This window comes from Capsicum annuum, chromosome 11 (assembly GCF_002878395.1).
Source record: "Capsicum annuum cultivar UCD-10X-F1 chromosome 11, UCD10Xv1.1, whole genome shotgun sequence".
Lineage (NCBI taxonomy): Eukaryota > Viridiplantae > Streptophyta > Magnoliopsida > Solanales > Solanaceae > Capsicum > Capsicum annuum.
The window spans coordinates 100,845,405-100,917,493 of record NC_061121.1 but is presented as its reverse complement, the minus strand read 5'-3'; positions in this window follow the sequence as shown (position 1 = coordinate 100,917,493).

Sequence of the window (72,089 nt, the reverse complement as noted above, 5' to 3'; positions counted from 1 at the left end):
CGATATGAAGTCTTTGGTTCCTCAATATCGTGAAAAGCATCTTCACTATGGCTCATTGTGTCTGTTAATGAGTTGTTACCAGAGTCGTTGTCTCTGGTAGTTTGAAAGTTTCTCAGTCAAATTTTCCAGAACTTTTTACTACGATTTTGGATTTAGGAAAGACTTATATCGTTGGAAAGATAACTCAATTATCTATCTTTTGGTGGGTCTAGATCTTAAAAACTTGGGGTATTATATTCATGGGAAACCACAACAATATATCAGTGTCACATAATAATTCTACTATTTCTTCCTTTTTTATTCAAAGGTTTTTCTTTTATTACTCATATTTTCACCTTAATTAATATCTGAGTAATGTGCTACCATATTTGCCATGTCAGATTTCTTCAAATTTTTATATTGCTATTTCCATCCTTTTTATTCAAAGGCATTTCTCTAACTATCCATCTTTTCACATTACACAATCCCTAATTAATTATTAAAATCTGTTATATAATATCTTTTCTACCATTAAAACCCACTCACTGCTGCCCCCAAAATCTATAAAACATACAATCCCTGTGCATACTAAAAACTTCAAACCTCTTTTAAATTAAACAAACTCAATCATACCTTCTAAACAACAGTTCTACGTACCACATCACATTCCCACAAAATCAATAACTTTTTTTAAAAGAGATTTTTAGTTTTTTCATTGAGTATTTATGTCTTACCTAATAAGTTTGAGCTGAAAATTCATAGTATTTTCTTCCAACGATATATTTTTAGTGAAAGTCTTCATTCTCTCCAATGTACCTTAAATTTAATGTTCTATATTTTCTTGTTTCTAAAAAGGAATTTTTGAAAATGTCGGTGACAAGCTTAATGTGAAGTGTTACAACCTAAAATTCTAAATCGTGATGAAATCAATCTGAATCTTGTAGGCGGACCATTTCATCACACTAAGTTCATTTGTATTAATATGTAAGTGGAGTAAAAGTAAATAATTAGTTATTGGTCATTAACAAAATTACAACATAAAAGAGTAAGAAAGGTGGATTAAAAAGTAAATAATTAGATATTGATCATTGACAAAGTTACAGTATAAAGGAGAGAAAAATATGAGCGATAACCCTCAAAATATGATGACACAAGTACAAAGATTTTAAAATATCTACACAATTTTAGAAATGATACCTGACTATCTAAAATATAAAATTATATATAAAATAAAGGTGGAGAAGTTTGGATGTTGTATAACAACCAAACAACTACCTCCAAAGTCTCACAATAAGTTTGAAGTTGAAGAAAAAATAGCCTGCCACTCGTACTAGGGACAAACACAACAACTCAAGGGTGTAGAAAACCAAGGTAGGTATGAGAAATATGTGTACTCATCAGTGTCAATGACTGATCTTATATAAAGTAATGACAAGAGTTGGTAATACCATGCCATCTCTCACACTCACCAAACACTAAACTATAATCTAGTGTAATAATCATGAATCAATAGAGTATAGGATAAAGGAAATAATCATCTTGACCTCATAGTCTACCACAATCTACTATAACAAGTAGGATTAATCAACAGATAAGAAGTCATATAAAGTAGACTAACTGATACTATGCACCATAATACATATGATATGAACCGTAATAAATATGATATGAAAATGATATATTGGTCAATGCACCAATATACATGTGTACACCATCTTCTTTTGGATGATTGCAATTCATAGACAACTTGTGAGGTTCATGTATTGCCTCTTCATATTGCCTATAACCGAGTAGACAAATATCAAATAAAAGGCAATTGTATCTCAATATATTTAGATCTTGCATGTATGCCATCGTAGAAGACCCATATGGTCCAGCAATGTACTATACATGTGAAATAATATTAAAATATGAATGAGTACCTTAGATATAAGATAATATATTTCATGAATAGAAATAAAATGCTTTATCATCAAATCAATACTTCAATTAAATTGATAACACAGGTCACAAAAGTCAAGCCAATCGAGTGGTGAATTAATATCCAAAGTCTATATATCATGCTCCCAACATCTATTGATAATTAGTCAAACAATAAATATTTGAATTTAGAACATATAATAGTATCGATACTCACATAGGTTCTCGTTGCCGCACTTATATGAGACTCGATACCCTTAAACCATCATATAAGTATTTATAAACAAAAGCACTTTATCAGAGTCTAGCAAGTTTCAAATTGTCTTATGCTCGAACAAAAAAATAACAAAATATGAATATTTCCTTACACAATTCTTTAGAACAATCCCAACCTCGTCAATTATGCAATGTGCAGACGTATGTAATTTGGTAGACACATATATTGCTGCACTTTTAATTTAGATGCAAAAGTCCACTTTAAAGTAAACCCTAAGCATTATAGGTTAAAATAGTATTTTTTCAAATTTTATTATCCCTAATTTAAGGATCACAAATATGAATCTTCATAAAATGAATTAAAATGTAAATCATCAAAGTGTTATTTCTCATTTTTTGGCATAAAATCTCCAATTTATGACATCCAAATATGGAGTAACTCAGGAATTAAATGATGAAATTATGCAAAAAATTTAAATATATGATTAAAGTCTTAACCCAAGTTGAAATCAAGCAAACTCCTCTTTACGTTCTAAAAAATCAAACTCTTAATCTCTAAAAATAATTTATAAATTATGAAATCAGGATTAGAAATCAAATTATGCCCAAGTAGCATTTATTAATCCTGAAAATGATAGCACATTTTCAGTGCAAGTAGCTAATCTAGACTTGACCTATCTAGAACATGGCACCCCTCCCGCAAACTCAATGCATATCAGCCTGCCCCCGAAGTCTTTTTTCTATATATACATGATGCTAAACACGTGAATGCTGTGACCAAAAGCCGTCATACCTCATGAACACAATCCTTCCATCATGAAGATAAAGAGGGATTCATTGATACAAGAACAATGTAAACCAACAACTCAAAGTACAATAGGAAGTCTAATCCATCCCTCACATTATTCATTCAGATATCTTAGAAACAAATATGTAGATTTCACAAAAACATATCCTGAATTAATTGAAAATATCAAATTATAGATCTAAAAACGTCCTGATCAAATATATATTATACTAAAATTTTTGGAAATATTGGGATTCATCAAATCACCCAAATCACTCACAAGTGTCTCAAGCCATGTAAAATATTCAACCTAGTCATAAATCATTCTCCAAATGTAATAGAGATATCAAAGCTCAAAACAAACCTCATTAACTTAAAAATATTATCTTTGGTCAAACTTTCCAAATCCTTAAATTTTATAATTAAAAATCTTATCTGAAACTTATTCGATCACCTCAAAAATTATGTCAGCATCTCAAATCTTAAAAAACATACTCAAGCTATGGGAAGGGTTAAAACAAGAAAAATAAGGTAGAAATCTAAAATAACCATGAGGGTTGGTATATCATCCACCATAAAAATGAACATTAATACTTTATTATAAAAATCAAATAAGTACTTGAAAGTAATGCCCCATTTTATTATTACTTAAATCACTCCCTTCATAGGAGCCTAGGGTAGGGAAACTTTATTAATACCTTTGAAATAGATGCATAAAAGACTTAGTTAAATAATTTTAAAATAGGAAATTATGGTTAGGATGACGTTATCATTCTATAGTAGGAATCATTTTCAATTGCAACATCGTAGTAGCGGTATGACTACCTCTATAGGGGGACACTAAGAAATTGAAGCAATCCCCTATTTTTTTTTATTTCCTTTGTTACTTCAATTTCAAAAAATGGAAGAGGCTTCACTCCCCTAGAGTTTCCACAGAGCTCTAGAGCAGTGAAAAAAAGTTTTATGCTAGGGCCAGGTAAAACTGTAACACCCCAAATGTTTCAAAGACTTAATATAAGACTTAGCATAAAAAATAAGTCAGTTTTCAAAAAAATATTTATAAAAAAACTCAGGAAATAATATATCATCAAAGCCAACAACTCTTGGGTAAGCAATCGTATATGTTGGCTAAAAAGTCCTGAAGATTTAAATTTCTCTATGTGGAAATAAATGGAGGCCACGAGTAATGACATCCACCTATGAGTCTTTATGTGATTGGTAAGGTGCCTATTCAATCCAACAGTCATATAAAAGTATCTTTAGTCCCAATTCCATGGCATGTCAAGTACAAAGAACCATTAAATAAGAATTGCATGAGCAATAGATGTGATTTAAGGTAATGCTGAGTCCCTAACCCAAAGTTGAGTTGAAAACTCTTTTTTTGGCCAAGTCTTAGTGTAATATTGTTATTAGTTCAACTTCAAATGGCCATTACTCCAAGTATATGAAGATTTATATGTCTTTATACCCATCATATTAAAGGTATTTGGATTATATTCCAACTCCAACAACCATTCATAAATTTGACATCAGAGTTAAAGTAATTCCCATTTTAGTAAAGCATTATCAAAGTTTTCATTATCTATGATTGGCACTAAGGATCGTCGGGTGACACCACAGGCCATACCCTAACTTATAAGAATAATAAAGAGAAGTGAAAAATAGGTCCTAGTAATGACTCAGGCTATGAATCGTCCTAAGACCCTCTGGGTCATCACATGAGTCATCGACACTAGCACCAATAATTTTTTAGAATATTTTAAAGGTGTTATTTTATATTTTCCCATTATTTTAACACATAAAATATGTTGTTTTAGTGGTGTTTTTAGAGGGTTTAAAGGGGCTTAAACATTTTTTTCACCGTATTCTCACCCAAACACTTAGAATAAAGAAAAAAAAACAAAGTGACTCCTTTGTCTCAAGCCACAAGAGTTAGGGTTCTTCCCAAAAATGTCTAAGTCCTAATATGTTTTCAAGTTCCATTTTTGTGAAACCCATGAATTAGCGAAAGATCCCAAGTATCTTATTCTTATGGTGTCTTCAGTAAATGTGTTTCTAAATATATTATAATTATTAGTTTAAGTTTATGAATGATTTTAAATAAGGTTTCATATATGTTGGCGTGTTATGATCACACAATTCTAGATTTTTGAATAATTTTTATGGAACATTAAATTGAAGCATAATTTCTAACAAACCTTCAGTATACCATGATTATCAAGATTTTTAAAGAGAGTAATTTGTGTATAAACTTTTTTAAAATTAAAACTGTGAAATAAGGACATTTATTAAATAAAATAGCAAGTATATACAATGATTAGGCCCAAAAGTAGCCTAGTCCATCTACAACAAAATTAGACAAGAGCAATAACTAAAACCCTAATCTCAAGTCAATTAGAAAAGTCAAAGAGGTGTTTCCCCTTCTTGCCTAGTTTCCATTGATTGCTCTAACTGATCACTACTCAAGAACCTCCATATTTATGAGAGATTTCCAATGACTAAGTTCAAATGAAGATACTCTATATACTTCTTCTCAGCTAAATCTTGATCATCTTTTCCACTTTCTTTTGTCGTTTCCCTAAACCAGTGGATTGAGCTTTAAATATATCTAATACAACCACTTAATCTAAAGAATTGATTCAAGATAAGATGAAAAGATGAATTTTAATTTATGTTTGGGTAATAGGATTGTATGACATCATATTTAGAGCTCCACTTAGACCTGAGCTTACGTTTATTATGTAAACTAATATATGCATGAATCCCTATGTATTGATTATTCATAACCCACTTGCTCTAACTTATGGAACTGATCATGATAATATTAAAAGCTGACCATAATAGGAAATTTCATAATTCAAGCCAAAACTTAATGATTTATCAATAAAATGGTGACTTCATGAGTCTAAGTATGGAAAGATGCTAAACCTATGGAAAACATATACTTATGGTTTAATTATAAGAATAGACTAAAATTCCAAGGAAAACTCATAACTAGCATGGAACCCAAAACAAAAGGGTGAATTAAACTTAAGCGATTAAAGAAATCTTTTAGACTCAATGGGTGAAGAAACCCATTGATGAAATCACACATACATGGAGATGAAATCTTTGATGAACTCTTTGGGATTTGTAATTGAAGTTGAGGAACACAAATCTTGCCTTTGAAAAAGAAAATTGCTTTGATTGTCTGTTCAAAATTGAGTATTAGATGAATTTTAAGTCTACGAGGGATTTTGGGTAAATTTAGCCTTATATTTCACCCTTCAAAATCCTAAACGATGTAGATTTAGGATTAAAAGGAGTGGGAAAAGACCAAACAACCCTTCTAAATATTTAGAAGTTTAGTGGAAACACTCATAACAGTCTAGGTAAAAACTTATTAGGTCTAGTCATGAGTCATTATGAGGAGTTGTTTTTAGGGACTTCTTGGATTCTTACTGTTGAGATGATAGGTCTACCTAATGACTCGTTTAGACTGATAACAAGTTTTCTACCTAACGACTCGCTTAAACTGATAACAAGTTGTATGCTGGGCTCGTAAGCACTGAGGTGAAGTCTTTATTCACTTACTATTGTGACAACTAGTCTTTATTATGACTCATTATGTCTGTCAATGAGTCATTGCTAGAGTTGTTATTACGAGAAGTCTGATATTTCCTCAGTCAAATTATCTAGACTTATTTATTATGATTTCAGATTTAGGCGAGATTGGTGGCATTGGGAATCTAGCTCAATTATCTATCTTTTGGTGGGTCTAGAGCTTAAAAACATAGTGTCTTAGAATATGTCCATCTTAGGATCATTCATCCCCGAATGAAACTATCTAAGATGTAAGGCTTGAGGAAAATTGAAATTTTACACTGAACACTGGCAAGCTGAACCATGAACTAATAACTCAATCTATAGCTCATATATAGGCTGAACTAAGCTCATACATGCATGTTATGACATGAAAATAGCTGGATGGAATGATATAAAAATTAAATAATTAATTAATTAAAGAAACTAATTCCTCAATTAGGGACTGAGTTCAAAGATAAAAGATGGGAGTACTTGGTCATCATATATACCTCTGCTTCCAAAGTAGCTACCTCAATTGACTAGAACCTTTACTAAGGAAACCTATTTATTCCTCAACCTATGAATATGACGATTAAGGATCTCAATAGAGAGCTTTTTGTAGGAGAGTCTATATTTCACGCCTATAGTTTCTAAAGGAATGGCTGATGCTGGGTCACCAATGCATTTCTTCAGAAATAAGACATGGAAAATTGGATGCACGGATGACAAATCTGTAGGCAATTCCAACACATAGGCTACCTTACAAAAGCTACTCAAAATCTTATAAAGACCAACATAGCGTGGACTAAGCTTTCCCATCTTACCTAATCATTTCATCAGTTTCATGGGTGAAATCTTCAAGTAGACAAAATCACCAACGTCAAACTCAAGCTCCCTTTATCATATCTGCATAAGATTTTGGATGACTCTGAGCAGTTTTAAGCCTTTCCCTAATCAACTAAACCTCTTCCATCTCCTCATGCACTGGATATTTCCCTATTAAAGTTAGTTCACCAATATTAAACCAACCAATAGGAGATATACAACTCCTACCATAGAGCTCTTTAAGCAGGGCCATTTGAATACTAGAGTGATAACTGTTAATATAAGAGAACTCAATCAAAGAAAAATACTCATCCCAATAACCCTTAAAATTTATCACGCATACCCTCAACATGTCTAGTAAAGTCTTAATGGCCCTCTCTGCCTGACCATCTATTTCTGGGTGAAAGACCATACTAAGATGAACTTTAGTACAAAGAAACTTATGAATACGACTAGAATAAAAGATATGATATTGGAATTGTAGTTGACTCGAGTCCGTATTTGAAAAAAAATCATCGCCCACTAGATGGAAGCTACAAATTGTCTGATTATAAAGTGTGGGCTATAGCTGGTACCTATATCATAAAGGGATATATCCACAGATACATATATATGGTCAGTACTTTGGAATGTACTGAGTATGTGGAGGTGAATGCATTAAGTAAAACTAAAGCCGAACATACTTTAAAATTATGCATTCTAAGCATAAAAGGACTTACCTTGATCATAAATAAAAACTTAAAGCTAAAATATCATAAATCATAAGTAATAAAGCATAATCTGATAAACTTTGAAAAATGTTTAACCTATGGAGACTTGTAGTTTCTAGGAATTAAGTTGCATTTTCATCTCGGTACTAAATACTAGTCTCAAAATACTTATATACTCATACTTTAAGAAATACACCTTAAAATAGCATAAGGGTTTATAAAATGAAAACTAGTTATACTTCTCTTTACCTTTAAATCATAATCAACATGAACAACTTTTCTTATATTATCTTAGGATTAAAAGATCAATCTTTGCTTTAAATCATGTCATGAAACTTATCAATGGATATTAAGAGCATAATCTTGGGTAGGTACGAGTCGTATGGTGGGTAATAGGTCGTATAGTTTGTTTTTCCTTCACATAATCTAAAACATAGTAAAGTAACTTGGATCTGAGTATGAGTGGCTTACTATGGGGCATAATATAGGGTATGATTCGTATTGTCCAACTCCTATGTTAGACAGTTTTAACCCCTCTTCGTTCTATTATGGGTATAGGTTAAGGGCCCTAGTCGTACCCTTGGATATGGTTTGGATTGCATGGTCATATGTTGACCAGTGTGGGGTTCTAAGGTGAGGATTAGGGTACGAGTAAGAGTACCACTCGTAATCTAGGGTACGAATGGTATGGTGGAGTTGTACCCACCTTTGGGGATTTTATATAGTTTAAATTGGAGGTAATTTGGACATTTCCTCTTATATATCCTTGGGTACCCATGGCTTGAAACACCTTTTTGGGATTCAATTAACCTATTTCCAATCACTTCAACACTTAAAAACTCTCTCAAAGGCTCTTGGATCAAAGAAGGCTAGGGTTTACCAATAGGATCGAATTGGAACTTGTAAGAGTGGTTTCTCTTTGTTTTTTTTTCATAATCTAAGGCAAGTTACTCCTCCCTCATTGTTAGTTCCAACTAAAGGCATGATTTATGAATGATTTTCATGGCTTAATTATTGTATGGTTTTGTGTTTTCAGATATATGTCGGGGGTTTTGGTTATAATCATTGGTAATAGTTTTCCATGTCTTTTTCTTATGGTTTTTATATTATAATGATTGTTTGAATACTTGATTACATAGGAATCGCTAATACGTACTTGGTTTTGGCTTTGAAACTATTATGCCCTCAATATGTTTATAAAATGCCTATAAGAATGCTTTTACTATATAGTTGGACTTTTAATGGAACTATTGTATGGTATAACTTGGTAATGGAATGCTAAATGGTTTAAATAGTTTGGAATGGTTAATTGGTAAAGTCTTGGTGGTCATGGCTATGGTTAATTGAATATCCTTGAGGGGTACAGGGGAATCCCCCAAGAAAACAAATTAATCAACATAATATTGGGGTACATGAAAATCTCTCAAGCAACTAAATAATGTAATATATGGGTACATGGGAATCCTTTCTTCTCTAAAAGGTTGGCTAAGGACATTGCTTGTAAGCTATAGTAGGTATGACGGTACCACTACTTATAGCCTATGGTTAATAATAGGTGTAATAGTGTTTTTGATTATATGGAAATGGATTTAATTTGGTAATAATTGAGGCGTGTGTTTAACGGCCTGAAATCTCCTCCTGGAACGTCACACTGTGCTTAAGGCTACAAGTAGTGCTAAGATAACCCTTTGAGCCTGTTACTACCTATAATAACTCAATTCAAGACGAAATAAACAAAACATAGGTACTGTTATATTAAATAATAGGAAATATAAAGAAAATACTCAGTCCAAATGACCTTAAAACTGGAAATCTCAACATACTAACAATCTGATAACTAGTCTAACAAAGCCTCTACTACTCAAGTCTACTAGAAAGCCATTGGGAAAGGTCCCCTACTGACTCAAACTGAACTGAAAGAAATAATATATCTACTAACAATACTGAAATATTTGAAGATAGGTCCTCGAACCATGAGGACTCACTACTGTAGAGATGTAGACAAAGGTACTCAGAAATCACTGACGAGCTGGGACTGAGCACCTGAATCTACATTATAAGACAATGTAGAACTTAGACATATATATGGATCAACACTTGGAAATTAACTGAGTATATGGGGGTGTATGCATGTACATAAAACAATATCCATGCTCTTTAATCAAATCATGAATGCAAATATGAATGACTCACATAGCTTGAACAAGTCTAATATAATAAGCTCATATATCATGTAGAATGAAGCATGTAACACAAATCTCGTGAGTCATTATACTTTATCTTTAAAATCTAAAATCTTCTCTTATTCTCATTACTCGAAGACTAAAGAAAGCTTTAAACAATACTTTCCAACTCATGCATATATCACATAGAGAGTAAAAGTTCTTTAGTGCTCAATAACTTAGAACTCTTTTAAACTCAAGACACTTGGAACTCGAAATTATATAACTCTTACTAGTAGAGAAAACTACATTTTTCTTGGGAAAATTTTACCTTAAGAAACTATTTTGAAAATCTTACTATTAGGGAAAATCACTTATCTCAAAGCTTTAGGGAAAATATTCTATTTCAAGGGAGGTTCTCTTAACCGACATAAATCATGCGAGATACATGGATTCGAATGTCTTGTCCGCCTAAGGAAGAAACCTCATGTTGGGGAGAGGCATCATACTCTTGCCAGGTAGTATAACCTCAGCTCAGTGATCACTTATCTCAGCCTTGGGCCCATAAATCTCAATCCTACTGTGGAATGCAGTTCTAGGGCATGAAACCGTAGTAACTTACCCAAATCGGTGCTAAATAATACTCCCTTTATTTAGCTACGCTTATCTTAAGGAAATCCACTATAAAATAATCTCATGGTTCATAAGAACCAAACTATGAAATCTGTAGTCTCATTTGGTAAAGTGGATTTCAAAGCTACTATGACCATTAAGGTCAAAACATTCTTAATGATCTCAAAATACTCAAATCATGGGTGCTTATAGCAAAAAAGTTCATTAAAATTGAAATCTCAAGTAGGGTTTAATAACCCATAATCAAATATCAAGTTAAGACTCATCAAAATGCATACTAGATGTCCTAAGGATACACAAATCATATAGAAATCTAGAATGTTCAGCAATTTTTCTTAAAATATCAACATACTCATATACTTTAATTTCTACAGCATTACAACCATTAAATTCTCAAGGAATAACAATATAGGGTATAAATCCAGCTTTAATTTCTTAACAAAACATGTAAAATCATGATATTTAACTTTCAATTCATGGGAAACATCAAAACCTTGCAACCAATAACAATGGGTGAAAAACCCTAATTCAATTTCATGTAAAATCTCATAAATTGCAGAAAACTTATTGTTTAAAATAAGACTTTGGACACAAGGGTGAAAGGATTACCCATGTTCGAAACTGCACATAACTTAGATTATGAAACTAGATAAACAACCTTGCTTGAAACTCTTCTTCTTACTCTTTGAGAAAGGGTTATTGAAGCCTTGGACTTGGGGAACTCGAATCTCAACTCAATTTGTATAATATATGGTGAGTTCTTGAATTTCTTATAGAAGAGTTAGGTTTGTTTTTGATGAAGAAACCCTAGCCTTTGGATGTTTTGGGAGATAATGAGGCTATCTGCTTCATTTTGAATATATTAGGGTATTAAAAAAGAAAAGAACCAAAAAATCCTTTTAAAAATAACTTAAAAATAATGAATGGGATTTACGACAGTCAGAGTGATGGTCCATCGCTAGTCTGATAGTCTGTCAGATCATCCGTCGCACATTGGTCAGAAAAGGCCACACTACCTTAGTTGCGACAGTCCTAGCAATGATTCATCGCTAGCTTGATGGTTCATCATCTTGGCCATCACACTTGGGCTATAAGAGGAAGTCACTACCTTGGTTGTGACGGTCCAGGTGGCGGTCTATCATAAACTCGATGGTCTGTCAACCTGTCATCGCATCTGGGTAGTTCCAACAACTCTTAGTAAAATGGCCATAACTTTTCACACCGATACCGGATTTGGACAAAATTGATATCGTTTGAAAGCTAATTCAATTCTCTACATGAAAAAAAAGTTGATATTAGGGAAATTCTACATGTTTAAAATATTTCTCACTTAGAAAGTCATCCCTTACTCTTCTTATAGATGGAGCTATACTTAAAGAAAATTTGGGGTATTATAGTGTGATAGCTAATCCTGAAGGTGTGATTCTAATGGATGGACACTATAAACTCATGTTTTCCAAAATGAATATTATTCATGATAACCATATAGGTTAAATGGCAATTCCCTAAGTCATAACTGTATATATGTATGATGGAGAGAGAAGGGTACTTGGGAATCCCCTACTCCAGTGGTATCTCTGGTTTATGCCACTACATGCATCAGGGTACGTTTAGGGGGTTACACTCGATCTACATAGCTTATGGGTGGTTTTAGGATCGATAAGCTACACACATATGATAATGTTTTAAATGCATACCAAGCCCGCTTCTGTCTCTTGGCATGGTTTATATATTTATATAAGTATATATGTATGGATATGCCTTCATATAGTTGTTTGCTTGGCTTTAGAGGTTGCAATTATTATATACTTAGCCCGAGTTCTTGCTAGCATCGGTGGTATCCCCATGTGATGTAGGAATCAACCATTCTACTCCTCCTACTTAGTAATCAAATTTGGGATCAACTATTTGATTTAAGTGGTGAGCTTCTATACTTCAAAAGGAATCATTTCATATCATGGACATCTTCTCATATTTTAGCTATTTTATGTATATTGTTTTTGTCTATGGTTGGGGGCATGTCCTAATCAAAAATTGTATTTCTTTTTAGTAGAGGCTTTGTGGGACTACTATGGGTTGGATTGGGCGGTGTTGGTAGTTGTTTTAGCCTTAGTATTAGTATTGGTATTGGGGTTGGTACCGTTTAACTAAACTCATGATTGTTCTATCTTCTTATGTTATGTTATGGACAGGAACTAGGTTATTATTTTAGTTTTGGTTATGGTTATTGGTTGGTAATAGGTGGTTGGACTTTCTTTGGTTGGACATGGATGTGGACCTGTTCCATTGTCTAGATTGGTACAAATATGCTATCTCGTTATATGTTCATAATTTATCTGACTTAAGGTACATGTTGGATGGCTGGGTTGGGTAATCGGGGCAGTTTCTGGTCCCAGTTTGACAGGAGATGCCCATTATGATAAGGCCCTAGTTTGGGTCATGTTAAGTTGGTATCAGAGCTTTCGGTTCATAGTTAATTAGGAGTCTTCAAATTCATGTTGAGTAGAGTCTGTTTTAAGGGTGTGTAACGCACCACACTTATAAGGGAGAGGCTACAAGGAATTAAGGAATGTGTCTCTTTTCTATGTTTTATTTTAAGATACAAGGTCTAAGGTCATTTCTAATTTTTGTTTTACCACTTTTAGATCATGCCTCGATGATCTGATGATCAAGAAAAATCTCTTATCCCAACTAGGGATAATATTGATGGTACACATTCTACTCAGGAGATCATTCTCGATCTAGGGATCTAGTCCCTGATTATTTTGGAGTTCCCCTAGTTTCTTCTAGTCCTCCTCAGGTTGACGTGATGACTATAGATTTTTGTCAATTGATTCATATGATTGCTCAGTTGGTGGCTTTATAGGCTAAATAGGATGTATCTGGTATTCCATTATCTGAGGCCAAAAGGGTTGGTCAGTTTATGAAGATGAGTCCTCCAACCTTTATTGGTGTTAAGGTGGAGGAGAATCCTTAGGGTTTTTTAGGTCAGATGAAAGGATATTTAGGATCATGCATTCCACTAATGTGGGGGTAGAGTTTGTAAATTTTCAACTCAAGGATGTGGTGTACCAATGGTATAAGGAATTAGATAGAGCAAGGGGTGATGTTGAGAGTCACCTTTAAGGGATACCTTGTCTAATGCATTTCTGGACTAATTCTTTCCTTAAGAGTTAAGAAAAGAAAAAGTAGAGAAGTTTTTTAATCTGAAATAGTGAAGTTAAGGAGTATGCCTAGATATTCCAGCAATTGTCTAGGTATGCTAAAAAATTAGTGGCTAATATAAGGGCCAAGATGAGGAAGTTTGCCTCAGGACTATCTTGATATTTGATCCTCGAAAGAAAGACTGCATTGCTAATCAAGGACATGAATACTCTAGTTTGATTATTAATATGTAACAGGTAGAGAAGGAAAAGAGAAATTAGGCTGAGATAGAGGAATGATAGGATAAGAAGTTTAGGTTCTTTGATTAAGGTGGTGGCCAACAACAAAGTAGTAGGGATGGTGAAAAGTGGCTGAAGAAAAAGTGGGGGAGTTTTGGTTCTTTCTCTATAGGTAGTGTTCCCTACCCAAAGCTGTCGGGTGATAGGCGTCAACAGGGTGGCGACAAGTTTAGGGAACAAGGGTCCCAATATCAGGCTAGTGGGGCAAAATTAGCTTCTTCATGTAATCTTTATAGTTTTTGTTATAGGTTACATCAATCTTTTTGTGATTAGGGAATGGACAGGTGTTCTAAATGTGGTCAACAGGGACATATGCTTAGAAATTATTAGATTGGTAAAATTGCTTCGGGAGCGAATAAGGTTCTAGTTGATTTTTTATCTTTTCCTGAACCAAAGGGTACTTCTTCTGTATCTATTTTTCTTTAAGTACTGGTATAGGTCGGGAGAGGTTATATACTCTATCTACTCGACAAGAGTATGAGGCATCGCCTAATGTCATGACTGGTATGTTGCAACTCTTTACTCATGACGTGTATTGCTTTCTTCATCCAGGATCTAGTTTTTCTTTTATGACCCCATATGTGGTTGTATTTTTGTTTTGATCCTGAGGATATTTAGGATTCTTTTTCTATTGCTACCCAAGTAAGTGTCTCTATTATTTCTAAAAGAGTCTATAGGGTGTGTGGAGTATCTTTTGGAAATATGAAAACCTTGTTAGATTTATTTGAACTAGATATTATGGATTTTGATGTTATTATGGGTATGGATTAGTTACATTGGTGCTACACATCCTTAGATTTTTCGACCTATATGGTTATCTTTAGGTACCCTGGTGAACTGGTCATTGAATAGAAGGGTGGTTCATGAGATAATAAGGGGAGATTTATATAATATCTTTGAGTTTGATGGTTAATCTCTAAAGGGATACTGTATAATTTAGTTCGGGTTAAAGATTTTGACTCGGAAGATCCTTCTTTACTTTTGGTTCTGGTAGGAATAAATTTCCTGAGGTCTTTCCTGATGACCTCCCTGGTGTTCCATATGATAAAAAGATTGAGTTTGGTATTGACTTGGTTTTGAGAACTCGTCCAATATCTATTTCCCCTTATAGGATGGCTCCAACTGAGCTGAAGGAGCTAAAAAAACAACTTAAGGATCTTTTTGATAAGGGTTTTATCTATCCTAGTGTGTCCCCATGGGGTGCATCAGTATTATTTGTTTGTAAGAAGGATAGTTTCCTTCGAATATGCATTGACTATAGGCAGTTGAATAAGGTGATAGTTAAGAACAAGTATCCTCTTTCAAGGATAGATGACTTGTTTGATCAGTTGCAAGGTGCCAAATTATTCACCAAGATTGATCTTACATATGGGTATCATCATATTAAGATTAGGGAGGTGGATATCCCTAAGACAACTTTCCATACTCGGTACGGGCACTTTGAGTTCTTTGTAATATTATTTGTGTTGACCAATGCTCGGGCAGTGTTTGTGGATTTGATAATAGTGGTTTTTGCCAATTTCAGGACCTATTTGTCATTGTGTTTATAGATGACATCCTGGTGTATTCTAAGAGTCAGGTGGATTATGCTAATCACCTCTGTGTGGTGTAGAAGACCTTGAAACAGTAGTAGTTGTATGCCAAGTTCTTAGAATATGAGTTTTGGTTGAATGTTGTCACTTTTTAAGGTGATATTATTTCTTTTAAGGGGATCATGGTGGATCCACAAAAGGTTGCAATGGTTAACAAGTGGCCTAGAACTACGATCGATATTCAAAGCTTGTAGTGTTTAGCTGGGTATTATAGGAGGTTTGCGGAGAGCGTTTCTTCTATAGCTTCCACTTTGACTCGGTTGACTCAGAAGAAAGTGAAATTTATATGGTCTAATGATTGTGAGGGAAGTCTTGAGAAGTTGAATGATAAGTTAACTTCGGGTTCTGTTTTGACTTTACCTAAAGGCAATGAGGGGTTTGTGGTTTACTATTATATATCTCGGGTGGGGCTTAGCTATGTTTTGCTGCTGCATGGTAAGGTGATTGCTTATGCTTCTAGGTAGTTGAAGGTGCATGAAAGGAATTATCCAACTCATGATTTGGATCTTTTAGCAGTGGTGCTTGTATTGAAGATTTCGCAGAACTATTTGTAGGGAGTGTATGTAGATATCTTCCCGTATTATATGAGTCTGCAGTATGTATTTATTCAGAAAGAGGATAATCTCAGGCAGAGAAGATGGCTTGAGCTTATCAAGGATTACAACATGAGTCATCAATACCACTCATATAAAGCTAACATAGTTACTAATTCTCTTAGCCGGTTATCTATGGGAAGTTTAGTGCATGTGGAGAAGAAGAAGTAAGAGTTGGTGAAGGATATTTACCGCTTGGCTAATTTTGGGGTTCGTCTTCTATACTCTAAAAATGGTGGTATATTGGTACAAGAAGTGTTGAGGTCGTCTCTTGGTGCAGAGATTAAGGAAAATTAAATGCTAGATCCTTTCTTGAGGAAAATCAAGGGTGATATAGGTGGGCAAAAGGTGATGGTATTTAAGGTTAGTGGTGATGGTACCTTGCAGTACCAATAGAGGTTATGTGTTCCCAATGTCAATTATTTGTGTGAAAGGGTATTGGCTAAGGGGCATGAATCACTCTTTTTTGTTCATCCCGATTTGATGAAAAAGTATCATGACCTCAAGGTGATGTATTGGTGAAATAGAATGATGAAGGATGTGGCTGACTTTGTAGCCAAGTGTATGGTGTACCAACAAGGAAAATTTGAGCACATGCGGCCCAAAGGGTTGTATGAAGAGATTGAATTGTCAGAATAGAAATGGGAAGTAGTCAACATGGATATTTCTTTATCGATCTTTATTGGTCTCGAAACCAATTTGATTTTGTTTGGGTCATCATGGATAGGATTAAAAAGTCTACTCACTTCTTGCCAGTGAGGACAAAATTTTCATTGGAGAATTCTGTAAGGTGTATCTTCATGAAATTGTGAAGCTGCATAGGGTACCTATTTCTATCATCTCTGATCGTGGTATGTAGGTTTGATCTTATTTTTGGCAGTCATTTTAGAAGGGGTTAGGGACTAAGGTTAGTCTGAGTACTGTTTTTCATTTGCAGATAGATGGGCAAGTAGAGAGGACTATTCAAAAATTTGAGAATATGATTCGAACATGTATAATTAACTATGGTGGTAGCTAGATTGAGTATCTACCTCTTATAGAGATTTCTTAAAACAAATAGTTACAACTCTAGTATTAGAATAGCCCCTTTGAGGTATTTTATGGTAGGAGTTGTAGATATCCTATAGGGTAGTTCAAGGTTGGTAAGGCAGATATGTTTGGTTCGAACTTGTCTTATCTAGCTATAGAAAAGGTAAAGGTGTTTCGAGATAGGCTTAAGGCTGCTCAGAGTCACCAAAAGTCCTATAGGGATGATAGGCGTAGGACTTGGAGTTTGATATTGGGGATAGGGCATTCCTATAGGTGTCTCCTATGATGGAAGTAATGTGGTTCGGAAAAAACGGAAAGCTCAGTCCCCGGTAGTTGGTCCTTATGCAATTTTGAATAGCTTGGTAATATTGCTTATAAATTGGAGTTGCTTTCTATTTGGAGATCCATTTGTTCGGTGTTCCATGTCTCTATGTTGAGGAAGTGTATAGGTGATCCTTCATTAGTTATTCCATTGGAAGGATTGAGTATCTTGGATTCTCTGTCTTATGAAGAGATCCCGATTGAGATCTTGGATTAGTAGGTTTGTCGGTGGCGGACCAAGGATGTAGCTTCGGTTAAGGTTCTTCAGCAGAACCATAAGGTGGAAGAAGCTACCTGAAGAGGAAATAAATTCTAAGTATCCACATTTATTTTCTTCTTCAGATATTCGTGCGGAAGATATGTATTCTTGATCACTTTTGTGTTTTGTAACTTGGTTAGAGAAAGATTTATTTTCTTGCATCTTTGTTTTCTAAATTAGTTAAAGATTGGAATGGTTATGTTTGGGGGGTAACTCGTGCTGGTACTACCTTGTCCATCATTTTGGAACGAATGATCCTAGTAGGGGAGACTGAAATATCCCATGTTTTGGACCATAGAAATTGTCCTAGGTTTTTGGCTTTTAGATATCTTATGAGTTGGGGTACTAGTCGTATGGTAGGGTACTGGTATTATATCCTATCGTATGTTGTCCAGTGTTGGGTGGTGTTTGATGGTTAAGCTTTTAGAATATGTATGATTTGGGTGGGTACGAGTCATATGGTGGGTGATAGGTCATATGGTTGGGTTTTCCTTTACTTAATCTGAAACTTAGTAAAGTGACTTAGATCTGAGTATGAGTGGTTCACCATGGGGCATGAGATCGGGTATGAGTCATATTGTCCAGCTCGTATGTTTGACAGTGTCAAAACCTCTTAGTTTTATTATGGGTACGGGTTAAGGGTACTAGCTGTACCCTTGGATATGGTTGGTACTGCACGGTCGTAAGTTAACCAATGTGGGGGTCTAAGGTAAGGTCTAGGGTACGAGTAAGGGTACCACTCATACCCTTGGGTACGGATGGTATGATGGAATCATACCCACCGACGGGGATTTATACAGTTTAAGTTGAGGGTAATTTGGATATTTTCTTTTATAGCTCCATGGGACCCATGACTTAAAACACCTTTTGGGTCTTCAATTAACTTATTTGATATCATTTAAAGACTTAGAAGCCCTCTCAAATTCTCTTTAAGGCTCTTAGGCCAGGAAAGGCTAGGGTTTCACCAATAGGATCAAATTGGGACTTTTAAGGATAGATTTTATTCGTCTTCTTCGTAATCTAACGCAATTTACTCCTTCCTCATTATTAGTTCCAATTAAAGGCATGATTTATGAACTATTTTCATGGTTTAATTATTGTATGGTTTTGGATTTTCAAACATATGTCGGGGGTTTTGGTTATAATGGCTGGTAATGGTTTTTTCATGTCTATTATTTATGGTTTTCATATTATAATGATGGCTTGTATGCTTAGTTGCATAGGAATGGGTAGTTGGTACTTTGTTTTGTCTTTGTAAACACTTTACCCTTAACATGTTTGATAAAATTCTTATGAGAATGCTTTTACTATATTCTTGGACTTTTAATGGAACTATTACCTGGTATAACTTAGTAATGGAACCCTAAATGGTTTAAATGGTTTGGAATGGATAATTGGTAAGGTCTCAGTGGTCATGGTTATGGTTAATTGAACATCCTTATGGGGTACAAAGGAATCCCCCCAGTAGCCATATTAATGAACATACTTGTTGGGTATATGGGAATCCCTTAAGCAACTAAATAATATAATCAATGGGTACATGAGAATCCCTTCTTCTCTAAAAGGTTGGCTAAGGAGATTGCTTGCAAGCTATAGTCAGTATGATGATACCACTACATATAGCATTAGTTAATAATAAGTTGAATGGTGGTCTTGGTTATGTGGAAATGGTTTTAATTGGGCAACAATGGTGGGGTGTGATAACTAACCGTGAAGGTATGAGTCCAATGGAAGGAAACTGGAAACTAATGTTTGCCGACATGAGGATTGGTCATGATGACCATATGGGGTACATGGGAATTCCCTAAGTCACAATTGTATATATGTATCATACAGAGTAAAGGGTACTTGTGAATCCCCTACTCCTTTGGTATCTTCGATTCATGCGGCTACACACATTGGGGCCCGTTCAAAGGGTCTTGACCCTTATAGCCCGTGGGTGGTTCTAGGACGGTTAATCTATACATACCCATGTTAATGTTTTAAATGCATGCTAATCCCGGTTTACTTTCCCGGCATGGTTTATATATGTATATATGTATAGATATGTTTGCATATAGTTGGTTTTTTGGTTTTAAACGTTGGCACTATATTATCCTTATCATAAGTTCTTGTTAGCATTCACCTGGTAACCCATCTTCGGGCGGTTGTATCCCTATGCGATTAAGGCACCGAACATTCTACTCCTACTTAGTGATCGAATTCGAGATCAACTATTTGATTGAAGTGTTGAGCTTTCATACTCCGAAAGGCTCCATTTCATATCATGGACATCTTCTCATACTTCGATTATTTTATGGATATTGGTTTTGTCTATGGTTGGGGGTATGTCTTAACCGGGTATTGTTTTTCTTTTGGTTAGAGGATTTGTGAGACTACTATGGGTTGGAATGGGCGGTGTTGGTAGTGGTATCAACCTTAGTATTGGCATAGGTATTGGGTACTATACTGATTGACTGAACTTTTGATTGTTCCATTATCTTATGTTATGTTATGGACAAGAACTTGGTTATTATTTCGATTTTGGTTATGGTTATTGGTTGGTAATGGATGGTTGGAATTTCTTGGGTTGGTCATGGTGTTGGACCTATCCCAGAGTCTTGATAGGTACAAATATGCTATCTTTCTATATGTTCAGAATTTATCCGAGTCAGGGTATATGTTGGTTTGTTAGGTTGGGTAACAGGGGATGTCTCCGATCCCGATTGGACTTCAGATACCTTTTATGACAAGGCCCTGGTTTGGTTTGTGTCACTTAGTTTATTTCTTGTTTTAGTATTCAAGCATGTATCAAGAATTTAATTCAGTCTATATTTTTGTCAAAATTAGTTACTATGTTAGTAATCAACTTTTGTAATTTAGTTTTTCGGATTAGTGCTCTTTCCATATCTTTTCAACTTAGTGAATCTTCAGTGGAGTATAAATGTTTCAAAGGGTGAGATAATGATGTTCGATGTATTTATGCACTCAAATGTCACTATTCTAGCTTATTTAGCTTTGTTTTGAGGATTATTCACGTGCTTTATGTGTTAATATGATATAAACAAGTGTATAAGGGTTCAAGGACGTGATTACAATGGCTTAAAGTGTTTTAAAACAAGTTTGTACTTAATTGAGTCATTTAGAGTTCAATCAAGGAAACTAATTTTACTACCTTGAGCTAGTTGTGTGTCTAGTCTATCTTGATGGATTCTAATGTGTTTAAGAGTTCCAAATGGTTTTAATGTGTAATTACGAGTGGAATAACTTATTGGTAATGTGCAAAGGTCAATTGGATTAAGTTAAGAGTCGAAACATAAAGTTTATGATTATCGTGGAAATCCTAGTCTTAGCTTGTGTTTGTCATTAATCTTTGAGGATATTGTGTTGTTATGATCTCTAATATATGGTGTGTGATTATGTAGGAAGCTTTGTGAGCTGAATATGGTGATATATTTATGATATAATGGCTGCAAATCCATTGGAAATGCACCACAATACAAGGGATGGCAGAAGGGACATTCAACGCTTAACCAAAATTTTGGAAGCAACTTCCATTGAACCAACGCGTTAGAGCCGTAAAGCCTTTCCTGGTTGACTTGAGTGTCCAACGCGACGCGTTGGATAGATGGGTTTATTATTGTAATACCCTACATGTTTCTAAGCTAGGAAGTGAATAAGTATTCCTATGTATGAAATCTCCTATCCTGTGATTCATACTTCAGTACATAACTTACAATGAATATCCTAGTGATAGGATAACTTATGATGCATTAATCATGTTCATATGAGTCACTTAAGCTAATACAACATAAGAGTTTTTGAATCCATCAAGTTTTAGTATTTGATTTTTCAAGAGACATCTTTGAACGAGTATAACTCGATGTTATTGTGGTATTTTAGCTGATTTAGACCCACCAAATTGTAGAAAATCGAATTAGCTTTCCAACGATACCAATTTTGCCTTAATCTAATACCCAAGCAAAAATTTACGCCCATTTTCGTGATAGACAGTAAGGATAGGCGATTGGTTAGGCACCGCCCAACCAAACATAGGCGATTGGTTAGGCGCCGCCCAACCTAGCTTAGGCAATCACTTGGGCGCCGCCTAAGTCAGTTCCAGGTGCCATAAACACTCCGTTTTGAGTTATTTTAAGGGTAATTAAGTCTTTTAACACTCCTTACACGTCCCTAAACTTAACCCTACGAAATATATAGCTTCTAAACATATTACAACCCAATTATCATCTCAAAGCTCATCATCCAAGAGCACTAAAAGAGAAAAACAACTAGGGTTGCGTAACTAAGCTTGAAGATCTGATTTTAAGGAAATTCCTCCGTTAATCATCAAGAATCTTCCTTCTAAGGTATGTGTGATTTGATTCATGGACTCCTTTCATCCATGAAGCTCAAGAACCATCTTCTAAATTTTGTATTATGATGTTTATGTTGTTGGTGGTTGATGTTCATGTGGTTGGAGTTTGATGATGCCTAAGATGGGATCTTTGTATGTTTATTGTGAGAATATGGTGGTATTTAACGTATAAATATGTGAAATTGGTGGTTGAATATTTGTAATCTTGATGAATCCACCTATGTCTAAGATATGCATGTCAGGTGTTTGTGAAAATACCTAAGGGAATAGAAATCATGCTTTTATGACATAATAAGTCCTAAAAGACTATTCCATGTTCTAAGTTTATGTTCAACGTGATCCCCATGCTATTGTCTTGAATTGGAGAAGTTGTACGACATGCTCATGATATTGTTGCGATATAGAATGACCATGTTATGGAAGCCATGCAAGTATATACATGTTGTGTGCATTCCCGATCATGTGATAGTTTGTTGAGAATCATTCTTATTATGAAAGCCTTACTTATGATATTGTGAATTGTGGACTCAAATCTTGTAATCAAGTCATGCCATATGCGTCAGTTTCCTCCTATTGAGTCCTGGGGGTACATGTACCCAAAAACTATAGCTGTGTACCAAGAGCCATGTCATGTTTCACGATATCCGAACTCAAGCTATGATTCCATAGACTACAGTCAGCCATGTGACTCAAGAAAACCTCATGATCTTAGTCAGTTATCAGATATCAGTAACATTCTGCCAATCAACAAAATTTAGTAAGATTAAGTCATGCACAATCACTTATTCATGTCCAGTCCGTCCAGATGGGACTAGAGGTTAGCACCGAGTGAACCCAAGGATGGGAACTCACCCGCCAGTTCAGGGTGTGATTCTTAGTAGTCATCCTTGTGTTCCATAACTACGTAGCCAGCGTAGGTTGAGACATCTTAACCCGTCAGATTAAGGTTGATGAGGTGGATTAACCCGTCAGTTTAGGCTTCCCACCGTTCTCATTGAGTACCCACCAGATAAGGGTCACTTACAGGCTATCCTTACCCGTGGCACGGTATTGACACCATTCCAGTCGGGGCAGAGATTGGACCTAGCATAGCCTTAACGGTATACATGGGGCATGTCGGTTAAACACTACTTTCCATAGTTCAGTATTAGTCATGACAGTTATAAGTAAATCGTGGATTAGCTTACAGGTTATGCTATCAGGTATTCATGGTCACAGTTTCTATACATGTGTGTTTGCACTCCCACGTTCATATTAGTCAGTCAGTGTTGTTCATGCATGAAGCCCTTTATGTTCAGCCTACCTTCCTCATATACTCAGTACTCCAGTTGTACTGACGCATTTGCGCTATGGTGCTTTATTTTCATGTTACACCATAGGTTCTGAGACACGAGCTCCAGCCCAGCAGTAGCGGTAGCATTCCAATCACAGAGACACAATGAGTCCTCTTTGATTTGAGGACAATATGATTTTATACATTTATTTATTTCTTCAGTTTAATTTTACGGAGTTAGTTGGAGACATGTTCCTTCAACTCCTTCAATAGAGTCCTAGGAAGTCTGAAAGCCGCATCTAGTAGAGTCTTGCACATGAGTGTGTTGCGCGCCATATTTATGTGCAGGAGGCTATAAGATGTTTTAGGAACAGTCCCCTATCTTTATTATTTATATCATGCTAGTGAGCATAATCACAAGTTAAACTCTCAGTCTAATCCATTCTTCTCTTATTCGAGACCATGGCCCTAAAGAGAGGAAACCAGCTAGCTCCTCAGCCCGAAGATCCTTTGGACGAACATGTTTCCCATGCGGATTTTAGAGTCGTATTTACCACACTTTCTCAGTCCATGGCTGCACAGAATGAACAGCCATCAGTCATTCTGACTAATCCAGTGGCCAATCCTAAAGCAGCTAGGGTTCGAGACTTCACCCGGATGAACCCTCCATCTTTCCATGGGTCTAAGTCTAATGAGGACCCTCAGAAGTTCATTAAACAAGTCTAGAAGGTCATTGACATCATAGGTGTTACTTATATTGAGAGTGCTGAGTTAGTCGCCTACCAGTTACAAGATGTTGCTCATGATTGGTACAAAAAGTGGAAGCGTGAGAGGTTAGATGATACAGGCCCTATCGAGTGGGAGGAATTTGTCACGACCTTCTTAGACAGATTCTTTCCCCAAGAGTTGAGGGAAGCCAAAGTTCTTGAGTTCATCAACCTTTGGTAGGGGAATATGATGGTTAGGGACTATTCTCTCAGATTTACTCAGCTATCCAGGCATGCTCCTCATGTGGTTGCAGACAATAGAGCTAAAGATGAGCAAGTTTGTGTCAGGGGTAAATGATAGCATGATAAATGAGTGTAGTTCTACGATGCTGATCGGTGATATGACCTTACCCAAACTCATGACCCATTCCCAGCAAGTAGAAGAGCAGAATTTTAAGACAACGGAGAGGTAGAACAAGAGAGCAAGTTCAGGTAACTTCAACTTTGCTCACCCAAGTAAGATGGAGAAAAGCATTCACAGTTTTTCTCCAAGTCAGCCGTTCTAGCTCCTTCCTCTGCTAGTGCTCCAATGCCGAAGTTTAGAGATGGCAATAGAGACAACGTGTCAGGCTCTGAATGTCAGGGCAGTGTTAGCAGTGCCCGAACGAATCCCCTTTCTCAGACTTATGGTAAGAACCACAAGGGCATTTGCAGAGCCGGTAGTGGTGTATATTTTGGTTGTGGCAAGCCAGGCCACAGGATTAGGGAGTGTCTGCAGTCAAGTCTTTAGGGTCAGCAAAATTATTCTACAGGTCAGTCCAGTCTCCCGAACCATCAGGGTGCCATTTCCAGTGCTACCAGTGGGCAACGCCTAAACAGATTCTACGCTCTTCAGTCATGGCAGGATCAGAAAAATTCTCCTGATATCATTACTGGTACGTTATAGATTTTCCATGTTCATGTTTATGCTTTGCTAGACCCAGGCGCATCTTTTTATTTTGTTACTCCATACATAGCAGGCGATTTCAGAATCAGTCCCGAAGTCCTAGCAGAGCCTTTCTCAGTCTCTACCCAGTGGGTAAAACCATCATAGCCTGGCGGGTATACAGGAACTGCCCGGTAATGATATCTCAGAAATCCATATCAGCAGATTTAGTGGATTTAGAGATTACTGATTTTGATATCAATCTTGGCATGGATTGGATTCATTCCTGCTATGCCACAGTTGAATGCAGAAACAAGATAGTTTAGTTTTAGTTCTCGAATGAGCCCGTCCTAGAGTGGAAGGGTAGCATTTCGGCATTCAGGGGTCAACTTGTTTCCTACCTTCGGGCAAGGAAAATGATTTCTAAGGGGTATGTGTATCATCTTTTGCATGTTAAAGATTCCAGTTATAAATCGCCCAGTCTCGAAATAGTCCCTGTTGTTAATGAATACTCAGATGTCTTTCCCGAAGATCTTCCAGGCATTCCTCCCGAAAGGGAAATAGACTTTGGCATAGATCTCCTTCCGGATACTCAACATATTTCTATTCCGCCATACAGAATGGCACCAGAAGAACTTAAGGAACTAAAATATCAGTTGAAGGATCTCTTAGATAAGGGATTCAGCAGACCCAGCATTTCCCCATGGGGTGCGCCAGTATTATTTGTGCGCAAGAAAGATATTTCTCTCAGAATGTGTATTGATTACCGTCAACTCAAAAAGGTCACGGTAAAGAACAGATATCCTCTTCCCAAGATTGATGATCTATTCGACCAACTTTAGGGTGGCAGTTACTTCTCCAAGATAGACCTCAGATTAGGCTATCATCAGCTCAGAATTAGAGAATGTGACATTCCGAAGACAGCTTTTTGTACTCGGTATGGTCACTTTAAATTTTTAGTCATTTCATTTGGTCTTACCAATGCCCCTGTAGATTTTATGGATTTGATAAACCATGTGTTCAAGCAGTACTTGGACATATTTGTCATAGTCTTTATAGATAACATTTTGGTCTATTCTTGCACAGAGCGTGATCATGCAGACCATCTCAGGATTATTCTTTAGACTCTCAAGGATCACTAGTTATTCGCTAAGTTTAGCAAGTGAAAATTTTCGGTAAGATGAGTAGAATTCGTTGGCCATATTGTTTCTGGTAATTGTATTAGAGCAGATCCTCAGAAAACCTAGGCAGTAAGAAACTGGCCGAGACCCGTATCTCCATCAGATATTAGGAGTTTCTTGGGTTTGGCTGGCTATTACAGATGGTTTGTGGAGGGATTTTCTTCTATTGCATCTCCCATGTCCAGATTGACTCAGAAGAAAATTAAGTTTCAGTGGTTAGATTCATGCGAGAAGAGCTTTAAAGAGTTGAGGACTCGACTCACCTCAGCTCCAGTTCTAGCTATTCCAGATGGTTTAGACGATTTTGTAGTCTATTGTGATGTATCCAGAGTGGTTTTAGGTTGTGTCCTCATGCAGCATGGTAAGGTCATAGCCTACGCCTCCAGACAGTTAAAGCCACATGAGAAGAATTATCCTACTCATGATCTTGAGTTAGCAATAATAGTTTTTGCCTTGAAGATATGGAGAGATTATCTCTATGGAGTTTATGTAGAAGTCTTCACAGACCATAAAAGCCTCCAGTATGTCTTTTCCCAGAATGATCTCAATGTTCGCCAGAGAAGGTGTTTAGAGCTCTTCAAGGATTATGACATGAGTGTTGTTTATCATCTGGGCAAGGGCAATGTTATGGCCGACGATCTCAGTCGACTCTACATGGATAGTATTTCTCACTTTGAGGATAGTAAGAAAAAGATCGCTCAGGAGATCCATCAGCTTGCCAGACTAGGCGTTCGCTTAGTCGATTCTTTAGAGGGTGGTATATGTGTTCATAGTAGTTCAGATTCATCTCTAGTTTCCGAGGTGAAAGAGAAATAAGACAGGGATCCTAGCCTTGTCAAACTCAAAGAGTTAGTTCAGAATCAGAAAGTCGAGGTTTTCTCCCAAGGGGGAGATGGTGTTCTTCATTGTCAGGGTCGTCTATGTGTTACAGGTGTAGATGAATTAAGGCAGCGCATTCTCGTAGAAGCGAATGGTGCGCGATACTCTATTCATCCAGGGCCCACTAAGATGTACCGCGACATGTCGGAGATCTATTGGTAGAGTGGGATAAAGAGAGATATTGTAGAGTTTTTGGCTAAGTGCTCTACATGTCAGCAGGTTAAGATAGAGCATCAGAAACCTAGTGGTTCCATGCAAGAGTTCCCCATTCCTACTTGGAAGTTGGAAGAAATTAATATTGACTTCGTGATAGGTTTGCCTAGAACTTGTCATCAGCATGATTCAGTTTGGGTCATTATAGATAGAATGACCAAGTCAGCTCATTTCCTTCCGGTTCGTACTTTTTACTCCGCCAAGGATTATGCCAAACTCTATATCAGGGAGTTAGTCATGTTACACGGTGTTCCACTATCTATCATCTCAAACAGAGGTATCCAGTTCACTTCTCACTTTTGGAAAGCGTTCCAAAAGGGTCTTGGTACTTAAGTCCATGTCAGCATAGAATTTCATCCTCACATAGATGGTCAAGCAGAGAGGACCATTCAGACTCTTGAAGATATGCTAAGGGCGTATGCAATTGACTTCAAGAGAAGTTGGGATGACCTCTTCCCTTTGATTGAGTTTGCATACAACAATATCTATTATTCTAGTATTCAGATGGCTCTATTCGAAGCTCTCTAAGTTGCTATTTAGTTTTATGTTTTCCCGGTTAATGCATGACAAATGAAAACTTATACCTAATAAAAGTTTCCTTTTTCCCATCCTTGCTACGCTAAATCATATTTAAGTCATCTGTACAACATACTAATTATCTTCATTTAGAGACAAAAAAGGTAGATGACCAGTGGCACTTTAAAGCGCACTAGATATTTTGTATCTAATTCTATTTTTACTTCCAAATTACGAAGGCTCTTACTAAAGGAAAAGTTGTTACTAGTTATTTTTTTAGTTTGAGATTGAATGTATGTTGGCTTGGAATTTCTCTCTTTCTTTATGATGTAAGAGTTCGTGTCTTGGAAAATATTTGGCCTTTTGTGTGTTAATTTAACTGAATGTTGCAGAGTTGGTGCCTCAACTTCAAATTATACTTTAAATTTTAAAATTTAAATGTTAATGATTTAACCCAATAACCAAATCTATAACAATCAATAACCGGTAAACTGATAACCGATAAACCAATATCTTAATGGTTCTTAATGCTTTAGCTTTATTACAAACCGATAATCAATATGTCAAACCGATAAACTTCAAAACCGAATCAACCGATATGCAGCCCAAAAGACTGGCAACGAAATCCATATTAATCACCTCCTATTTCCACTCAGGCAAATCAATTTATTGATACAACCCTCCAATCCTAATGTGCTCAACTTTAACTTGTTGACATACCATGCACTTGGATACAAAATAAGCCACATCCCTTTTTATACCATTCCACCAATATATCTCATTGAGATCATGATATATCTTTGTGGAACTAAGAAGAACAATATAGCGTAATTTAATGCGCCACAGCCATGACCCTTTGTCGCAACCCATCAATGTCAGGAACACACAACCTCCCTTGGTACCTTAAAGTACCCTTACTACTGATTTTAAATACCATTACTTTTACCCACCTACATCATTCTTGATTTTCATCAAAATAGGATCTAGCACTTGATTTTCCTTAACCACTACACCGAGAGATGATCTAATTGCTTCCTGTACCAACACACCACCATTGTCAAAGTCCTATAGACGAACTCCAAGATTATCCAACTGGCGAATATCCTTCACTAATTCCTATTTTTCCTTATCCACATGAGCTAAACTTCCCATGGATAACTTACCAAGAGCATCAGCAATAAGATTAGCCTTACCTTGATAATAGTGAAGACTTATATCATAGTCCTTAAGAAGCTCCAACCATCTCCTCTACCTGAGATTTAGCTCCTTTTGAGTGAATATATACTGCAGACTCTTATGATAAAAGAACATGTCTACATGCGCACCATACAAATAATGCCGCCAGATTTTCAAGGAAAAAACCACCACTTAAAGCTCCAAATCATGAGTAGCATAACTTCTCCCATGCACCTTTAATTGCCTGGAAGCATAGGCAATCACCTTTCCATGCTGCATCAAAACACAACTAAGTCCCACCCTAGATGCATCACAATAAATCATAAACCCCTCATTACCATTAGGCAATGTCAAAACAAGACCCAAAGTTAGCTTTTTCTCAAGCTTCTGAAAACTCCCTTCACACGCTTCGGACCAAGAAAATTTTACTTTCTTTTGTGTTAACTCAGTAAAAGGAGCAAATATCGAAGAACAAGTTTAAAGAAGCTGCATATAATACCTGGCCAAATCCAAAAAGCTCAAATGTTAGTTGGAGTCGTGGGTCTAGGCCACCTTTTTCACCACTGCAACCTTTTGAGGATCCACCATGCTCCCCTCGCTAGAAATAATATGACCAAAGAAAGTTACAACGTTCAAACAAAACTCACACTTAGAGAACATAGCTTACAACTATTGTTCCTTCAAGGTATTTGATGCCTCATAACGGTGATTGTCATTATCCACATCACCCTTAGAATACACTAAGATGTCATCAATAAACACAGTGACAAAAAGATCTAAGAACTGCCTGAAAACCATGGTTATCAAATCCATAAATGCCATTAGGGAATTAATAGAACCAAATGACATAACCAAGAATTAAAAGTGCCTATACCGAGTATGAAAAGCCGTCTTAGGGATGTCCTCCACCCTAATATTAAGCTTATGATACCTAGACCAATAGTCTATCGTAGAAAAGAACTTGGCACTTTGCAACTGATCAAACATGTCATCTATCCTTAGAAGAGGATACTTGTTCTTGAACGTTAACTTATTCAACTAGCTATATTCGATGCACATCCTAAGGGAACCATCTTTCTTGCGCACGAACAACACCGGTGCACCCCATGGGGATACACTAGGATAAATAAACCCCTTATCCAAAAGATCCTAGAGTTTCTCCTTGAGTTCCCTCAACTCAACTGAAGCCATTATATAAGGAGGAATAGGTATGCGATGAGTGTCCAAAACCATATCAATACCAAACTCGATTTCCCAATCTGGAAGAACACCAGGAAGATTGTCTAGAAAAACCTTAGGAAACTTATTAACACTGAAAATAAGTGAAAACAAGGACCCTCTGAATTTGAATCTTTAACCCAGACCAAGTGATAAAGACACCCTTTGGAGATTAATCCACGAGCTCTAAGATAATAAATAAACCTCTCCCAAGGATTCAGGGAACGACCCTCCCACTCTATAACTAATTCACTTGGGAACCTAAAAATAACCTTACGGGTCCGATAATCTAAGTACATGTAACAAGAGTATAACCAATCCATCCCTACAATAATGTCAAAATCCACTATGGCTAGATCAAATAGGTCTACCAAAGTCTTCTTGTCAGCAATAGATACCACACGCCCCCTATAGACTCTTTTAAAAATAGCTAAGACACCTAATGGGTAGAAACAAAAGAAGGATCCAAAACTACCTCAGGATCAAAACAAAAACACACAGTCAGATATGGGGTCACATAGGAAAGAGTGGACACTGGATCAAGTCGATAATATACATCACAAGAAAAGAATTGTAACATACCAATCAAGACACTAAGTGAGGCCTTAGATTCCTACTGCGATGCAAGAGTATACAGTATTTTCTGATCAGTGCCGATACCAAAAGCAGGAGTAGATGAAGAAGTAACACCACCATGTGTAGATGCAGAAGATGAAGCAACCAGACCCTTGACTGCTCTCGAAGCACCCTTACCAATCGGATAGTTTTTGAATATGGCCTGGCTGGCCACTTTTAAAATATTTGTCCCTCCATTTATCAGAAAATCCCGAAAAAAGACGACCACAAAACCAACAAAGAGGACATAAAAAAGGTGAATGTTCCCTAGTCGCCTAAGATTGGGTACCTTGTTCTAAAAAATTATCACTACCTTGTTGACACCTGTCACCCAACTACTTTAAGTAAAGAGTACTAGAAGTAGAGAAGGAGCCAAAACTCCCCTACTACTTCTTCGACAATTTTTCTCCATCCCGATTACCCTAATGCTGAGTACCACCCTGCTCAGAGAACCTGCTCCTCTTACCCTGCCTTTCCCCAAACTATGCATGTTTTCTTTTTTTATCCTCCACCTACTGCATGTGAACAATAAACCTCAAAATATCTATATTCTTAATCAGTAAATTAGTCTTGTTTCCAAGAATCAAATCCCGAGATAGTCCAGAAGTGAACTTTCTCATCCTCGCCCTCAAATCAACAACCAAATCTGAAGCATACCTTGATAGCTGATGAAATTTAAAGGCATACTCCTTGAAATACATTATTCCCTACCTAAGATTAACGAATTCCTCCATCTTTAATTTCTTCATCTCCTGAGGAAAGAAGTAATCAAAAAAGGCATTAAGAAAGGCCTCCTATAAAGACAGCTCTTCCATATTACCTCAATCCCTAACCCACTCCTTGTACCATTGGTATGCAACAACTTTGAGCTGATAAGCTGCAAAATTTACCCCTTCCATATTAGTGTCCTATATCTTCTCTATTTCATCCAAAAAACCTTAAGGATCCTTCTCCACGTTCACACGAGTAAAAGTAAAAGGATTCATTTTTATGAATCGGCCAACCCTTGTGGCCTCAGAAGATAGAACACCAGATGCATCCTGCTCAGCCTGAGCAGCAACCAACTGAGCAAAAGTATGAGTTAAATGAGAAATTTTACATTAGTCACCTCACCTTGAGGAGAACTACTAGCAACTAGAGGAATTCCAGAACAATCAAAGATAGGACCCTGCTCAGCCTAAACAATTAAGATGCATCTTGCTCAGCCTGAGCAGCAACCAACTGAGCAAATGTATGAATTGACTGACAAAATTTTACATTAGTCACCTCACCTTAAGGAGAACTACTAGCAACTGGAGGAATTCCAGAACAACAAAGGATAGGACCTTGAGATTGAGTGTTAACTCCAGGTGTAGGGAGTACTCCATCAATATCGTCCCCAAATGGGTGACATGAACTACCCTAGGTCTTTGTCATAATGGGCGTCCCAAGTCCTTATCGGGAGGTTCGAGTCCCCTAGAAAGGCATAAATGAAAATGGATATTCTCTAGTTTGTGCTGCTACATGCGCTGAGGCCCTTCAGCTATGGAAGAGCTGGGCCTATATAACCCATGAGTGCCTTATTTTGTGATGGTTATACTACACAGCCTAGGTTAATGTTTCAAAGTTCATGTTAATCCTTGTTCCCTAATATGTCATGTCATATTATATATATATATATGTATTTTATATGATATCGTGATTTGGATGACTGTATTGATTTAGAATTATTGTCATGAAATTATTTTATTTCTCTTTCACTGAGTTATATACTAGTGCTCAAACTGCTAATTATCTCCGAACATTGTATCCCCATATGATGCAGGTAGCAGAACCTCTTCTACTTTTCTCATACGGTGGTAAGGTGCTCGAGTTAGTTCGTGAGTTGACATTGAAGCGGTGAGCTTACATACTTCAAAAGTCTTCATTTCATATTTTTTATTTTGTATGTCTTAGACATTGTTTAGACTTTGGTTTTCTACTGTCAGGGGCATGTCCTAACATTTTATTGATTTTGGTTTTGTAGAGGCTTTGTTGGATTATTATGGACTTGGGTGGTTTGGTTGATTGTTTCAGTGATGAATTGCTATCTGGTAATCGATGATGGTATATAAATATGATGAATCATTATATGTTTTATTTTTCGCTATCTTGTTAGTATTTTGGCATTCATTCGACACTTGTGGTTGTTGTGTTGGATAGGCTAGATGAAGGGGGTGATCTTCGATCCATATGGGAATTGAGATAAACATCATGGACAGGCCTTGGTTTGGGTCGTGATAGTACCAAATCATAGGGTGACGAGTATGTACCAAATTTTTTTTGTCTTAATTACAAATCAGAGCCTATGAGTCGTAGTGAGTGCTTATGAGTCGTATAGTAACCCATAGTTACTGGCAACCATTTTTCGGATTTAAATTAAGGGAGTTTGGGACATTTCCTTTTTTACCTAAACATGACCCATGACTTTAAAACCTTATCGGTGCAGGATTCCCATATATAACATACCAAATAATTTCTCTCTTTGTAGAAATTCTCTCAAGCAAGAGAATTAGGTTTATCTCAAGGTTGATTGTCTAGAGCTTCCAAAAGCCAAATCCCTAAAAAATTGTTATCCTTTCAGGTATGTACCTCTTTCCCCAAAACTTATTTTGTTTAAATCACGTGCTTAAATGGTTTTTCATGTGGTTTAATTTTTTGTTTTTGGGTATAGATTGAGGGTTTGAATGATTGTTCTTCATATGATGTTTCATGTTTACATGCATTGTTTCTGCTTTAAATGGTGGTTTTGAAACCAACTAGATGCATGGGTGCGTGAATTGAAGGGGTAATGTGGTTTTCCCTAAGTTTTATGAGCTTATGATTTAAATCTTATGATAACCTCAACCCAATCTACTGAAATTGGCTTGAACATGTGAATATGTATACTGAAAAGTATTTTGAAACCTTGCACAGTATAAAATAGTAATGGAACCAGACTTGACTTTTAAAGAGGGCTTGATGGCCATATATTGAATTTGAATTGAGAATTTGGAGTCCTATCGGGTGAGAGGTTAGAGTCCCATTTGTCTAGAACATTTGGTTCCTACATGGGACTTTGGATACCCGTTGGCTAGGTGGCATCCCACTTGGCTACATGGTTATGTTTCTATATGGAACATTGGAGACTCATTGGCTAATTGGGTTCGAGTCCCTTTGGAAAGTCGATTGTTTTGGAAAAGTGGCATGAGCTTTCAAGACACAGTCGGTATGAAGATACAACTTGATAATGCCTTAATGAGTGACTACTTGTTTGATGGTTGGAAATGTGTAAAAAGTGTTTTAATTAGGCTTTAATGAGGGTTGTGTAGCTATGCTATGAGAGTGGAGGTCCCAAGGAGCTAATATTTTAAACCGCGGATGCCAATGCAGGGCTCTAAATGACCGGGTGGTTCAAGTCCCCCATTTTATATAACTAAGTGCTTAAGTCACTCTTGATATATGCCAGGAGGTTTATGATATGACCCAAACTAGGGCTTTGTCGTAATGGGAAACCCAAGTCCAACCTAAACCGGAGACCGCCTCTATTACCCTACCCAACCTCAAAATGCGTACCCTGAGTCTGAAGATTCCAAACATATAAAAAGATAGAATTTTGTACAATCCCAAACTCTGGGATATATCCATAACTGTGATTAACCCAAGCAAGCCCAACCATCTAATACACAACCAATGACCATACCAAAACTAAAACAATAACCAAGTATGAGTCTATAACATAATAGGATGGAACAATCATAAATACAGTCAAACAGTATAATCCCTAATACCAATGCCAATACAAAGGTCGACACCACTGCCAACACGCCCATATAAACCCATAGTAGTTCCACCAAGCCTCTAACCGAAAGTAAAGCAATATCTAATTAGGATATCCCCCCGACAACAACCAAAACCAATGTCTATGAAATAGCAGAAACTTATCACTTAAATCCAACTGAGCTGATCCCGAATCTGATCACTAAGTAGGAGGATTAAGTTTATGCATCACGTGGAGATACAACTACCCAAAGACTGGTTAACGGGTGAACTCTAGCATGCCCTTGGGATATGGGATAAAATAATGACAACCCTTAAAACCAAGTAAGCAACCATATGCATATACAACCATACATATTTATATATAAGCATGATGGGAAAGGAAACAGGTTTACCAAATCTTTAAAACCACTAACCTGGGTATGTCTAGCTTAACCATCCCAGAACTACACATGGTCTAAAAGGATCTAATGTAACCCCCTAAATGTGCTCTGATGCGTGTAGTCGGAAGAACCGGATATACTATAGGAGTTGGGGATTCCCTAGTAACCTTCGTTCTCTATGATACATATGTTTATGTGTAATTAGGGCATTATCGTATACCCAGTAAGTATTATATATGGTCTCCATGACCAATCTTTATGTTGGAAAATATGAGTTTCCAGTGTCCGTCCATGGTACTTATACCTTCACAGTTAGCTATCACACCCTTCTATTATTGCTCAATTAAAACCATTACCATAAAACCAAACCACCAATTTAATTTATTATTAAACAAATCTATAACTAGTGGTATTTTCATACTGACTATAGCTTGCAAGCAATGTCCATAGGCAACCTTTTATACAACAAGGTATTTTCCATGTATCGATAGATTACATTATTAAATTGACTTAGGGAAATCCCATGTACCCCACAAGTGATCATTATTATATTTGATTAAGGGATTCCCTTGTACCCCACAAGGCTTTCAATTAGACCAACCATAATCACCAAGAGCATATTATTTAACTATTTTAAACCATTTAAACAATTAATACCATTTAGGGTTCCATTACCAAGTTATACCAAACATAGTTCAATGAAAGTCCAGGAATTTAACAAAAAAATTCTCATAGGCATTTTATCAAAGATATTAGAGGCATAGTATTTCCAAAGCAAAAACAAAGTACAACTTAACCATTTCCATGGAACCAAATGTTCAAACCACCATAATAACATGAAAACAATAAGTAAAAGACATCGGAAACCATAACCAACCATTGTAACGAAAAACCCCAACATATATTTTAAAACCCAAACCATACAACATTTATACCATGAAAACAATTCAAAAAACATGCCATTAGTTGGAACTAATAATGAAGGAGGAGTAACATGCCTTAGATTATGAAGATGAAAGAGAGAAATCACCTTTATAATCCCTAAATTGATCCTAAGAGAAAAACATTAGTTGAGAGTATTTTATGAGAGTTTGAGTGACTACAAATAGGTTAAATGATGTCCCAAGATTGGTATAAGTCGTGGGTCCTTAAGAGGTTAAGAGGCGAATGTCCGTATTAAACCCAACTTAAACTACTTACAATTTCTGATGGAACAACCATCTCATACTAATCGTACACTAGTATAGGAGTGGTACACCTATTTCGTATCCTAGGACTCTACTTGGACCCCAACACTATCCAACATATAACTATTAAAGACAAACCGAACCCATTCATACAAATAGTACGATGGAATCATACCCTAGGATGAATACTATCACCTTGAGTAACTTATGGCAACATATGTTTGACACCTTACAATTCATACCCTAACATACGGCTTGTATGTTCCAACTGTACCTTGCACTGAAACTAATCCAAATAACAGTGATTAGCTTAGGACCATGACCCATCAACTGTACCCTATCATACGACTAGTACCCCCTAGTCGTATGATGTCCAGAAGCTAAAACTCAAGAAATATTTTAAGGGTCAAAATCCAAGGTTTTTCAGTCTCCCACACTAGGATCATTCTTTCTCGAATGATAGATAAGGCAGTTTATGCACTATTTATGCCCGAACACCTTTATTTCGACCTTTAACTAAGTTAGAAAACAAAGATGTGATCAAGAACACATACCTTCCACATGAATATTCGGAGCAGAAAACAAATACAGATATTTGGACTTCATGTCTTTTTCCGCTTCCCAAGTAGCCTCTTCTACCTTGTAGTTCCACCATTGAACCTTAACTGATCTACATCCTTAGTCTACAATCGATGAACCTGCTATTCCAAGATTGCTACCGGGATCTCGTCATATGATAGAGAGTCTGAGATACCCCATCTTTCTAGAGGAACAACCAATTAAGGATCAACTCTACACTTTCTCAATATAGAGAAATTGAATACGGGATGAATTGAGCTCAAACTAGAAGGCAACTCAAATTTATATGCCACATTACCAACCCTTCTCAAAACCATAAAAATACAGACATACCAGGGACTAAACTTTTCCTTCTTCCAAAACCGCATTACTACCTTCATGGGAAACACCTTTAGGAAAAGCTTATCCCTAACCTCAAATCCAAGTCCCTAAGCCTTATACCCACATAGGACTTTTGGCAACTTTAGGAAGTCTTAAGACTATCCCAAATCACTTTTACCTTTTCCATATATTGATAAACCAAACCATGCCAAACATATCCTCCTCACCAAGATCGAATGACCCAATAGGAGATCCACACCACCTACCATAAAACACCTCAAAAGGGGCCATCCTAATCCAAGAATTATTGCTATTATTGTAAGAAAACTCTACAATAGGTAGATGCTTAACCCTACTACCACCATAATCAGTCACACATGCACAAAGCATATCCTCAAATGTCTGAATACTCCTTTATACCTACCCATCCATCTACGGGTGAAAAGTAGTACTTAGGTTAACCTTAGTGCTCAGCCCTTTCTGAAATGATCGCCAAAAATGAGATGAAAACTGTGTAACACGATCAGAAATGATCAAAATATATACCGCATACTACTTTACAATCTCATAAAGATACAACCTCTAATAATCCTTAGTTGAGAAGTTAGTCCTCACTGGCAAGAAGTGAGCCAAATTTGTCATTCTATCCATGATGACCCAAACCAACTGAAATTGATTTCGAGGCCAAGGAAGACCAGTAATGAAATCCATATTGATGACTTTGCATTTTTATTCTGGTAATTCAGTCTCCTGACACAAGCCCCTAGGGCTTATGTGCTCAACTTTCACTTGTTGAAACACTAAACACTTGGCCATAAAATTAGCCATATCCTTCTTTATACCATTCCACCAATACATCTCATTGAGATCATAATACATTTTTGTCGGACTTGGATGAACAACATGGCGCGATTCATGAGCCTTAGCCAATATCCTTTCTCTTAAACCATCAACATCAGGAACACACTACCTCCCTTGGTATTGCAAGGTACTATTACTAAAAATCTCATATGCCATTACCTTTTGCGCAACTATATCACCCTTGCTTATCATCAAAATAGAATCTAGCATTTGCTTCTCCTTTATTTCTGCACCAAGAGATGATCAAACCAATTTTGTACAACACACCACAATTCTCGAAGTCCAAAAATTAAACCCCAAGATTAGCAAAGAGGTGAATATCCATTAGCAACTCCTACTTCTCCTTATCCACATGAGCTAAAATCACCATGGAGAACGTTTAAAGAGCATCACTAATAACATTAGCCTTACCTTGATTATAATGAAGACTTATGTAATATTTCTTGAGAAGTTCAAGCCATCCCCTCTGCTTGAGATTAATCTATTTTTGTGTAAAACATATACTGTAGACTCTTGTGATCAGAAAAAATACCCATAGGCACTTCATACAAATAGTGCCACCAGATTTTGAATGAAAAAACCACTCCTATTAGCTCCAAATCATGAGTAGGAGAGTTTCCCTCATGTACCTTCAGCTGCCTAGAAGCATAGGCTATCATCTTCCCATGTTGCATCAGAACATAACCAAGTGCCACCCGAGATGCACCATAGTAAACCATAAACCACTCATTGCCTTTAGAAAAAGTAAAAAAAATAGAGCTGAAGTTAGCTTATCCTTCAGCCTCATGAAACTACCCTTACAGGTATCCGCACAGGAGAACTTTTTCTTCTTTTAAGTCAACTTAGTCAATAGGGAAGCTATCATCGAGAAACATTCAACAAACATCCTATAATACCCAGCCAAATGTGAGATGCTTTGAATATTAGTTGGATTCATGGGTCTACGCAACTTCTTAACTGCTGTAACCTTTTATGGATCTACCATAATACCCTCACTAGAAGTAATGTTACCCAAAAAAGTGACAACGTTCAACCAAAACTCATATTTAGAGAATATTGCATATAATTGTTGCTCTATCAAGTTCTATAACAAAACGCAGAGGTGATCGGCATGATCCACCTCACTATTAGAGTACACCAAACTGTCATCAATGAACACAGTAATGAAAAGATCTAGAAACTGATGGAATTTCCTATTCATCAAATCCATGAATGACATCAGGGCATTAGTCAAATTGAATGACATAACCAAGAAATCAAAGTGCCCATACTGAGTACATAAAGCTATTTTAAGGATATCCACATCACTAATCTTTAGCTGATGATACCCAGACTTAAGATCTAACTTAGAAAAGAGTTTGGCACCTTGCAACTGATTGAACAAGGCATCTATCCTTGGAAGAGGATACTTGTTCTTAACCATCACTTTATTCTGCTACTAATAATCAATACTTATTCGATGGGAACCATCCTTTTTATGCAAGAATAACACTAGTGCACCTCATGGGGACACACTAAGATGGATGAAACTCTTATCCAAAAGATCGTTAAGTTACTACTTGAGTTCTCTCATCTCAGCTAGAGCCATTCTATAAGGTAGAATAGATATTCGTTGAATGTCCGAAACCAAATCAATGGCAAATTCAATCTCCCTATATGAGGAACAATAAAAAGATCATCCATAAATACCTCTAGAAACTGATTCACCACAGGAACCGAATACAAAGAAGGACCTTCTGAGTTAGAATCTTTAACCCGTACTAAATTATAGAGAGACCCTTTGGAGGTTAATCTCTAAGTTCTAAGATATGATATAAAATTCCCCTTAGGAGATAGGGAACCACCTTCCAATTCAATAACTAACTCACTAAGGAACCTAAAGACAACCTTACGTGTCTAGCAATCTAAGTAGGCATAGCATGAGTGTAACCAATCCATACCTAGAATAACATCAAAATCCACTATATCTAATTCATTTAAATCCACTAAGTCTCCTAAATACCAATATATATGACAACCCGCCTATATAATCTTTTAGCAATGACATAGTCACCTACCAGGATACAAATAGAAAAATAGTCTGAAATAACCTCGGGATCTAAACCAAAATACAAAGCCACAAATGGGGTCACATGATAAATAGTGGACCCCAGATCAAGTAAACAATACATATCATGAGAAAAGAGTTGTAATGTACCATTCACAATATCATGTGATGCCTCAAACACGTATTGCGTAGCAAGAACATATAACTAATTCTAGCCTATACCGACACAAAAGTAGAAACAATTGCACAAGCAAAACCCTTAGTTAAAGAAGCAGATGAAGAGGCAATCAAAACCTTATTTGCTCTCGACAAAAGCTTACCAACTGGGAAATTTATATGCATATAGCCTAAATAACCATATTTTAAGCACCTGTCCATCCCCTTATCATAAAAACCCAATGTAACTGACCACAAAATCTATAAAAAGGACATGATGAGTGCAACTAGGCCTCACTAGCTAGAGATTAGGCACTCTCTACCCTGATATTATCGCCACCCTGATGACACCTATAACCTGACTGCTTTAGGTAGGGAGTACTGGTTGTGGAGAAGGAACTAAAACTCCCCCACATTTTCTTTAGCCACTTACCATTATCCCAACTATTTTGCTATTGTCCAACCCTTTTAGAGAACCTAAAATTTTTAACCTGCCTTTCCTCAACCTGATCTTACTTTATATTTTCCTTCTCCACCTATTTTATAAGAACAACCAACCTAGAGATATCCATGTCCTTGATTAACAATGAAGTCTTGCTTTCAAGGACCAACTCATGAGACGGTCTTAAAAAAAACATTCCAATCCCGACCCTCAATATTAGACATCAATTCTAGAGCATTCCTAAATAACTGATGAAATTTAAAGCCATACTCCTTAACTGACATCTTTCTCTATTTAAGATAAACAAACTCCTTTGTCTTTGATTTCCTCAATTCCTAAGGAAAGAAATAATCCATAAATGCATTGGAAAAAGTCTTCCATAAAGATAACTCCTAAACATCACCCCTTTCCCTATCATATTCCTCATACTATTGGTATGCCACATCATTTAGTTTGTAGGTAGAATACCCTTTCTAAATTTATGGCATGCATCACCCTAAAGATCTTTTCCATCTCATCCAAAAAACCTGAGAATCCTCTTCCATCTTAACACTAGTAAAGGTTGGATGACTCAACCTCACGAACTAACCAACCCTTGTGGCCTCAGAAGATGGAATATAAGATGCATCATACTTAGTGTAAGAAGCTACCAACTGAGCAATAATATGAATCCACTGATGAAACTAAATATTCATTACATTAGCCTGAGGAGGACTAGATGGAATAAGTTTAACTCTAGAGCAATTAAGGACAAGGACCCTAGACTGGGTATGGATCCCATGAGAATAATGTGTCACATATACATCATATCTACTAGGGAAAGAAGATTTTTTCTGAATATTAGATCATCGAGGCATGATCTAAAAGTGAAAAAATGGGATTAGAGGAGATTCTGGGGCTCAGACTCAAATATTGAAAATAGAAAACAAAGAAAAAAAATGTTACTAAATTCCTTGAAGCCTCTCTTTTATGAGTGTGGCATGCTACACACCCTTAAAAGATACTTTACTCAACACAAATTTGTGGACTCCTAATTGACCATGAACCTAAAGATTTGATACCAAATTAAGACAACCTGAACTAGGGCCTTATCATAATGGGTATCCCAATTCCAACTAGGACTAGAGACTGCCCCTTTACCCAGCTCCACTGCAAAATAGATACCTCGAGTCAGATGAATTTCAAACATATAAAAAGATAGAATTTTTTACAATCCCAGACTCTGGGATAGGTCCATAACCGTGACTAATCCAATCAAGTACAACCATATAATTCCCAACTAATAACCATACAAAAATAAAAATTATAACTAAGTACTAGTCTATTAAATAATAGGATTGAAAAATCAAAAATACAGTCTAACAGTATAAGTCTCAATACTAATGAAAATACTGAGGCTGACATCACTGGCTACACTACCAATATCAACCCATAGTAGTTCCATAAAGTCTCTAATTGAAAGCAAAATAATATCCAATTGGGACATGCCCCAACCATAGCCCAAGCCAATGTCTATGAAATAAATAGAGTATGAAAAGACATCCATGATATTAAATGGAGCCTTTTGAAATAAGGATTCTAACCAATGCAATCCAACCTAGCTGGTCCTAAATCTGATCACTAAAAAGGAAGAGTAGAATAGCTTGCTTCTACATCACGCAGGGATACAACCTTCCGAAGATGTGTTAGCGGGTTAATGTTAGCATGCTCTTATGATAAGGATAAAATAATGCCAACCCTTAAAACCAAGTCAAAAACCATATGTATATACAACTATACATATACTTATATATAACAAAGCTGGGAAAAGGAACCAGGTTTAGCATATTTTTAAAACCACTAACCTGGTTATGTATAGCATAACCTTCCTAGAACCACCTTTGGGCTATATGGGTCCAGTGTAACTCCTTAAACGGGGCCCGATGCATGTAACCACGCAAACCATAGATACCATAGGAGTATGGGATTCCTGAGTACCATTTTCTCTCTATGATAAATATGTACAAGTGTACTTAGGGTATTCCCATGTACCTCATAAGTATTATATATGGTTTCCATGACCAATCCTTATATTGATAAATTTAAGTTTCCAGTATTCATCCATTGGACTCAAACCTTCATGATTAGCTATCACACCACACCATTATTGCCTAATTAAAACCATTACAAAACAACTAAACCACCAATTTCATTTATTTTTAACTAAGGCAATAAGTAGTTGTATTGCTATTCTGAGTACAACTTGCAAACAATGCTTAGAAAACCATTTATAGAAGAAGGGATTCCCATGTACCCATTGATTACATTGTTAAATTGACTTAGGGGAATACTATTTACCCATATATTACTTTGTTAAATTGACTTGGGGGAATCCTATGTACCCCATAATTGATAATTATTATGTTTTCTTTGGGGATTCCCTTGTACCCCACAAGGCTTTTAATTAGACAAACCATAACCACACTGACCTTACATTTTAACCATTCCAAACCATTTATACCATTTAGTCATCTATTACAAAGTTATACCATGAATAGTTCAATGAAATTCCAAAAATTTAACCATAAACATTCTCATAGGCATTTTATAAAACATATTAGGGGCATAGTATTTCCATAGAAAAAACCAAGTACCAATTAACCAGTTCCATGCAATCAAATATCCAAACCACCATAATATCATGAAAACTTAAGTAAAAGACATGGCAAAACCCTAACCAACCATTGTAATCAAACCCCTAACTTATATTTTAAAACCTAAACCATACAATGTTTATGCTATGAAAACAATCATAAAATATAACTTTAGTTAGAACTTACAATGAGGTAGGAGTAACATACCTTAGATTATGTAGATGACAGAGATAAATTACACTTGTAAGCCCTAAATTAATCCTATTGATAAAACCCTATCCTTTTTTGACCTAAGAGCCTTGAGAGAATTAAGAGTATTGTAAGTGAATTTGAGTGATTGCAAATCGATTAAATGATATCCCAAGAGTGTTATATGTCTTGGGGCTTTAAGAGGTAAAGAGGTGAAATGTCCATATTATACTTAACTTAAACTGATTAAAATTTTTAGAGGATGGTATGAACACCCTATACTAATCATACCTAGGGTATAAATGGTACCCCTATCTCATACCTTAGGCCTCTCGTTGGACCCCAACACTATCCAATATACGACTATCCAAGCCAAACTATACCCAACCATATAATTAGTACCATGGAATCCTAACCTACGAAGAATAGAATAACCTTAACTAATTTTAGGGAAATATATGATTGACACCTTACTATTTGTAACCTAACTTATGACTTGTATGTTTCGACCGTACCTTGGATAGAAACCAATTCAAACCACACTGATTAGCATACAACCATGAACCTCTAACTGTTCCTTATCATACCACAAGTACCCCCTAGTTGTATGATGTGTAGAAGCAAAAACTCAGGATATATTCTTCGGGACAAAACCCAAGGTGTTTTAGTTCAGTCCCTATAGTGCATATGTATATGTGACTATTCTATGTTTCATGAGGCCACACGTTGTGGGTTCTTTTAACTAGGGGAGAGCTAGACCCATATATTCCATGGGTGCCTTATTATGATGGCTACACTACACAGTCCAGGTTAATGATTTTAAAGTCTATGGTAAACCTTGTACTCTTTCCTGGTAATTAACATATATATGTATATGTTTGTGATCATTTGCATTATACTTTTTAATGGTTAATCATGGCATTATTTTACCCCTTACCCCTAATTTATATGCTAGTGCTCACCCCACTAACCATCTCTAGATGCTATATCCCCATGCAATATGGGTCTGAAGGCAGTCATACCTTTATTGGGCAGTGTTAGGTGGATAAGCTTGGTTTGTTCATTTTTCAGTGAATTGGTGAGCTTCCATTCTCTGGAAGACTTACTTCACACTAACATTATAATTTTCATTGTCAGAGTTGGGGGCATATCCTAATATAGGTTTTCTTTATGGTATAGAGGCTTTATGGATTACTGAGGATAGGGTTTGGATATTGACATTCATAGACATTTTAGTAAATATTTTCTCTTTCTTATTATATGTTTAAAACTTATCTACTATAATATAGTCATATGTGTTCTATATGGTTAGGTAAAAAGGGTAATCCCTGGTCCTTAGTAGACTTAGGATGCCCGTCATGGTCAGGACGTAGTTTTTGTTATGGAAAAGATAATATCATAGCCAGTTTTGTATCAGTGTGTTCACTAAGCCATATGAATTAGTGTGTCTTTTATGGGTGTGTAGAGTGCCACACTTATAAGAGAGAGGCTAAAAGGCATCTAGGAATGTTTTTCTTTTCTTATGGTAAAATTTTAAGCTATAAAGTCTGTCTTGAATCTTCTTTAATACAATTTTTTTTTGAATTTCAGATCATGTCTCCCCAAAGATATCATGCATATAGAAACCCGCTTATCCCATCTAAGGACAATGTCGATGGAGCTCATCCTACTTATTGAGAATTGATCCAGTCTTAAGCCCCTACTCTTGATTTCTTTCATTGTGTTCCACTGGTTCCCAATGATCCTTCTTTGGTTGGCGACACTCAGGCTTAGTCACGTCAGGGAGATATTTCTAATGCTAAAATTTGTTGCTCCATTCATCTGTTGACTATGTTGGTAACCTCTCAGTCTTTCTAGTCTGAGTAGGAGGGTATTATTTCTCCTTCTACTGAGGCCACTAGAGTTGGCCAATTCATAAGACTTAAACCTCTGATTTTCACTAGTTCTAATATTGAGGATAATTCTCAAGGGTTCATTGATGAGATGGAATTTTTTTTTTTAATAATGCATGCTTCTTAATCTAAAGGTGTGGAGTTTGATGCATATAAGTTGAAAGATATGGCATATTGGTGGTATGAGGAGTGGTATCTGTGGTGAGGTCATGTTGCTTAGGCATCCTTATAAGATGACTTTTTTGGAGCCTTCCTTGACCATTCCTTTTCTCAAGAGTTGAGGGAAGCAAAGGCTGAGGAGTTTGTTTATTTGAAGCAAGGTAGGATGATTGTGTTGGAGTATGTCTTAAACTTTCACCAGTTGTACTGTTGTGCACCATAATTAGTGTATTGACGATAGCGGGGATGAGGAAATTTTCTTTAGGGTAATTTCGTTACTTGGTGTTGGAATACAAGGCCGTCTTGCTTAGCTACAACATAGATATTTCTAGGTTTGTGATGCACATGTAACAAGTGGGGGGTGAAAAGAAAATGTAGCCAAAAATTGGGTGGAGGTAGATTAATAAGATCCAGTACTTATAACATGGTGGAGGTTAGAAAAATAGTGGTGGTAATGGTAGACAATGGTGTAAGAGGAAGACTTGGGAAAATGCTGGTTCTTATTATATGAGTAGCTCTCAATATTCTAAGCCTTCCAGTGATTGCCGCTTCCATATTAGTGATAGTCCCAAGGCATAGGGTGCCCAATCTCAGGCTAGTGAAGCTTAGTCAGCCCAATCTTTTCTGCCTTTCAATTTTGTGGGCAGGTGCGTCATGGATTTTGTGAGGAGGGCAAAAATAAGCGCTTTAAGTGTGATTAGTTGGGCTACAAACAGTGGGATTTTCTTTTATTCAGGATTGCTACTAGGGCTAATAAGGTTTTAGTTACCACATCTTCAGCTCTTGGTGCTGAAAAATTCATTGTTTCATCCTCATAAAGAGCATGGTCATAGTTTACTAACATATTGATGCTAAAAATTTCATTGTTTGAATACTGGTGATGACACATATAGATTTAATACATTTGTGATCACTGAATATGGTAAATGGTATGAACCCAACTAGAATATGATTTTACTACTGTTTTTCCTAAAAAAAGATTCAAGCCTACTTTTTACTTTAAAATAGATTACTTTATAACGGGAATCGTACCATGTTAATGGATGACTTATGTGCTTTGAGGTTAAAATTAGTGTTTTAATGATTTGGCCGAGGTAGATTCCGGTCCATACTTTTACTACAACTATTTACTCCGACCGAGAGAGATTTAGGACCTTTCTATAGTCCAGGATGATTTAGAATGACAATTATCACATCTGAAAACCAATAACTGTAACTGAATTAATCAATCAAAATCCATACAAGAGAATTCTAAGACCAAAATCGAATCTCAGAATCCAAATATGTTTGTATGTATCAAGAGTGCATAACTTCTACTAAAAAACACATAAGCAGTATTTATAGTACATGAGAAAACCCTAAAATCAAAGCCCGGATAAAAATCACAAAAAAGGGTCGGTGAGCACTTACCCTATGTCTATATGTGGCCTGGCCTTGGGCGAATATGCCACATGTGGCCTTAACGCATGGCATGTGAAGACATGGGTAACTGCTAAAAAAATATCCTACACTGTCTACTCTCTGGACTTTGGACTTTTGGCACTTACCTTATCCACATGCGGTCCACATCTGCTATATGTGGCCCGTATGTTGACATAGGTAAGTCTCGAAATATTTTTTTTAGCTCTTTCACTCTATGGATCTTCAATTCTGGTACTTAGCTTAGTGACATATAGACCACATATTCTACATGTGGTCCACATGTAAACATAAGTAAGTGCTATACTTTTAAAATCGTGTAACCAAGTTTCAAAACTTAAAGTTTCAACACATGCTTTAATCACACACATACAGAATGTGTCACAAATATACAAAACAATGATTGAGTAAGAAGGTAAAAACTCCATTTTTCTTTTTGTCTTGAACTTTGCCTCCAAAACATAGCTTCCTACAAAACATACCCAAAAATATCATATCTAACACAACAACCTATGAAACTGGCATATTTTCATCATCTTAAGCATCAAAATTACTATATTTTTATAGCACATCAACACCCTTAACTTAGAATATTTTCATGTCCTCAGAGACACATTCAAAAAAAATTACCAGATAGCTATTCATCACTGAAACTATCAACCAAACCACCCAAGTCCACAGTAATCTAACAAAGCCTCTACAAAATTGAAATCAATAAAACGTCGGGACATGCCCCTGACGGCAGACACAAAAAAGTGTAAACAAGGTCTAAGACATAGGTAATAAAGACCATAAAATGAAAACTTATGGAGTATGGAAGCTCACCACTTCAATGTCAACTCACGAATTAACTTGAGCACCTTACCACCGAGCGAGAAAACTAGAAGGGGTTCTGGTACTTGTATCGCATGGGGATACAACGTTTGGAGATGGTTAGTGGTTTGAGCACTAGAATATAACTCAGTGATAGAGGAATAAAATAATTTCCTGAAAACAATTCTAAATCAGTACAATTATCCAAAGAACGATATGATATGAAATATATATACATATATATAATATGACATGACATGTTAGGGAACAAGGATTAGCATGAACTTTGAAACATTAACCTGGGTTGTGTAGTATAACCATCACTAAAATAAGGCGCCTATGGGCTATATGGGCCCAGCTCCTCCGTAGATGGAAGGGCCCCAGTGCATGTATCAGCATGAACAAGAGAATATCCATTTCCGCTTTGTTGTTGGCCTCTACTCTCATTACAAATATAAATTTTTTGCTAGACCTCTAACCAATATCAGCCTGCTTTTTATCTTCCTCCTTAACTTGCTATATGTACACCACAAGTCAAGAAATATCCATATCCTTGTTCAACAAGGCTGCCTTACTCTCCAGAACTAATTCATGGGATAACCCAGAAGCAAACTTACGCATTCTAGCTCTCATGTTAGACACCAACTTAGGAACATACCTGGAAAACTAATGGAATTTTAAGGCATACTCCTTGAACCTCATCAAACCTTGCTTCGGATTAACAAACTCTTTCACTTTTGCCTCTCTAAATTTTTGAGGAAACAAACGATCCTAAAAGGCACAAGAGAAGTCATCCAACAATGATGATTCAACATTACCTCACCTAGATTTTTCCTAATCTTTGTACCACTGGTACGTCATATCCTTCAATTGGTTGGTAGCAAGCTTCACATCTTCAACATCTGACGCATGCATAATTAATCTATCTCATTAATAAAAGACTGAGGATCCTGCTCAACCTTAACACTAGTAAAAGTTGGAGGACTCAAGCTCATAATATGACCGACCCTTTTGGCCTTAAAAGATGGAGTACTATGCTCAGACTCAGAAGCTAGTAGATGATCCAACATATGAATAAACAGACGGAACTCAGTGTTCGTTATATCATACTAAAACTCAAGAAGGGATAGAGGGAATCGATTGAACCCCTAGAAGGAAATTAGGAATAAGACCCCTAGATCGGGTCTAAACTCTATAAGCAAGGTATGTCCCATCAACAATGTCCCCAAGTGGAACAGAGGAGTTTCCCTGAGCTTCAAATCATCTAGGAGGCATGATCTAAAATAGCAAGAAAATAGAAATTAGAGAAATTCAAGACCTTACATATATAGATGAAAGTAAGACAACAAGAAAGGAAAATATTCCTAAATGTCTTATAGCCTCGCTTTTATTATTGTGACGCACTACACACCAATAAAAGAGCCCTACTCAATACGGCTTTCTAGACACCCAATTGACCATGAACCTAGGCTCTGATACAAACTTGGTCACATCCCAAACTAGGGTCTGGCCTAGATGGGTATCTTAGGTCCTACATTAACCGGCGATTACCCCCTTCATCTAGGCTAAAAAACATAATAACCACAAGTGTCAAATGAATTCCGAACATATAATAAGATAATAAAAAATTAAGCTAATTATGATTCATCATATGTATATACCATCAATAGGTAACCGACATCCATTCGTAACAAAGAAAATCAACCAAACCACCTAAGGCCACAGTAATCTAACAAAGGCTCTACAAAATCAAAATAAATAAAATATCAGACCATGCCTCAATAGTAGCCAAAACAAATTCTAAACAAGGTCTAAGTCATAGGAAATAAAGACCATATAATGAAGCCTTCCAAAGTATGAAAGCTCACCACTTCAATGTCAACTCATGAACTAACTCGAGCACCTGATCGCTACACTAGAAAAGTAAAAGAGGATTTTATACCTGCATCGCATGTAGATACAACGTCAGAAGACGGTTAACAGTTGGAGTGCTAGTATGTAACTCAGGGATAGAGGAATAAAATAATGCCATGACAACAGTTCAAAGTTAGTACAATTATCAAAAACATGATATCATATGCAATACATATACACATATCTAATGGGACATGCCGGGGTAAGGAACAAGGCTTAGCATGAACTTTAAAACCTTAACCTAGGGTGTGTAGAATAAGCAACATACAATAAGGCACCCACGGGCTATATGGGCCCAACTCTCCCTTAGTTGGAAGGGCCCCAGCGCGTGTATCCATACGAACCACAGAATACCCATTTCCATTTATGCCTTTATAGGGGACTCTAACCTCCTAGAAAAATCAAGGCTACTTAAGAACTAATGTATACAATATAGGGGACAAGAACGTACCATTCCTATATTCATTCGGGGGACTCGAACCTCCCAGTCATAAAGACACCCACACCGGCTAGCACAGTTTCAAGAGTTAAGTCCTTTGGACTCTACTTTAACAGCCCCCCTATACATCATACTTTAAAGCCCAATTAAAACATTTATTTCACATACACTACCATTAATCATATTAATTACCAATGGCATACTGTTGATATTGTCATACCAACCCCACTTGTAAGTGCATAACATGCCATAACCATTATTAATCATCTTGGGACTCAAAACCATTGTGTTATAAAGATGTCATTGGATTCAACATTTAGGGACTAGAACCCATTTAGTATTTTAAATAGATTTAGGGCCAACAAGACCGTTATAAAATCATTTACCAACCATTATATTTCATAGTTCTATGGCTTAGTTCATACATAATTCAACATATGAAAAGAACATTCTCATAGATAATTTCACAAACAGGTAGAGAGCATACCATTATCAAAGACAAAAACCAAAAAGTTTGGGTTAAACGTGACCTATTTGTTAAATCACAATTCCCATGTAACCACATGTGCAAACGATTATCAAAACATGTGAAATCATTATTTAAACCATGAGAAAACAACACTCAAATTTATGCATTCAAACCCTCAACCATGGTTTTCAAAACCACAATTAATGACTCATTAAAAGTTTTCTGAAAGTATGATTTTGTTTAACTAACAATGAGGAAAGAGTCACATGCCTGAGTTATGAAGATTCACAGAGAGAATTCGTTCCTTAAAACCTTAGATGACCACCTTGAAGAATCCTATCCCAATCTTTCTTGAGAAGTTTTAGAGAGAGTTTAGAAAGTTTTTGATCTTGTAAGGTGTGCAATGGATGACAAAAAGGTGTTACAAGATATGGGGTCTGAAAGGCTTGAGATGGGAAATGTCTGAAATACCCTTAGCTTAAAAGTTGTAAAAAGTCCGCATGTGGATAAAAGACAAGCCTTTGAGTCGTCAACACAGCATAGGACTCTTACCATTGAATCATCATCAAGACACAATATTAGATACCACACACTGTCCAACTTACAAATTCCTAGTCCCAATCGTAACTAGACCATACGACTCGTATGATCTAGTCATGACCAACATAGAACACCAAGGTCTTGGACACTAGACAACATACAAATAGACCCTTAACAACTCATTACATAATCATATGACTCACCAGGTGTCTCTCATAACCATGACAAAACTTGGACAATAACAAACTGATTGATTTACGACTAGGATTACCTAACTTGTAATCACACCATAAGACTTGTATGGTGAGTTGTAAGATGCGCAGAGAACCTAAAGCTAAGGAAATTTTCAAAGGACAAAGTCTGACGCATTCCAGGTACCTTACAATTCATATAGAGTCATTATGACTAATTGAGTCTAGTTGTACTGCAGGAAATACACTTTGGGAATCATACTAGCTTGGCCACAATAATGGCTATATGACTCGTAATAAGTCTTTACGACTTGTGAACTAAAGTCATCACCAAGGCAGTAACTCACGCAAAACTCACTTGACATCCTACGATTTGGTTCCTTCGACCCGTTAAGACACCCTATTGTTTTTAGGGTGAGTCGTAGTCAGGATAATGAGTTCAAAACTCAAAATTTTTCAATGGACAATGCATAGGGTATCATATTTTCCCCCTAGGATCATTCGTCCTCGCAAGATGGGTCAATATATCTATTTGCACTATTTAACATAGCGAAGAACAACACTAAACTTTAATAAAGATAGAAAACTAAGGTGTTAAGGAATACACACACCTCAAACACTATTATCTAAAGAAGGAAAAAAAGATAGGATACTTGGGCTTCATGTCCTGTTCGAATTCCCAAGGTAGGTTCTTCAAACTTTAGGTTTCTCTATAGAACCTTCAATGAAGCCATATCCTTAGTCCTTAAATGATAGACCAGTCTATCCAAAATTTTTACCTGGACTTCCTCTTAAGACAAAGAATCTGAAACACCAACACTCTCTAAAGGAACTACTAATGAGGGATTACCTACACACTTCTTTAAGTTTAAAACATGAAAGACTTGATGAATGGAACCCAAGCTCAAAGTCATATCTAATTCCTAAGTCACACAGCCTAGTCTCTTTAAAATATGATATGGACCAACATAACGGGGGCTGAGATTTCCCTTTCTTTTGAACCGTATCACGCCTTTAATGGGAGATACCTTCAAGAACACCAAATCATCCATATCAAACTCAAAGTCCTATTGCCTTATATCCTTAAAGGATCATTAGTGACTTTGGATGTTCTTAAACCTATCCTGAATCACCTTCATCTTATCTCGCCAAGTCATGACTTTGGTGAACCAAGCCATGACCATACAACCTATTCTAACCAACGTCAAACCACCCAATAGGAGACCTACAACTCCTACCATAAAGAACCTTAAAAGGATCCATCCCAATAAAAACATCATAAAAATTGTTATACACAAACTCTAAGGGAGGCAAAAGATTAGCACAACTACCACTAAAGTCAAGCACACAAAACCTTAGCATATCTTCAAAAAAATAAATAGGAATCTTCACTTGTCCATCCATCCGAAGGTGGATAACAGTGCTAAGGTTCACCTTAGTTCCTATACTTCTCTAGAAAAAATGCTAAAGTGTGATGAGAATTGAGTACCTTGATCAGATAATATGGAAACAAGAGCACAATGCAACTTAACGACCTCCTGAATTAAGAGCTTAGAGTAATCCTCCTTAAAATAGTTAGTCTTCACTAATTTGAACAAAGAAGACTTGGTCATCCTATTCATAATAACCTAAATTAAATCAAAATAATGGCCAGACCGCACAAGACTGGTAACAAAATCCATATTAATCACATCCTAATTCCAAATAGGAAACTCAATATCTTGAGAAAAACCACCAGGCCTCAAGAGATCCACCTTCACTTATTGACAAACTGAACACTTGGCCAGAAAATTGGCCACATCGCTCTTCATGTTATTCCACCAATAGATCTCTTTCAAATTATGATACATATTCGTTCAACCAGGATAAATAGTGTACCTCAACTCATGAGCCTTATCTAAGATCCTCTCTCAAAGCCTATCAATATTTGGAAAACAAAACCTACATTTGTATCTCAAGATACCATGACCACCAATCTAAACAACCATCACATTTTATTTCCCTCATCACCCTTAATTTGCATAAGGTAGGACCCAAAACATGCTTCTCCTTCACCTTAGCACCAAGAGATGACCCCCCACAATTTTTACAATCAGACCTCTATCCTTAAAGTATAAGAAAGAAACTCCAAGATTAACTAAGTAGTGAGTATATATAATACCCTAAATATTTCAAGAAAATTTTATCCCAAGAATGCCTAGTATCAGCTTCTAAAGTGAATGATAATTATTCAATGAGGAATTTTCAAGATTTGTACTTTTTTTCATATGGAAAATTTAATTACCTTTCCATCGATATATGATTCTCTTAAATCTAATAATCGGGTAAGAAGTTATGACTATTTCAAATTCCCATCGTAAAACAACACCATATTAGTTAGTGGCGCGCCGCACCACAAGAGGAAATGGAATTTGGAAATTTCCAGTAGGATTCTGCGATTATGGCACATTGCGCCAGAACTAAAATTCAAAACCGTCTTTTTTCCAGTGTCTTAGTGCAGTTTTCCCCGTGACGCACCAAAGTTCCAGGTCACAAAAGAAGGGGCAACACGATGGCTCCACATCACGCCATCCCTGAATTTCCCAAATGTCTATTTCCAGTGACACGATGCAATAACGGCGCGTCGCGCCAGGGGCCCAATTTGGAAAAAAATTACTAAAATTAAATGACGTGTCCAGGGTTAAATGGGTCAATTTCCTACCCTTATTTAAACACAATAACACGTGATTTTGCTAGTCTTCACCTAAAATATACTATTTCCTCTCAAGTTTCTCTCAAGAACAAGATAGGGTTTCTATTGGGATTCAAATTCAAGAAGGTTTCACCATAAATCTTCATGAAATCATGAACTAACGTATGCATAATGTTTATTCATGGACTCCTTTCATCCATGATGCCCAAGAATCCCTTTTCCAAATTCAGGTTTATCGGTTTTCTTATGAATTTCATGATTGGGCTGCTTTTGTTCATGTTGATAATGAGTAATTGAATTGTATTCCATGAATGAGTGTTAAATTCCATATGGGTTGATTTGTATTGATATAGATTCATAAAACCCTAGGACTGAACCCTTGAATGATTAAATTGGAATTGAATCATGACAGTTAACTATTGTATGATGTTGTTTACATATTCTATGCCTTCTATGTGTTTGGTTGAATGCCAAGATGAAGTGAATATATCTAATTAGCATGATATCATGAAATCCCCATATACGTACAAACTTATGCCTATCACATGTTTGATGAAATGCTTCAGTAAAGATATTATGATAATTATTATGTATTCAAGTAAGTTATGGTTTTTCAGTTTCCTTCTATTGAGTCCTAGGGGTACTTGTACCCGATAGATTAGCTGTGTACCTAGAGCCATGTCATATTTTTACGATACTCTCAGTAAAGCTATGAATCCTTAGACTTTAGATAGTTTTATCACTCAGGAAATCTCTATGATCTCATGACTCAGTCAGTTGTCAGATATCAGTAGTATTCCGTCAGCCAACGAAACTTAGTAACTCAGCTCTTGTTCAGTTTAGTAAGTCATCTTCAGTGTCCATTCAGATGAGAGTAGGAATTAACACCGAGTAAACCCAAGGATAGGGACACACACTATCAGATGAGGGTGTGATCCTTAGAAGTCATTCTTCCAGAACTATGTATCCAACATAGATTGAGACATCAATGCTATTCGATGAGGGTTGATGAGATGGATAAGCACTGTCAGATAAGGGCCCCACCTTTCTCTTTTGGGAACACTACCAGATAAGGATTGCCCACAACTTTTCCTTACCAATGGAGCAGTATAGACACCATTCCAATTGGGGTTACAGATTAGACCCCAACTTAGCCATAATAGCATATCAGGGGTATGTCGGTTAAATACTACCTCCCACAGTTTCAGTACCAGCCTCAGTAAAATAACTCAGATAGTTCTTCAGATTCAAGAATTTCAGATACAGTCGACTCAGATACATCAGGACTATTAGATACAGTTACCCATGTTATTAGTTACATTCAGATAGCTATTTACGCTACCAGTTATATCATTTATTAGTATGTCATGTCATCAGTATTCAGATTCAGTAATCATGATATCATAGTGTTAGTTACAATTACATATTTATGTATGCATTGTTGCATTCATGTTAGATAGTCAAGTAGCATTATTCATGCATGTTAACCCTTGCATTAGCCTACCTCATATGTATACTCAGTATATTCATTGTACTGACACATTTACGCTATGGTGATTTCTTTTAATTTATACCATTAGTTCAGAGACATGAGTTCTAGATCAGTAGTAGATTCCAGTCTCAGCAGTCAGAATAGAAGTGAGTCCTCATCCTTCAAGGACATGATTATTTTTCCACTATTTTCATTGATTAGTTATTAGTTGGAGTTAGTTGGGGACATGTCCCATCAACTCATTATTTAGATTATTCAGATAGTAGAGGCTTTCAGACTAGATGCATACTATTATGTTTCAGACTTCAGTATTTAGAGTTTTGTTTTGGGTATTGTATTACCCCACAAATGTTATCTCATCCATGTTATGTTCAATATTGAATCTTATGGCCTTTCAGTGCATGTTTCTGCATTATTTAGTATTTTATGCAGTATACAGGTACAAATATCAGTCACAGGTTAGCTTGTGGTCCTTTGGTGTCATGAGCACAGTGTAGCATTCCGGTTCAGCAAATCGGGGTGTTATAATATCCTTCACTAATTCTTACTTCTTTTTATCCACAAGAGATAAGCTGCACATAGTTAACCTGCTAAGGGCATCAACAACAATGTTAGCTTTACTTGGATGATAATGGAGACTTATGTCGTAGTCTTTGAGCAACTCAAGCCACCTCTATTACCTAAGATTCAACTACTTCTGGGTAATCACATATTGCAAGATCTTATAAGCTTAATAAATGTCAACATGAATCCCATAGAGACAATTACGCAAAATCTTTAGAGAAAAAACCACTTCTCACAATTCCAAATCCTTAGTAGAATAATTTTTCGCATGCACTTTCAGTTGCCTAGAAAAATACAAGACCAACTTACCATGCTTCATCAACACACAAGCCATTCCCACATAGGACGCATCACAGTAAAAAAAAAACAACCATCAGTACCCTTGGGTGGAGTCAAAACTAGAGCCAAAGTCAACTTGTCCTTCAAATTCTCAAAAGTACCTCACAAGCATCTGACCATAAGAACTTTACCTTTTCTGAGTCAACTTAGTCAATGGGGCAACAGTAGAAGAGAAAATTTCCACAAACCTCCTATAATGCCCGGCTAAACCTAGTAAGCTCTAAATATTGATTGGAGTCATAGGTCCAGCAACCTTATTAATCGTCTCAACTTCATAGGGATCTATTATGATCTCCTTATTAGACACAACATAACCCATATAGGTCACAAAATTTAACCAGATGTAACACTTAGACAATTTAGCATATAATCGATGATCCTTAAGGTTCTGTAACACTACTCAGAGATGATCGACATAATCTTCCTTACTCTTGTAATACACCAAGATCTGATCTATAAACATAATAACAAATAAGTCCAGAAACTGACAGAATAATCAATTCATAAGAACCATAAATGCCGTCGGGGCATTATTCAAACCAAAAGACACAACCAAGAACTCAAAATGCCCATACCAGGTATGAAAAATAGTTTTTGTGATATCGACTCCCTAATCTTCAGCTAATGATAACCCGACCGAATATCAATCTTAAAGAAGTACTTAGCACCCCCTAAAGCTGGTCAAACAAGTAATCAATTCTAGGAATGGGATATTTATTCTTCACTATCACCCTATTTAACTAGCAGTAGTATATAAATATTCGAAGGGACCCAACCTTCTTTCACACAAAATGAACAGGAGAACTACATAGGGAACTATTAGGACAAATAAAACACTTACTAAGGAGATCAATAAAATGCTACTTAAGTTCTTTCAACTTTGTTGGATCCATTCTATAGGGAAGGAAAGAGATAGGATGTGTCCAAAAAAAAGATCAACCCCAAAATAAATTTCCCTATCGAGAGGAATACCGAGAAGATCATTTGGGTAAATTTCGAAAAATTCATAAACTATAAGGATAGATTGCAATGAAGGACCTTCAGCACTAGAATCTTTAATATGTACTAAATGGTATAGACCCCCCTTGGAGATCAACCTCTTGGCTCTAAGATACGAAATGAACCTTCTATTAGGTACTAGGGAATTACTTTTACACTCAATCACCGACTCATTCAGGAATTGGAAATTGACCCACTGGGTTCGACTATCTAGAAAGACATAACACGAATGAAGCCAATCTATCCCCAGGATAACATCAAAATAAACCATATTCAATTCTATAAAATCTACTATGGTCTCCTTACCATGGATAGATACCACAAAACCACTATAAAATATACTAGCAACCACAAATCAGCCAATGAAGTGGATATAGAAAAAGGATCTGAAATACTCTTAGGACCAAAACAAAAATAAATAGCCACTTATGGGGTCACATAAGAAAGAGTAGACCACAGATTAATCAGACAATACACATTAGAAAAAGAGAGTTGTAAGGTACTAGTGACAACATCTGGAGATGCCTCAGATTCCTGGAAAGTGACAAGAGCAGAAAGGTAATTCTAACTAGTGTCGGATCCAGAAATAGTACCATTTGGTGAAGGAGTTGAAGACGTGGAAACTGGAACCTTATTAGCCCAGTAGCAACCCTTACTAAGGGACAATCCCACTATATATGGCCTAAAAAAGCATGATTAAATAGTATATTTCTCTTCCCCTCACTAAATCTACAACGCACCTGCACACATAATTAGCAAGGGGGAGTAGATGGGGTTACTGAGCTCTACTAGACTGAGATTGGGCACCTCATTCCCTGGGAGCATCATTATTCAGGAAGCGGTAATCATAGGATGGTTTAGGATATGGAGCACTAGTTGTAGAATAAGAATCCAAATTTCCCCAGTGCTTCTTCTTAGACGACTTTCCTCCATCACCACCACTATTTTTTTGACCTCCACTATATTCTGAGTACCGAAAATTCTTATTATTCCTCCCCCTAATTTCTTCATATTTTTTTTCTCATCCTTCAGTTGTAGCATGGACATCACCAATCTAGAAATATCTATTTTCTTATTTAATAAGGTGGCCTTGCATTCTAACACCAAGTCACGGGACAACCCAGAAGCAAACTCATGGAAGACACTAACTTAATAGAATAATGGGACAACTGGTGAATCTTTAAGGCATACTATTTTAGTCATCCTGCCTTGCCTCAAATTCACAAACTCCCCATCGTTTGCTTCCCTCAACTCTTAAGGAAAGAAATAGTCAAGAAAGGCACAAAAAAAGTTATCCCTCATGGCCACCTAAGCATCATCACCTCTTGCTGATCCTACTCCTTATACTATTGATATGCCATATCGTTTAACTGATACGCAACAAACTTTACACCTTTACAGTTAGAAGCATTCGTTACTTAGAAAATATTTTACATCTCATCAATGAATGCTTGAGGATCCTCCTCAACCTCTGAACTAGTGAAAATTGGATTTTTATGTCTCATGAACTTTCCAACACTAGTTTCCTCAATAGAAGGAGCACCAACACGCTCGTGCTCAGACTGGCAATACTAAGAGGTCACTAACTGAGTTAATAGATGAATAAAGTGAAAAAATTCTACATTAGAAATAACTCCCTTAGATGACTAAACATGATTGTCACCAACATGAGAAAGATTTGTGGGAACCGATTGATGACCAGCAAACCGAGCACATCAGCTAACACTACACTAGAAAAGTAGGATTTCCTCCAAACCGTAAATCATGTGTTGATATAGCATCGAAAGATGGATAGTGGGTTGAGTACTAGCATGTAACTTAGGTGTAAGGGGTAAAACAAAGCCATGGTCATAAGTTAAAAAATCCAATGCACATGATCACATGCATATACATATATATGTCAAACATTAGGGTAGGGTACAAGGTGTAGCATGCACTTTAAAATCATTAACCTAGACTGTATAGCATAACTATCATTACAAGGCACCCATGAGCTATATGGGACTAGATAAAAGGGTCGTAGTACGTGTGGATGCACAAACCAAAGAATAATCATATATACATATACACTATAGGGAATCCAACCTCCCTGCATATATTAAGAGTGACTTAATCACTCTATCATATAACATTGAGGACTTGAATCACGCAGTCATTTATACCCCCACATCAGCAACCGTGATATCAAGTATTTTCCCCTTGCAACCTCCATTTTAAAGTCATAGCTACACAACCTCAATTAAATCCTAATTAAAATAGTTTTCACATATTCCTAATCATCAAGAAATGAGTCATTTATTAAGGAATTATCAAGTGGTTTTGTTATTTCGGTTGTAGCTTGAAAGAACATGTAACTTTGCCAATGGGACTCTAACCCAATTAGCTGATGAGACTCCAAAGATACATGTTGTAACCAAACCATGTATCTAAGTAGGACTCTAACCCAACTAGCCAATAGGAATCCAAATTCTGAAGTAGGAGCCAATTTATCTAAGCTAGTGGGACTCTAACCCTCGGCCGATCGGACTTTAAAGTTTTCAATTCAAATTCAATATATAGCCATCAATCCCTATTCCAAATTCAATTTAGGTTCCATTACACTTTTATACTATGAAAAGGTTTCAAAATACTATTAAATATGCATATTTTTAGGTTCAAGCTAATTTAAATAGATTGGGTTGAGGTTATCATAAGCTTCAAATCATTAGCTCTTCAATCCTCGGTAAAACAATATTCCTTATTCAATTCACAAACCAATGCATCTAATTTCTTTCAAAACTACCATTTAAAACACAATAATGCATATGTCAAAACCATTACATTATTAATAATAATTCGAAATCCTCAACCGATATCTAAAAACCAACAATGCATTTTAATTAATTATTGATTAATAAATTAAACCAATAATTCTTAGATGGGAATATGGTCCCAATAAGGTTTTAAAGTCGTAGTTCATGCTTAGGAAAAAGTGAAATGTCTAAAATGCCCTTAATTTAAAAGCTTAAAAATGGTTGGTAGTGCATACGGGTCATAATATGACTCGTAAGGACTCACTACAACTCATAGTTAACGAATCATAATCAAGACAAACACTTTTGGTACACACTGTTCACACTATGATTTGGTACCTTACGAATCATATGGATTCATTATGACTCGTTGGGTCTAGATATAAACAAGGCAGAATACTTCAGGAATCATACTGGTTTGGGTACAAATGTGGACTATAGGATTCGTAATAAGTCTTCAAATTTCATGAACTCAAGTCGTCAAAAATTTAGTAACTCAGGAAAACATACTGGACACCCTATGACCTATCAAGAATCCATAAAACTTATAGGATGAGTCCTAGTCAAGATAATGAGTTCAAAACTTAAAAAACTCTTTGTGTCCAATGCCTGGGATATAACAATTAAATATGGGGTTAGGAAATGCAATTGCGATTTCACCAGCATTAAATACATGTTGCAATCGTAATTTTATCTTATTGCAATCACAATTACACCAGCAACCTGATGTACTAGCAAAGTGAAAAACTTATTTTTGACCCTCGAAACTCATCCAGAACCCTATGACATGATCCAATTGTGAATTTTGATTGTCAACCATATTCTGGATCTAATGGAAACATGAAAATTTCACCTTAGATCACTTCAAGTAGAAATAGGGCCCACACCTATAATTTTATTTTTCACATAATCCACGCAAAAGCCCAAAACGAGTCCAGAAGCATTGGGACCTAAAATAAAGGCCTCGTAACCTAAAATTAATGTTTTGGAGCTAATAATACTTTCAAAATTCTCTTCCAAGATCATATTATAGTAGTTTTGGTCTAATACCAAATCCTAAACAACAAGAATTCCAAACTAAGGAAATGAGCCTAAAATCCGAACAAACAATCTAATTGCCAAACCGATAATTTTTGCATAAATAACCTGTATCCATTGTGGGAAAGCTCAAATTGATGGAAATGAACACAAATTGAGGAAATTTTCTAGGGGTCATTAAAATTATCGGTTCTACAACTATTCTGCAATCGACAGAAGAATCACGACAATAAAAACCGGTCACAACTATGGTAACACCTTCCCTAAATAAAAGACTATGCATTATCCCCAGTGGGTGACAATATTATAAAGTACAGAAATGAGGAAATTACTTGGAAGCATTGGGCATTTATGTCATGCTCATCTCTGTCAGAGGGTATCTTAGATAATGGAGGCATTGGTGGTGGAGGTGCATCACAAGATAATGCTCCAATAGCTATCTCAACATGCCTCTACCTATCAATAATTACAAACTACTTTGAATCATGAGTGGCACTTTTCATAAACTGATCATAAGGCATGTCAAAATGTTGTAGATCCTCCTTTCTCTCTTGGTCCCAACTTTAGGAAGAGGATCATCAGCAGCAAAAAAAATCTAAAGACCTAGAAAAGCGTGGTGGCATTGGTTGAGAAAATATGGGGATGTCAGAGGGATAGCTGGAATTCGACTCTTTCTAAGAGAGCATACCATAGTCCATAATATAGCCACCTCATTCCTAATTATAGCTAAATCAAGTGCCTCAATATCACTAAATAGGGCATGTATTATCCCCTCAAGACCATCAATAAATCCATTCAACTAAGTCATAAACTCTAACATCTCATTCCTTATAGCATCCTACATTTGATTCTCTGCTCTATCTAAAGTCGTTCGGACCCAAGGATTGATTTGCTCAAATAATATGGCAATCTTAGTCTCTACCTTAGGCAATTTAGTTATGGTGTCATACTGTCTCACTACAAGGTCCTGTAAAAATTCTTAAGGTACCACAATAATGCCTGGAGTGTTAGAAGTCGCAGTGGGGAGAGAGGTCCTAGAAAATACCCCAACCAGCTCAAAAGTAGAGGCCAAGACTGAAGAAAAAGTAGGGTCCCTTCCCTGTGACTGCTTATCTCAGGTGCCTCTCTCTGTACACCAATCTCAAAATCCATACTCATATCAGTATTACCATAATGTCTATCTCTATGCTCTGCAGGTATTAATAGGGCCTCAGCCTGGGTTAAAATCACTATCAAAGGCCTACGGGTACTCTGAGCAAGGATCAAGTTAGGTAAATCCTAGATCAAATTTATCTGAGCCACACCCATCACCTTTACTCTTTGTTCTACACTTGTAACCTATAGTAGACAAGCCTTATTACACAAATGCTGGATAAGGAAAGAGAAAGGCAGTGTAGTCATATAACCAAAGGTTCCCTCATGTAGATTATTACTGATAATGGCTGCCAAGTCTATATCATATACAACCATCAGACATGTGTTCAATGCAGAAATATTTTATGTCATCAAGTTGTCCAAAAAAGTCGAACATAATTAATAATAAACAACTGTCGATAAAAACTTTATGGGAAAATTACACCCTGCCTTCTTTATTCCCCCCTTTCCTCTATCTAAGGAGAATTATCACCAAGGTATAAAATATAGTTAGTGATCCATGTTTCAAAAACTATCCTCTATGTCTTATGCTTTATATCCTGTATAGTATATCTATCTTCAAAAAATTTCAATCGAAAGTCACACGCTACAATTGATACATGAGCTATATAGTTAGGTAAAAAGAGAAATCACCGAATAGACATAGCTAAAATATCCACGTGAAATCCTATCACCAATGTCTACTCTAAATGAGGCTTCTTGATCTGAGATGATTTTATGCACCTTAGTGTTGTTATCCAGGCTTAATTAGTCTTGTTTTTAGGACTTCTTGAGTGCTTAATGAGTCAATAATTATATAACTGATCATAAAAGTTTTTATGTACTTTATTACAACATTTAAGGTATTTTCCAAACAATTTTGGTCTTAAATTGAACATTTAGAGTCAAAACAAAAACACTAGTATTACTAGCTTGTGCTAGGTGTTCTTCTTGTTAATCTTGAGGGATTTTAGGGTTTTAATGAGTTCCTAAAGGTATTATTATTCATTTATTTGTGTAGTAACTTGTTTATAGTGTTTAATAATCAATTGAATCAATCCAAGAGTCAAAAACAAGTTAAAGATCAAAAGGGGAATAACTAGTTCTTAACTTAAGTTTCTAGTTCACCATCTTGGATGTTGTGATGTTTTGAGCTCTAATTCATTGTACTAGTTGAACTTTGATAGTTTTGTCCTACTTTAAATAGGACACTTAAATATGATGCTATGAACCTTGGAAGACAAGGAAACTTTGAGGGATGATGGAAACAAAATAAACTAGGGATTTTATTTCTTTAATTTAGTATGCTTATGGATTTTATCTTGTATTAATCTATCGTGATTACGGTTACTTCCATGAGTGGCTAAAAGCCCCCTTTCTGGGGTTAAGGCCAAGAATGTGATTACTATTTCTTTGAATTTATTTGGCTTAGATTATTTAAAATATTTGGTTATTTATTAAACACTGTTATTACTATTTTAAGTATTTACGACCTTTAGAATACATCCATTAGTATCTTGTGAGCCTGGAAGGTGCAAAAAGTGATAGAACATGGGGTAACTAGAATAGGATTGTAACCTTTTACATAACGAATGTATAATATGCACTCAGGTTTGGAATATACCTATGTGACCTATTTGGATTACTTACGGGAGAAAAATATTAACTTATTTAATTAAATAACCACATCCCCACTCAATAAATATTGTTGTGAAGCTAAGATAGATAGATGATTAGAAGCTTAGAAGACCATAGTCATAATATCAACCCTGTGAATCCAAACCCAAGATAAGTAATCTAACCAATAAAATTCAATAGCATAGTAGGATTGTTCGCAGAGTCATAACCCTGGGTTTCTCTCTGTTGGTTGTCCAATAACTTTACTCGATCATATTATTTAATTTACTTCAGTTTATAACTCTCTCAAACACTTTTCGTTGTATAGAACTTGATTAATATCAATCATTAAACTAGAATTGAATAGTTTTCAGAAAAAAATAATTCTTTGACGGGTCAATATTCAACATTATTTAAGACCATTGTAGTAATTAGTGAGACCACGTACACTTGCATGTGCTATTAGGCTCAACAAGTTTCCAACAACTAGTAAATAGGAAACTATCTTGTTTTTAGTTTAGCTATATTGAGTTGTACATAGCTATTACTTTTTCTTTATAGATTCTTTTACTTTTTTGTCACACTTCTCGATATATATCATCCTAGGATATATGGTTTTGAGTGGTGATGATTCTTGTTTTTTTGTGGAGGACCCCACCAAGAGTATGTTTGTCCAGATTTTGATAGAAGCATGTGAATAATAACTTAGAAATATAATTAGGATACTAGCTAATCTATAGAACAGACATAAGAATCTCAGCCATTCAGCAGTTATCTTTTTTATGAGACTGACATTGAGAAGGTAAACATGAGTGGGTGAGTTGTGGATGATCTAAATTTAGCATTTGGAGCAGTTGGGCCTCATTTAAATCACTTTACTACATTATGTTTAGATAATGACATATTTTTGGAGTCATCTTAAATAATGGTAGAGTGTGAAGATAAGGAACAAGACTCATATATTCTTAATTTTTCACCACACAAGCAATAAAAAAATATTCCTCACTTTAAGGCCAAGTGTTTTACGATGCACGATCCACTACTCAGTTCTTTATATTTGTACCACCCCCTATAAGTGAATAATAATGATAGATGCGAGGTTGGGGGTGATATTCATATCGTCAAGCTAAAGGAAAAAGTTGATGTGGGTCGTACTGCGACACTAAATCAGGCACCACTTTAAGGTAACCCAAGTTAAGGTAGGTTTTATTTTCATATTTTTAGTTTTTACTTAACATATTTTTTATTGTTGTTGAGTCACAAGTTGAAGGGAAGTCTATGTACCGAAAACCTAAGCAAAGAAGCATGGCGAAGGCTAATTATGGGCTTCTTGAACCATAGTGATGTATAAATATGCTACTAGCTAGGCATAAAGGCCTCAAGGAGTATTTCTATCTCTACCTTTAAGTGTACTTTATGGACAAAGTGTATTTGTAAGTGTGGGGTGGGTAAATTCCAATTTCTTTTAGGAGTAATTTTAAAATTTTTGTGTTAGAATAATTAAGATGTTCTTATTGGTGCTATATGTGATTACATTATGCAAGTGTTTTTATTGTAAATAGAATGTTGATTGGGTGAATTATTACTTTTGAGATGCCTAGGAACTATTTTATGACTCTTGTAGTTATTGGCTTAATCGTTTGAATTCATGCTATCATTTGGTTAAGAGTCTATGATGATCCTGTTTGAGCTAAGCATGTACCATATATGTGTGAGAGGATTTGTGTATTCATTTTTAAACTTGATTTTAGAACATTCTTGGTGCATATGCAAAGAAAAATAAAGAGTGTGGGTTTAGGAGATGACATAGGCATTTCTTTGACAGCTATGCTTCATGCTCTCTTTTACCTTCCCTTGTGCATAATTTAAGTTAACCCCATCGAGCCTTTAGATTATTTTCTTTGGTATCCTAATATGTAGCCTAATCCTTTCTTTGATTGACCATAATTTTATCCAAATCTCCTAAGCACTTTAGTTCAAATTAAATTGAGTTAAGGAGTCTTAAATTCAAGTAGGAAAAAGTGACATAGAAGCCCCAAAGCAATAGTTATTGTTGTGTACACTTGATATTTTAAGGTTAGGAGTGAAAGAAATTTTTTCTAAAAAATTGTATCATGTATTAATAGACAATACTCCCTCCCTTATTGTATGTGAGTAAGCTTTATGATATAGGTCAAAATGAATGCTTTGAGTAGACAAAAATTGTGGAAATTGGTTGTTAGAGGTGAATTGAATGAATATGTGATATATTAATGTGCTAAAGGAAGATAGTCACTATTACAAAATACATTAGTTCCTACCCATCCCATAGTCTACATTACAACCCTTGAAGTCCTGTTTGATTCTATATCTTAACATTCTGATATTAGTGGAGTACTACACTAAGGTCAATCCTATGGTTCATCTTGTGTAACTTGTAAATTCTTTGTGAGAGTGAGCGTAATTTGATTCTTGTAGCCATTATGTGATAAATTGTATCAATGTGAGTGGTTATGGTGAACTCTTTTGTGTTGAGGGAACATGATTGATGATAGTTGGATGATCTATAATATTTCTTTGATTGAGCAATATGTATGAGTTTTCCAATTTGGTGAGTCAATTCCTGAGGCTAGGATGTTTTAGAGTAGTATTCTTGAGCTTTCAAATGTGTATAACATGCTTACTATAAAATCCTGCATTATGTGTAGCCATTATAGTACTAGATTGATTGTCTTGCCTATAGTATAAGTGTGGAGTCTCTTATCATTATAATGCTTATAGTAAAGAGTTGTTCGAGAATGAACTAGGCTTTTAGTGTGGGGTGATGATCTGAGGTGAATTTATGCACCTCAGTGTTGTTATACGGGCTTAATTAGTCTTGTTTTGAGGAATTTTTGAGTGCTTAATGAGTCAATAATGATATAATTGAGAATCAAAGTGTTTAAGTACTTTATTACAATGTTTAAGGTTTTTTCATAATAAGTTTGGACTTAAATTGATTATTTAGAGTCAAAACAAGAAAACTTGTATTACCAGCATCAGTTAAGTGTTGTTCAAGTTTATCTTAATGGATTATAGTGTGTGTAATGAGTTCCTAATGTTTTTATTGTGTAATTATGTTAGTAACATCTTGTTTATAGTGTTTAATAATCAAGCCAAGAGTCAAAAACGTGTTAAAAAACAAAAAGGGCAAAACTAGTTCCTAGCTTAATTTTCTAATTCACCATCTTGGATGTTGTGTTTTTTTGAGCTCTAATTCGTGGTGTTTCATACTATATAGTTCTTGAATATTTTATTATGATGATATATGGATGATAAAAGACCTGGAAATCAAGTTTTAAAAACACCAAAAGGGTTGGAATTGATGGACAAAATCACGGGACAAGATTTAACGTAAAATAGACCGCTTGGATTTCCCTAGCATGGCGTAGGGCATAGAGACTACAATAGGGCGCATGATACATATACGTATCTTCCTAAGGGACCCAAAACACTATTTATCTATGATTAAGGCACGTTGCACACCCTATTTATTGCATTAAAGGGCACGGCGCAGACCCTAGGTCAATTTTGGTAGTTTTGTCTTCCTACAATTAAGACATTTAAACATTCTTCTATACACCTTGGACAACTTTGAAACTTGAAGGGAGGATGGAAAACACTTTAATTAGGGTTATTATTTCTCTAATTAAGTTTTTTATGGATTTTATCATGTATTCATCTATCGTGATTATGGTTATGTTCATGAGCCGCTAAAAAATTTCCCTTCCGGGGTTAAGGCCATGAACATGATTACTATAGCTTTGAATTGATTTGGTTTAGATTATTTATCATATTTTGTTGTTTATTTATCCTTTTTAATACTATTTTAAGGATTTCTGACCTTTATAATATATCCATTGTCTTTTTGTGATCCCGAAAGAAGGAACAAGACGATAGACTGTGCGGTAAATAGAACCGGACTGTAACCTTCTACATACCGCATGTTATAATTTTTACTCAAAATATGAATATACCTAAGCCACCTATTTTTATCACTTATGGGATGAAATATTAGTGCATTTAAATTTGTAACCACATCCTCGCTTAACGATGTAGCTGTGGAGCTATGTTAGATTGGTGATTAGAGGCCCAGAAGACCATAGTCATAATATCAACCCCATGAATTAACAACCAAGATAAATAATCTAACCAATGAAGTTCAATAACATAGTAGAATTCTTCACAGAGTCTTAACCCTGGGTTTCTCTCTATTGATTGTCCATGCACTTTACTTTACCAAATTGTTTACTTTACTTTAACTTTATAACTCTCCCAAACATTTTTAGTTATGCTGCACTTGATTAATATCAATCATTAAACTAGAATAGAATAGTTTTCAAAAATAAGTCTCTAAGGGATTAATATTCAGCTTTATTTAAGGCCATTGTATTACTTGCCGAGATGACATAAACTTGTGTGTGCGCTTGGATGCAACCAATTTTTGTGACATGCGTGTGGAGTAATCCAAAATAGTGGAAAAGTGTGAAGATGATGAACACGAATTCTATTTTTAAACTTACATCATCCACAACATACCTACTCATGTTCATATTCTAAATATCAGTCTCAATAAAAAAGATGGCTATTGAATGGCTGAGATTCTTGTGTCTGTTCCACAGGTTAGCTAGTATCCTCTTCATATTTTTAAAGTTTCTTGATAGGTTCCTCCATAAAAACGAGAATATTTTTCACCACACAAAAACAATCTATCCTAGGATGACATATTAAGAAGTGTGACAAAAATGTAAAAGAAACTATAAAGAAAAATACTATGTACAAAATAGTATAACTAAACTAAAAACAAGATAGTTTCCTATTGACAAGTCCCGGAAAATGGCTCCAAAAACTTGTTGTGTCCAAGCGCATTTGAAAGTGTACGTGGTCTCACAATGTAATATAGTGCCCATAAATAAAGCCAAATATCGATCCCTCGGAGACTTTTTGACAACTATTCAATTCTAGTTAAACGATTGAGATTAATCAAGTGCTACGTAACTAAAAGTGTTTAAGGGAGTTATAAACTTATAGTAAAGTAAACAATGTGGTGAAGTAAAGTTCTTGGACAATCAATAGAGAGAAACCCAGGGTTAAGGCTCCGTGAACAATCTTATTATGCTACTGAACTTTATTGGTTAGATTACTTATCTTGGTTGTTGATTCACTAAGTTGTTATTATGACTATGGTCTTCCGAGCCTCAATCACCTACCTAACTTAGATCCACTACTACATCATTGAGTAGGAATGTGGTCACAAAGTTACATTCATTAAAATTTCACCCGATAAGTGAAATAAATACGTCACTTAGGTATGTTCCTATCCTTAGTGCAAATTATAATATTCGTTATGTAGAAGGTTCAATAATATTCTATTTACCCCATATTCTATCATCTTTTTACTTCGTCCAAGATCCGAAGACGATAGTGTATGTATTATAAGGGTCGATAATCCTTAAAATAGTAATAAAAAGGATAAATAAACAACCAAATTTGATAAAGAATCTAAACCAAATCAATTCAAAGAAATAGTAATCATGTTGTTGGCCTTAACCTTGGAAAGGGGGGGTTTTAGCCGCTCATGAACATAACCGTAATCACGATAGATCAACACAAGATAAAATCAATAAACAAACTAAATTAATTCAATAAAACTCTAATCAAAGTTTTTTCCAGCCTCCCTCCAAGTTTCTAAGTCTTCCAAGGCGTATAGCATTATATTTAAGTGTCCTATTTATAAGAGGACAAAATTGTCGAAATTGACCAAGGGTCCATATTGCACTCTCTATTAAAGTACATAGGGTGTGTGTCATACCATAATATCGGATACACACTTGTTTGGGACACCTAGGAAGTTACATATGTGTTTCACGTACCCCATAGTAGTGTCGAAGTCCCGCGACACACTAGTGAACTCCGAGAGGTCCATTTTACGTCAAATCTTGTCCCATTCTTTTGTCCATCAATTCAAGGCCTTTTGGTGTTGTTACCACTTGCTTTAAATCTTTTGTATCATCCATATATCATCATCATAAACTAAAAAAGAATCCTATAGCATAAATTTAAGCTAGTAATACTAGTTTTCTCATTTTTCACTCTGAATTATAAATTTAAGTCCAAATTTGTTTGGAAAACACCTTGAAAATTGTTATAAAGTACTTAAACATTTTGATTCTCAATAATATCATTATTGAATCATTAAGAACTTAAGAAGTCCTTAAAACAAGAGTAATTAAGCCCAGATAACAACACTGAGGTTTATAAATTCACCTCAGATCACTGCTCTATATCCTTATCACTTCTGGGTTTTCTATAAGATACTGTAGGGGCATAGGATACATAGAAATCCCTCACTAATGCCTGTCTATATGAACCCTGTGGTCTATTAATTTACCATAACAAATAATGCTCAACCACAACACACAAGTATAGTGTTCGCGCTAACCCGGATAACTCAATCAGTTTTTCCTTCTAAATATACCACTTGGGATAGCCTTCCCCAGTCACATACATGTTTCACTCATAAATAATATATAATACCTATACATACCACCTCGATTTTACCTTTACAATAGGCTCAATTGATATGTGAGTAGGGTTAGATGTCTGGTTAGTCTGGGCTAGTGTTTCTGTGTTTGATCCTGGAACTTTATGAGATATTTATGTTGTATCCCCCTCAGAATAAGGTACAATATATGATTTCTCAATAACTCCTGATACAGACTCATTATGTAACCCCTTCTCAGACTGAGAGTCCTCTATAGCTATCAACATTAGTGACTTAAAATTAAACTCATCCTCATCATCTTCCTATCCCTCCTAGAATTAGGGAGAGTTTGGTGGTGATATCCTAGATAAGTTAATCGTCATCTTGGAAATTTCTCATCTAGCATCAGGCTGGGTCTTAGCCTAAGTAGATATTGGTCGTCTACCCCATTATTTACACGCTGGGAGATGGATGCCTAAAAAGGCTATAATAACATTCTAAGCAACAACCTTTATCTAGGCCCTAGTACATGAGCCCATTTATCTAGTTGGGGAAATAAGATACTTCTCCACTAATCCACTACACTCGAGAGATTCATCTCGTTACATCGATGGTCCTGCCTTCTTTGGTTCACTAATAAATGTAGAAACCAAGTATTATTTCCTAAAGGATAAAAGTAAATGTAAAAGTTCAAAGAAAAATCAAATCTATCAAAATTCAAAATTTTTCCCAAATTTTCACATATATATATAGTGATTCTAGTCAAATTTTTGAACATAAAACTAAAATCATAGATATGGAATACAACGATGTTAGGTCTCCACAGTATTTTTAACTTCTACTTTCATTCAAAGCAGGATCTTAGAGTTTTAATTCAAAAGAAATGCACCAATTTTAATCTTTTTAGATTATTCTATGCTTCTACCAATGACATTATTTAATGTAAATAATTGTCAAGAATATTAAAGAATTAAGTTATGTTTCTTTGCTAATATTACATTCTAGCACCTATAGGAGCCAAGAAGTTTACCTTAATTTAGAAAGATTGAAGCAAAATCTTGAATAAGTGATGAAACCCTAGCCTTAGTGAGTGAATATGAAAAAAGTGGTGGAATTAGGGATGGGTCTTGAATTTTATAGGATTTAAGAGGAAGTTGGAAAGTTGAATTTGAGAGGGATTTTGAAATTTGAGGATTATGGAGTAAATAAACCGGTTTATAAGATTTTAAAACAAGTGGTAGGCTGGTTTTGGTATGGGTAAGGTCGAGATAAGCCAGATTTTTTAAAAATTTTTTTGGGTCACTTACGGTACCACCTACGGGGCTTAGGTTATACCTAAGCTCCATAGGTGCCCTACCGTAGGCGAACAAAATTTTTTGCACCTTCTCTGCTCTCTGAACTTTTTGTTCTAAAACATAT